The sequence below is a fragment of the Xiphophorus hellerii genome, chromosome 4 (genome assembly GCF_003331165.1).
Source record: "Xiphophorus hellerii strain 12219 chromosome 4, Xiphophorus_hellerii-4.1, whole genome shotgun sequence".
Classification (NCBI taxonomy): Eukaryota; Metazoa; Chordata; class Actinopteri; order Cyprinodontiformes; family Poeciliidae; genus Xiphophorus; species Xiphophorus hellerii.
This window is the reverse complement of record NC_045675.1, coordinates 9,985-80,311: the sequence shown is the minus strand read 5'-3', so window position 1 is coordinate 80,311 and position 70,327 is coordinate 9,985. Positions and strand designations below refer to the sequence as shown.

General features: G+C 42.5%; 4 protein-coding genes and 3 long non-coding RNA genes across 14 annotated transcripts in view; 5 read left to right on the top strand and 2 right to left on the bottom strand.

Moving 5' to 3' along the window:
• The window catches only part of LOC116719174 (corticosteroid 11-beta-dehydrogenase isozyme 2-like), an 8,769-nt gene extending 916 nt beyond the window's left edge, over nt 1-7,853 (top strand). The window contains exons 2-5 of the mRNA XM_032561607.1: nt 3,149-3,361; nt 4,385-4,570; nt 5,490-5,627; nt 7,105-7,853. Coding sequence (XP_032417498.1) covers nt 3,149-3,361; nt 4,385-4,570; nt 5,490-5,627; nt 7,105-7,499 — 932 coding nt within the window. The 3' untranslated portion in view covers nt 7,500-7,853. The remainder of the gene's footprint in view (nt 1-3,148; nt 3,362-4,384; nt 4,571-5,489; nt 5,628-7,104) is intronic.
• Nucleotides 2,594-2,828, bottom strand: LOC116719175 (uncharacterized). The gene is made up of 2 exons (XR_004339121.1): nt 2,695-2,828; nt 2,594-2,624 (listed from the first exon to the last, which is right to left on the bottom strand). It is a non-coding gene; the product is annotated as an uncharacterized LOC116719175 (long non-coding RNA).
• Nucleotides 7,854-20,768: 12,915 nt separating the features above from the next.
• zdhhc1 (zDHHC palmitoyltransferase 1) lies at nt 20,769-33,180 on the top strand. Of its 6 annotated transcripts, none has more exons than XM_032560549.1 (11): nt 20,769-21,318; nt 22,262-22,504; nt 23,446-23,621; nt 24,084-24,185; nt 24,669-24,793; nt 24,873-25,028; nt 25,103-25,218; nt 25,286-25,383; nt 25,976-26,088; nt 26,237-26,317; nt 32,166-33,180. In XM_032560549.1, exons 2-11 carry the CDS (start codon nt 22,292-22,294, stop codon nt 32,609-32,611), a joined length of 1,626 nt encoding a protein of 541 aa, XP_032416440.1. In that variant the 5' UTR covers nt 20,769-21,318; nt 22,262-22,291; the 3' UTR covers nt 32,612-33,180. The 6 variants fall into 6 exon arrangements, with proteins under 6 accessions (XP_032416440.1, XP_032416442.1, XP_032416438.1 ...); XM_032560551.1 differs by having other exon boundaries at nt 22,115-22,504; nt 25,976-26,084; nt 26,239-26,317; XM_032560547.1 differs by having other exon boundaries at nt 22,115-22,504.
• Nucleotides 33,181-35,382: 2,202 nt separating this feature from the next.
• Nucleotides 35,383-38,752, top strand: LOC116718533 (tubulin polymerization-promoting protein family member 3-like). The gene is made up of 4 exons (XM_032560557.1): nt 35,383-35,511; nt 36,663-36,863; nt 37,034-37,187; nt 38,372-38,752. Exons 2-4 carry the CDS (start codon nt 36,676-36,678, stop codon nt 38,567-38,569), a joined length of 540 nt encoding a protein of 179 aa, XP_032416448.1. The 5' UTR covers nt 35,383-35,511; nt 36,663-36,675; the 3' UTR covers nt 38,570-38,752.
• Nucleotides 38,753-39,666: 914 nt separating this feature from the next.
• Nucleotides 39,667-54,541, bottom strand: LOC116718532 (gastrula zinc finger protein XlCGF7.1-like). Of its 3 annotated transcripts, XM_032560555.1 has the most exons (3): nt 54,243-54,541; nt 40,112-40,851; nt 39,667-39,955 (listed from the first exon to the last, which is right to left on the bottom strand). In XM_032560555.1, exons 1-2 carry the CDS (start codon nt 54,438-54,440, stop codon nt 40,120-40,122), a joined length of 930 nt encoding a protein of 309 aa, XP_032416446.1. In that variant the 5' UTR covers nt 54,441-54,541; the 3' UTR covers nt 39,667-39,955; nt 40,112-40,119. The 3 variants fall into 3 exon arrangements, with proteins under 3 accessions (XP_032416446.1, XP_032416445.1, XP_032416447.1); XM_032560554.1 differs by having other exon boundaries at nt 39,667-40,851; XM_032560556.1 differs by having other exon boundaries at nt 39,667-40,848.
• Nucleotides 46,402-47,374, top strand: LOC116718535 (uncharacterized). Its single transcript, XR_004338945.1, has 3 exons — nt 46,402-46,620; nt 46,762-46,930; nt 47,314-47,374. It is a non-coding gene; the product is annotated as an uncharacterized LOC116718535 (long non-coding RNA).
• Nucleotides 52,519-53,292, top strand: LOC116718534 (uncharacterized). Its single transcript, XR_004338944.1, has 2 exons — nt 52,519-52,812; nt 53,211-53,292. It is a non-coding gene; the product is annotated as an uncharacterized LOC116718534 (long non-coding RNA).
• Nucleotides 54,542-70,327: the final 15,786 nt, after the last annotated feature.

Sequence of the window (70,327 nt, the reverse complement as noted above, 5' to 3'; positions counted from 1 at the left end):
TAAACAAAAAGGACATAAACAGTAACGTATAAAATGTTGCTCATGCTTTGCAGAAATAGAAGAATGTCATGTTCCCGATCTCTGAAGTCTATTTCTTTAAATACAAAATCTACTCCAATAAGAGTAGTAATAATAATATTACTCAAATTAAAAGTAAAAAAAGTACAGTGCAGTAAAACCTATAAATACCAATTTTTTTTTTTTAAATGACTCAAGTAAATGTAACAAGCACTTTTGAACATCAATAACAACTAGCAGCCTGCTCTTGCTAACAAGCTTAACGTGATATATCGGCATTAGCTGGTCATCATGTAGCTAACATTAGTGAGGATCAATGACAGAACATTGCCAATTCACTGCACCACTTCACTTTACAGAAAAATGCAAATCACAGGCCCTGAAAGCTCCCAATGAATAAAATATGTGACAAAGAAATGGTAGATTAACAAGGGGAATAAATTCTGTCTAATAATTTTCAAATGAAATCATGTTTATTAAGCACTTAGTGTTGGAAACACAGCAGGTTCTGCTGTTAAACTGTAACCAGCTGCTCAGTAAAAATCTAAATCCTTCCACCATGAAGACGATGTGGAGCTTCATCCTCAGAGCTGGTTGGTGATCTGGTGGAGCCAGAGCCTCTGCTGAGACAGAAAGTCTTTAGGTTTTCTAATCCCTCTTTCATCTTCATCTGCTTAGACTGAAAAAATATGTTGAAGATAAAACAATGATGAAGGAGTTATAACAGCCTCACAATATCAAAGTGTCTTTGTCAAACTGAGCTTAATTAAAACCAGGTTAAGTTTATGAAGAAAACTAGATCAAGTCGCAACAAACAGCCTCCATACAGTTAGAACATGAAGCTGAATGATTGTTATAGTAAGAATCATAAAAGTCACAATAAAATTGATAAAGTAATTATTTCTGAAACCAACGTAACTTTGTCTATATCTTTACTGTTTATAATTAGCATTTTGAAGCAAACTTACCACCAGCTAGCAACACGTTAGCAGCCTTCGTCCCTTCGGCTCTTTTCGTGATCCACATTTCATTTCCATCGGTTCTTGTCCTGTTGTGTTGTCGTCTAACTTGGACTAGGACGTCACCAGCTTTAATTTACCAAAACTACTAACTGTTATCAAGGCCCTCTTTATTTTAAAGGCAATATTATGCGAATAAAAATGGCAAATTTGAACAGCCTCTGTTATCGTCATGGCTTTTCTTTTTTTCATGCTCTTTTCAAACAAACTAAAGGTGTGCAATACCGCCACCATCTGGTCTGGAGTGTGAACTGGAGCTAATGTCGTTCACTAACAGATCTTCCATCATACATCTGAAAATGGATTCAGTAAAAACAGCTTCCGTATTTTAGTTAAAAAACTGAAAACAGATGAAATTCACAGAGATGTAAAATTGAAGATACCTGCTACATTTATCTTTACATTTTTTGTTGTAGAACCTCTATCAACTAAACTGTCAACGTTTGATGTTTGAGGCATGAACAAAATATGTATTACTTTGTTAAACAATGTTACAGTAACTTCCACTATAAGGAGGATGCTGTCACAAAGAAATGCTAAAATGATGGAAGCAAAGCAGCAAACCGGGCTCCGATTCAATCAATCGATCGAACTGCATTCACTCATCCTGATGATCGGCAGCGGATGCTCGCTTTCATTTAGTTGTTGACTTTTCAGCCATCCCTCATTCCAAGCGAGGCTAGTGTAGCATATTTATAAGAACAACAATATTCTATATTGCTATTCAATATAATTGGATTTTGACCAATAAGGTAAATGGCTAGTTTTTTCCTCAGAAGATAAGTACAACTCAAAAAGAGCAGGTAGGCTGGAAATTGCAGTTGCAAGTTGGTTTATATTTGCAATGTGAATAATATATATACATATTTACAATATTATTGGGAACATCCAAATGGCCATTAACAAACATAAGGGAAAAAAAATAAATAAAGAACACAACAAGAAAGGGAACTAAATCAATCAGTTGTTCCCAAAGTTTCACAATTGAGAGGCCACACCTGTTAGTCCATTCATCCCAAATTGGGATCAATTAGGGCTCTGAACAAGATAATTATGCTTTGCTTGGTTCAAATCCTGGTAGGAAACTGAAGTCTTCGATCACCCTAAAAGAGTGAACTCTTTCTTTGGCTCTATGCCGGTCTTCTAGCTCACCATCAACCTGGCCTGAATAACAAAGCAGGACCATTTCCTTAATATATATATATATATAATCTAAACATCTAGTGTATACACAATTCAATAAATAGCACTCTTTATACTATAAATAATTCTAAACAATCATGTTTAGTCAATTGCAATAAATCTAAAATTCAGTATAAATTACATTCATGAAATATTCAATAAATATACACCATATAATCAACATGAAATGTAAAATCTAATTTAAACCAGTGTTTAATAAATATTTAAGCCACCTTTTTGCTTATCAAAAGGAGTGTACAATCAATAATTTAGCGGCTACACAATAACAGTGATTATAAGCTAACGCTAAGTCACTGACAAAAACACTCACCAGTTCCGCTGTTTTATTTCACCCTACCGGGGTTTATTTTTTCCATCTCCCTTCTGGCTCACACCAGTTGGCTCCTATGGTTTAGCACATTAAGTGAGCATCGTACAAATTTACGGGAAATGAATAACACCACACTTAACTGACCTGCAGCTCTGCTCCTGCCAACGTGTTCTAACCTTCATGCCTCCCCGCTCCAGCTAATATACCTAGCAGGTAACACTGCAGCGGTACACGTGACCCCAATACTCAATCGCAATTGGCTAATTAATAGTCTCGCGAGAATCGCCAATCATTCTATTAAAAGCATCGCGGGGTTTGAGATATAAAAAGGTTAAAAGACTGGAAAATCGGAGGAGGAAATAAAGGTTAAAATTTACACCCGGGTTACACTAGCCTAGTAGAAATGGATACAAACCCAAGTTTTTGTTGCTTGAGGTCAAAGTTCATATGTTTCACTTCAATACAGCATTGAGCCACCATGTTCAGCCCCACTGTGTCAACTTGGCCTGCTGCGTTTATATCAATGAAATGTAATGATGGTTTGGCATGGAAGCAGGAAGCATCATTGGTTCCCAGTTTTCCCTCTGTGTCCCTGCAGGCTGCGACACCGGCTTTGGGAACGCTGCAGCGAAGCATCTGGACTCTCTCGGTCTGGACGTTTTTGCCACCGTTCTGGACCTGACGGGAGACGGAGCCAGAGCTCTGCGGAGAAGCTGCTCATCCCGCCTCACCCTGTTGCAGGTGGACATCACGCAGCCGCAGCAGGTGCAGCAGGCGCTGCTGGACACCAAGGCCAAGCTGGGCCTCCGAGGTGGGTTAGGGTGGAGGCACGTACGTACGCATACACAGCACCCTGAGCGAACACACAGTGGGATGCAGATATGAAGGAGTCAGGAAAACAAACCTTGCATGGATTGAAAGCAGCAAAGTTTGATGGGAGCCAAAGGACGGAGCTCTAGAGGACGGCGCTTTGAGGGACGGCACTCTGGGGGACGGAGTTTTGGGAGACGGAGTTTTGAGGAACAGAGTTTTGGGGGACAGAGCTCTGGGAGATGGAGTTTTGGGGGACGGAGCTCTGGAGGACGGCGCTTTGAGGGACGGTGCTCTGGGGGACGGAGTTTTGGGAGACGGAGTTTTGAGGGACAGAGTTTTGAGGTCGGCGCTTTGAGGGACTGTGCTCTGGGGGACAACGCTTTGGGAGACGGCGCTTTGAGGGACAGACCTCTGGGGGACGGAGTTTTGGGGGACGGAGTTTTGGGAGACGGAGTTTTGGGGGACGGAGTTTTGAGGTCGGCACTTTGAGGGACGGACCTCTGGGGGACGGAGTTTTGGGAAACGGAGTTTTGGGGGACGGAGTTTTGGGAGACGGAGTTTTGAGGGACGGAGCTCTAGAGGACGGTGCTTTGAGGGACGGTGCTCTGGGGGACGGAGTTTTGGGGGACGGAGTTTTGGGAGACGGAGTTTTGAGGGACGGCGCTCTGGGGGACGGCGCTTTGGGAGAAGGCGTTTTTAGGGACAGAGTTTTGGGGGACGGAACTCTGCGCGACAGTGATTTGAGGGACGGAGAGATAAATTGATTTGAGGCAAAAACAAAGTCTTAGCGTAAGCTAACAGTTACCATTATAACACAGGATACAAGAATATAAGAAAAGTAGACATTCTCGCCAATCCTCAACATTTCACATTTTTAGGGACTTAATGCTACTGGGAAAAAGAGAATTTTGTTCTTCTCGGTTTAATTTAATGATGCATTTTAGTGAGTCATTGTGACACCTCTGCCAGTTTTCCATGTGCTGATGGTTGTGGGCCAGCCAATCTGTGTGTGTGTGTGCAGGTCTGTGGGGTTTGGTCAACAACGCAGGAGTGTGTGTGAACTTAGGAGACGCAGAGCTGTCCTTGATGTCCAACTTCAGAGGCTGCATGGAGGTCAACTTCTTCGGCACGGTGAGCGTAACCAAGAGCTTCCTGCCGCTGCTACGACAGGCCAAAGGTCGCATCGTCAACATCTCCAGCCCAACAGGTGTGACACACACGCCCACACACACATATCCCCAGCAGGCTCCTAGAAGCAAGAACACTAAAATTTACCAAGAAACTCACTAGGAAGTCAAGATATGAGAGAAAAGTTAAAGCACCACCTGAAGCAGAGACAAGTAGAACTATAAACAAAAGCGGTTTTCAGCCACCTCATTGCAGCAGTTAAAAACTGAAAACTTATTTGCAAAGGATGTTGCCATAAAAGGGATCTTGCTTCTTGTTACCGGAAGCGTTTGGAGAAGTTTGGCGACTCTGGCACTGTGAGAGGAGCGTCACTCTTCTTCACGGCAACAGGTTCATAGTGTCTGATGGGCTGAGCTTTGTGGACCTCAGCCCATCAGGTTGTTATGTTAACATATAACATCACCATTACTGCAACATCCACCCAGGTAGAACCATCATGAACTCCACCATCATAACCCAACAAACCCAGAGGTCACCACCCCTAGCTCCACCCGCTCGTGCCCAAACACCGAACCCCCAGACATACGGATGGATGGAGCCCACACCACCTTCCCAAAGTGAAGCCTTATTTTGACCACAGCTGCACAAGGCCAAAAGTCTCGCTCCAATTGGCTGCAAAGTGACAGAGAGTGAAAGAGTTCATGGGGTGTAAATACTTTGGCAGGACTCTGCACCGCTCCAGAATCAGCCACCTGCCAAAGCAAACAGACTGAGCCAATCCAACTCAAACTGTCTGGGAGCCAAAACTAATCAGTCACAGATCTTCAGGCCAGATATTTTCCACCCTGGACAACAAGTTTAGCAAACTGTGTTTTTGTGACATTAACCCATTAAAGTCCAGCTCTGCGCTGACTCACTGGGGGCCGGCGGTGGGCAGAGCGGGCAGAGCGGTCAGACTGTGTGTGACATCAGAGTGACGCTCCGACCTCGTCTTCCAGGTGACCAGCCGTTCCCCTGCCTGGCGGCGTACGGAGCGTCCAAGGCGGCGCTGAACCTGTTCACTGAAACCCTGAGACATGAGCTGGTTCCCTGGGGGGTCAAAGTGAGCACCATCCTGCCGTCCTCATATAAGACAGGTAAGCCCCGCCCCCAGACGTCGACCTGGCCTCACCTGCAAGGGGCAGCTGCAGGGACTCGTTTCCTTAGAACAGTGTTTCTTTCTGTTTTGTGTTTTGGTGAGTTTTAGATTGGATTTCAGGTCAATTTAGAGAACACAGCATTGCTAATATGTTCCTGCTATATCTCTCCCCATTGGATCAGAACCAGTAGAGCTAAAGCAGCTACAGTGAGTTTTCAGCACACAGCCACGTGAGCGCATGTCCTGATCGACCATTTAGAATCAATCTTCAAAATCTGGTATGAAGCCCTTAATACAAGAAAACCATAAAGATATTTTATGTGAATCAGTGAAGCGGCATCACTACCGTTTTTTTTTTGTTAAAATCTATTTTAAGTACTTATAGTTCCATTTTTGGTCAAAGGTTATAAGAGTTGATCAGAGCATCAAATGGCAAATTGAGAAGTCCTAAATGTGTTTTTCATGTTTTTCACACCAATAAGAGCTATGCTAGTGCTAAAAACATAATTGTGTGAAGGAAGACTTTAGAACCAGACAAACTAGAGACGCTAACATCACAGATATCTGGATGTTTATGTATTGGAAATTTTCAATCATCAGACAAAACCTTAAACACAGCAGACAAAATGACAGCAGAGCAGAGAAAGAGCGGATCTAATACTGAACTAATGCTCACACTGAGCTAATGCTAACAACCAATACTGAGCTAATGCTAAGAACCAATACTAAGCTAATGCTAACAACCAATACTGAACTAATGTTAACAACTAAAACAGAGCTAATGCTAACAACCAAGACTAAGCTAATGCTAAGAACCAATACTGAGCTAAAACTAACAACCAATACTAAGCTAAGGCTAACAACCAATACTGAGTTAAGGCTAACAACCAACACAAGCTAATGCTAACAACTAAAACAGAGCTAATGCTAACAACCAATACTGAGCTAAGGCTAACAACCAATACTAAGCTAATGCTAAGAACCAACACTGAGCTAATGCTAACAACTAAAGTAGAGCTAATGCTAACAACCAATACTGAGCTAAGGCTAACAACCAATACTAAGCTAATGCTAACAACCAACAATGAGCTAATGATAACCAACAGTGAGCTAATGCTAACAACTAATACTGAGCTAGTGCTAACATCCAATACTGAGCTAAGGCTAACAACCAATAATAAGCTAATGCTAATAACCAATACTGAGCTAATGCTAACAAATAACAGCAAACTAATGCTAACAACTAAAAGAGCGCTAATGCTAACAACCAATACTGAGTTAAGGCTAACAACCAATACTAAGCTAATGCTAAGAACCAATACTGAGCTAAGGCTAACAACCAATACTAAACTAATGCTAACAACCAACAATGAGCTAATGATAACCAACAGTGAGCTAATGCTAACAGACAACAGTGAGCTAATGCTAACAACTAAAACTGAGCTAATGCTAACAACCACACTATCTCTTGCCAGCTCCCTCCAGCAACAACGCCTACTGGGAGCAGCAGCACCAGCAGCTCCTCCAGAGTCTGCCTCCGGCGCTGATGGAGGAATACGGCGAGGACTACATCGTCGAGACCAAGAACCTGTTCCAGAACTTCGCCGAGCACGCCAACCCAGACCTCAGTCCCGTGGTGGACGCCATCGTCCATGCGCTGCTGTCGCCGCAGCCGCAGCTGCGCTACTTCGCCGGGCGCGGCCTCGGCCTCATGTACTTCCTGTACAACTACTGTCCAATCGGCATCAGGAACCGCTTCCTGCAGAAACGCTTTCTGAAGAAGACGCTGATGCCACGTGCGCTGAGGAAGCAGGATGGGTCTGCAGGCGAACCTGGACCTCAGCAACAACAGCAGCAGCAGCAACAATGAGGATGAGCTGCAGAAGCCAGAGGAACTCTTCGCTCTGGATCCCACTGCTGGAAGGACACAGAGAAACAGAAAAGAAACAACAAATCTAGAAACCACAGAGGTGACAAGAACAGAAGTTCCTAAATATTTCAGATATATATCAGAAACCAATCAATAACCAATCAGACATATTCACATTTATGGTTTTAATAAACTACTTTTCAGACTTTTTTCCAGATAAGGAGCAGTTGCTTTGTTAAATTTAACTGAGTTAATAGACATCATTTTCTGTGTCCCTAAGGGAGACAAGTGGAATAAATTTATACTTGACTTTGATCAAATAATAAAAATGATCAACTGTTGAGTTCTTTTCTTTAAAAAAAACTTAATAATTATCTTACTAATGTTGCACTGAAGGGGTTAAAATAAAGAAAAATACAGATAAAAATAGAAGCAGGAGTTTGAAATGATAAATAATTAGCTCAGGTGCAGGACATATAAATAAGGATTTGGTTTGACATTGAGAGAATGTGTTGTGCATCAATTCAATACTCTTTCATTTCTCTTTGGGACTGAATTAAAGAAATGTTAAAAATTTTAATAAGATAAATCTAATCTATTTTTGAACCAAGTATTTTATTCATAAATGTAAATTCAAAAATAAAGCTCATTGTTGATCTGAGGAAATATTTTCATTTTCTGTCTTGTTAAAAAAAGTGAAACAATAAAAACACAGTTTATTCTCTAATTTCAGGTTTTTTTATCTGCATGACCCATTGGCTGATGCTATCCTTTGTAGACTGTCTATTATTTTCTGTTATTTTAATTTCAATTTATTATAACAAATATAAATACAAGCTCGGAACCAGACATCTGCATGGACCTTACCAAGCTCCGCCCACAACCGACCCAATGTCAAATTTATTTATATAGCACTTTAGAACAGGCATAAAACTGCACCAAAGTGCTGTACAAGAACGACAAAAACACAAATGAATAAAAACAGAGTATCAAACACTAGTTTAATTAAATGCTAAGGAATAAAAATGAGTTTTAAGAAGCGATTTAAAATGATCCAGGCTGTGGGCAGATCTAATTTGGAAAGGAAGATCGTTCCATAGAAGAGGAGCAACAACAGAAAAGCCCGATCTCCTTTCCTCTTAAGTCGGGTCCGAGGAACGGTCAGTAAAAGCTGATTATTTGAACGTAGGGTTCTGGACACAGACTGAAATTTTAAAAGGTCCCGAAGATAAGGGGGAGCTAATCCATTTAAAACTTTATAAGTTAATAAAAGAATCTTAAAATCTATTCGACAAAAAACAGGCAGCCAGTGTAAAGAGGCCAGTAAGGGCCTTATATGGTCACGCTTCCTGGTTCCTGTAAGAAGTCGTGCTGCTGCGTTCTGGATCATTTGAAGTCGCTGCATCTGTGATTTATCCAGGCCTCTATATAATGAATTACAATAATCCAAACGAGATGTAATGAAGGCATGGATAAGTCCTTCAAAGTCCTTAAAACCAAAATAAGATTTAACTTTTGCTAAAATCCACAGGTGATAAAAACTTGATTTAACGACAGAGCTAACTTGTTTATCTAGCTTTAAACAGCTATCAAAAGTAAAACCAAGGTTCCTAGCAGAGGTCTGACAAAACCGAGCTAAAGAACCAAGAATCAGATCTGGATTTGTAGTGTGAAGACTCTGACCAAATAATTTAACTTGCGTTTTACTTTGAGGTGAAGAAAGTTTTGCTCCATCCAAGATTTGACTTCTGCTAAACAATCGATCAATAGCTGAAGAGATTTTTTACCATTTTGTAGTTTAAGGGGCATATAAATCTGGACATCATCTGCAAAGCAATGAAATGAAACATTAAACTTATGGAAAATCTGACCAAGAGGTAATAAATACAAAATAAACAAAATGGGACCTAAAATTGAGCCCTGAGGGACGCCGTACTTTAAAGGTTTGGCCCCAGAACAACATTGGTCTAGATGAACTGAGAAAGTTCTGTTTTCTAAATAAGACTTAAACCATTCAAATACTGGGCCTCTCAGGCCAACACAATGTTTTAATCTATGTAACAGAATCTGATGAACTACAGTGTCAAATGCTGCGCTCAGATCTAAAAGTAATAAAACTGCGACATTGCCTGAATCAACTGTTAAAAGAAGATCATTATACACTCGAAGCAAAGCTGTTTCAGTGCTATGAGCAGCTTTAAACCCAGACTGAAATGTCTCAGTTATATTATTGTCTTTTAAAAACATTTCAAGCTGAATAAAAACTAATTTTTCAAGGACCTTAGATAAAAAAGGGAGTTTAGAAATGGGCCTAAAATTTGCTAGTACACTTGAGTCTAGATTAGGTTTTTTAAGAAGGGGTTTAACCACAGCATGTTTAAGTATTGATGGGACACAACCTGCCTGAAATGAGGCATTTATCACCATTAAGATATATAGGCCAGAAGTAAGAAAAATGTCTTTTATCAGACGAGTAGGAAGACAATCCAAAGGATAATTTGATGGCCGGAGATGCTTAATTATTGAGGTCAGTTCATCTAAAGAAACTGGCTGAAAATGGTCCAGAACAGCTGTACATTGTGGCATTTCTGGGGAATCTAAACCTAATAGGGTATTCGAGCCTCTAAAAGCTACAATTTTTTCAGTGAAAAAATTAGAGAAAGCCTCACAAAGTTCAGCAGAGGCTAAAGGGCCAGATGTCATCGAGGGATTAACAATCCTATCCAGGACATTAAAAAGGACTTGAGGCCTGTGCCTATTTGAAGCTACAAGATTGATGAAATATTTAGATTTAGCTAATTTGACATTATTCTGATAATTAAATAAACTGTTTTTCAATATTTCAAATGAAACCTGCAATTTATCTTTTTTCCTCTCAGCTCGCCTACATTCCCGTCTGAGTTCCCCAGTGGTTTCATTAAGCCACGGCTCTAAAAGTTTCTTTTTTGTAGTTTTTATAGTTTTCAAGGGAGCTACTGTGTTTAGAGCATTTGAACATGCATTGTTAAAATTTAGAACAAGGGTTTCAATATCAAGCTTGCTATCAGTAGGGAATGTAGTATTAGCAAGGACTGCATTTAGCTGAAGTGCAGTATCAGAATTTATAGTACAAGAAAGTATGGGTTTACTATTGTTTGTATCCACAGAAGATGAAATATTGATAGAAAATAAAACAGGCAAATGATCAGAAATACATGTCTGAAGGATTTCAATGATATCCAAACAAAGCCCATGTGATAGCACCAAATCCAGAGTATGTCCCTTTAAATGCGTTGGCCCAACCACAGATTGTGTAAAATCGAATGAATCAATCAAGTCCAAAAAGTCCTTCACCAGAGGTTTATCTGGGCAGCATACATGTATATTAAAATCACCTGTAATTAAAATATGATCATACTCTAATGTAATCCATGCCATAAGTTCTGAGAATTCATGAAGAAAATCCTTGTTGAACTTTGGAGGACGGTGGACCACCACACACAGAACTGGTTCAGTCAATTTCATTTCAAAGACTTGGAGCTCAAAACTGGAAAATTAATTTATAGATGATTGTTGACAGTGGAAACTGGATTTAAAAATTGTAGCCAGACCTCCACCTTTGCCAGTCAACCGGGGAGAATTTATAAAAGCGCAGTTCAGAGGTAGAAGTTCAGAAAACGGGAACATCTGACCTTCTTGTAGCCAAGTTTCTGTGATGAATAAAGAATTCAAATCCCGAGAAGTAAACAGGTCGTGTAGCACGAAGGTCTTATTAGCTAAAGACCTAGCATTAAGCAAAGCCAGGCGGATGGTTGATGGTGCAGAAACACAAGTTGAAGACGTAACATAGTTCAACCGCCTGAGGTTTCCATAATCCACATTCCTCTTTTGATCCCGAAACCGTCGATGATAGAAAAACTCCACCGCATCCTTCCGAGAGCAGCACAGCCCCGGAACAACGGGGCGAATCCAGCGGCGTCCTACGTTCAGGAAACGAGGACACCGTCCCAGTCGAGGAGAGCCGCCTCGACGGCGAAGAAATGCCAAATAGGCTTTAATCCTCACCGCCAGTCCTCCACGTTTACCACGTCTTTGACGGAAACGCCTTTCCGGAATCAAATGTGGAAAACTCAGCAGCTCATTAGGGATGTCAGTGAGGAACTGGAAGCCTCGGTTTCTCGGACCCGGACCATATCCAAATTGTAGATCTACTGAAGTTTTAATGTCCAGAAGTGCTTGGCGGTCGTAAACAATTAAGCCACCAGAACCATAACAGCATAAATGTGCAAAAAGAGTAAAAATAACAAAGTAGAGAGAGCGAGTCGGACGGCGTGCCGAATACACTGGCGCCATCTTGGAAAGCTGGGTGACCGCAAGTCTCAAACAAAGCCTCGCGGCGCGTTGTTCCGATGTAAACATGGCTGGATCAGTGCATCATTTCTACCGGATTCATCCTAACACTGACCTTACCACAGGGCCGCTTTTCATTGGCTGATGCCCATTCTACTGGTCACGTGCGTGGCCGTCTCATAAACACACTTAGCTTCCCGTTAGCTAAGTACATCATAACGGCAGAACTGATACAACTTGTACACCTTGAAGCCTGTCTGCTACACAGTCTTACGTTAGCTAATGTTGAGGAAAAATGATTATTTTTAGTGTTTAATACAGTTATTCTTACGGCATGTGTAAAAGGTATATTCAACACTCTTATTTTGAACAAATTTCTTTATTTTGAACAGGTTTGTGTTAAGCATTCAGACAAACAGGGGCCAAATGCAGACCTCTCAATGGGGCCTCCCGCTGTGCGGCCACAGCACAGGAGGCCATAAAATTAGCATAGCCTGCAGGGCAGAAGCACTGGAGCTTGGGGGAGAGAAATCTGGTCTGTTCACAGCAGATCAAAAGCCTGCAAGACACCAACATCTGGGAGGGTGTGAATCTTAATACCATGTTTTTACTGAAGATTGTATTATCTCATTTTAAAACTACTAAATGATGAATGTATTTGAAAACTGTATTATCTGTGACTATATCAGAAGCAAATGGAAATTGTTTGAATGAAAATGTTTTGTTTAGTATTAGAAAATTGCTCAGGAATTATACCTTATTTTGTTCTGTTGATTTTATGTGTTATTTTTGGCAGGACTCAATCTTTTGGGGTGCTAACTGTAGAGAAGCAAAACTGGGGTTTGTAAAGATAACATTTCTTTGAAAATTACTGGATGTAAGTCTCTTTGAGAATTTATGTAAGGAGAGATAATGGAAGAGACTTCAGATTTCACAGGTATCTGTGAAATCTTATCTCAGGTTTTTCTGTGCCCGGGATGGCCGTGGAACCACAGGGGGTCAGGACGCAGCTGTTCGCTCTTTTGTTTTACCAGAGACCAGATGGCCCTTTGGTCTTTGCCGTAAATTAAGGGGAGTTTCTAAGTTTCTCTGAGTGTCCAAGGTAGCTTCCAGCTGGTCAAATGGAGGAACGCCTTAAGTGCATATATTAAAAAACAAAGACACACCTTTAGTATAAGACTTAGCGTCAGGAGTAAAAAATTCCGAAAGCTGCCACTATTTTGCTTTTTGCATCAGCTATCTCCAAAGACGCGTCTTTGCCTTTTCTTTGTTTTTTTCTTTCTCTATTTTTCCTGTCTCAAGGTAATGAATGTATATCTCTGTTTCTCTGTAGCTTTGTATGGGATTAAACTCTGTGATTTTGTGACGTCAACGCGCAGTGTTGTTGTTTCCCTGCTCGCTGCACGCCGCCCGCTGAGGACACGGAAGATTAAGGAAGAGAGAGCCAAACGTTTTGTCCAAAGTTAATTTTAAATTATTCTTCCTTAATACTAAACAGATCAATATCCAATGTGTCTGTATCTGACATACACTAAAGATTTTATTTAGCAGAAAAGGCTTTGGACTAAACTGTTACTCATGTTAGCCACGTTAGCACCAAGTACAGCTAGTCAGTCAACCATCGCTGTGTTCAGGGAAGCGCTGATTAATAATCGAGAAATAAATATCAAGCCTGGAAACTTGTGTTAAGAAAAAGTGATTGATTTTAATGCTTAATACAGTTAGTCTTGCGACATGTGTAAAGGGATGGCCAACGCTCTTGTTTGGAACAGTTTTCTGTTGAGCATGGGGAAGCAGGGCCTTTTCCTCCCCCACTGACACACAGAGCAATAAAATTTACATTCCGATAGAGCAGGAGACTCTTTGGCGCCTCTCCCCGTACCTGGCACGGCCCAAGACGAAGTGGTCCCCCCCTTTTGCCTAGACAAAAACCAGACATCTGAGCTGTGATGAGGGGAGTTTCCGGGGATTCTCTGGGGGGCCGAAACAGGTCTCTGATTGGTCGAACAACAGAACGCCTTCTTTGCATATATTAAATAGGGAAACACCTCTTTAGTTTATAATTCCAGGTCAGCACCCGAGGTTTGGAGTTTTTTTCCATCTTATTCTCCACGTGGGCGCCTTTGTATGTCTCTGTGTTTCGTGTTGTCTGTTTCCCCTTGTCTGTATAAAATGTATATCTCTGTATCTCTGCAGCTTTGTTAACTGATTCATGCGTTGCTTTGTATGAGATTAAACTCCGTGATCTGTGACGTCAACACGTTTTGTTGTTGTTTCGTTTTAGCAGCACGCGGTCGCTGCACGTCGCCCACGGAGAACGTCACTCGCCGGTCCCGGGCAAAATTAAAAGAGGAAGAAGGAGCCAAACGTTTTGTCCAAAGCTAGCATTAAATTACCTCTTTTTTTAATACTTGATATCGTAACAAACTGAATGTTATATTTTTAACGTAATCTTTGCTCGTCTTGCGGGGCGCAGGCGGTCGGTTGCCACGGTAACAGGTGTGCTTAAACTACAAAGAGAGAGAGAGAGAGTAAAAAGGTAGGAGTGGTTTTGAGTTGATCACCTGTTCAGGTTATTTTACCTTTGTTGGGGCCTGCCATGCAAAGCAATGGCAGGAACCTATTACTATTCTCCCAACAAGGGTTTCTTTATTCTTTATTTTTCATCCGTAACCGTTAATGCGGCTCATACCGCTGCGTGCACACCTACAAATGAGGTATCAAAACGTGCAGAAAATTCACGCCATTGGAGCTATTACTTTTGGTGGGATTCGGGGTTAACGTGGCGACATAATTCGCAAAAAACTACGAAAAAAACCCCATTATAAGTCAATGGGAAAAATCCTACAAATACTCTATTTTTGAGAATTTTCTGTGTCGTCACGAATTCACGTAGAAATGCCATTCAAATTTCATTTTGTAGATACGTCCGTGATCTCTTCGAAAGTGAAGACGGCTCGTCGATACCAGTTACGGTTTGTCCACAATTTGTCTCTAAGCGACCCAAAGTTTCTCATTTTTCCTAAAATTAGAGTGAGAGTCAGGGCCATTAGATCTCCGCTAGAGTGAGAAATGAAGAGAATTTTTCACCCCAAAATAATTTTGAAATCGCCATCACGCCCACAAATATTGCACGATTGGTATCAAAATCGGTCCTGACATTGATACGCATGTCTGCTCCGGTAAAATGTTTTCGAAATTTATCTAGACCGTACGGTTTTCTGTTACGGTGCTTCAGACCAAAGTCATGCGACAGGATTTTCTGAGGCTGTCTGAGGCTCTCTCCCATGTATTTGACTAAAATTTCAGATTTGGGCAAAACATTTCTTTCTCTCATCGCTGTAAATGCTCTGAGTGAGGTAGAGACATGAATCTCAGGACTATCGCAGAAGACACATTGCCCTCTCATACGCTTCAAACGGTTTTTGAATATGTATTACGGTTCCCGAACGGAAAGGAGTTGTTCCCAATGCTTTTTTTGGGTGAAACTGGCTGGCTCAAACAGAGAATTGTCTGCCCAGCCTCTCTCACTAACAGTTCACACTTTGCTGAGACCATTATTTACCATAGCAACGGAACTCAAGAGGCTATTGGCTGCTGATTAGGACTACAAATACACATCACTGTAGTTCTAACTATGGTGGAAGAGTCATTTGAAACAGATCAGGACTGAACTGGCCTTTAGAACTACTTGCTGCTATGGGCTGTATATAACTGATTTAACTCAGTAACTGTTACATATGGGATTAGTTTGGACCTTTGAAATTAAGCTTAACAAAAATTTCAAAATAACAGCCTCAATATGCCCCTCAGGTTAGTGCACCGCCACAGGTGGTGCAATAATATTATTCTGCATTATCTTTCTCTCAGGTTAGGGAACTGCCTTGCGCAGCAAGGCAGTTCATTAGCATTAGCATTTTAGCTTAAATAAGCTATTAGCTATTTATTTTACTTTTTAGCCATGTTTAGTATACTGAATGGAGTAAGTCAATTATAGAAAACATCCTAGTGATGTCCCACATGCTAGTGATAGCAATCACGCTAATGTAGCAAGTGTGTAAAACTGTTTATATTTCACCTCAAATCCATCCTCATTACCTGTGTATATTTGTTTTTTCTTAGTTTTTGAATTGTATTTTATTTTGGCGGAGAAGCTTTTATTTTCTTGTTTCCTGTCTCCTCATCATATCCTGTGTGTTGCTGCCCTCCTCAGTTCGCGCCAAGCTGTGCTGGGGAGAGGTGAGCGTACAAAGTTGTCTTCTGTTTGTCTGTTAAAGTATTCAAAATGTCCTTAAAAGTATGTTTGCTGAACTCACAAGTTGTTATATGTTGTTCCCCAACTGTTTTATGTTTAGTGCAGCACTGTACTGGGCACTTAATTCCCACGTCAATAACATTTATTGAGTTTACCGTGCCAATGTGGTCATTTTTGTTCTTTTGATTTGGTAAGGTGTGTGTGGGAAAGCCAGAGCCCAAGAACTGGAGTGCTGATGCATTTTTGTTTTAAACAGGTATGTGAGTTGCTTCAAAATGTTATCTGAATGTTAGGTTAATGTATTTCGTATATTTTCAGTTTGAATTATAAAATATTGTAACTAGTGGGCAGATTATTTTTGTTTGGGTCTTATTTTAATTGTCTTGACATTTTACTTTATTATTTGTGAATATCAGAGAATTTTGGTTGGTTTTACCACAGTCCTAGAGTTCGCGCCAAGCTGCGCTGGGGAGAGGTGTGTGTGGGAAGGCCAGAGCCCAAGAACTGGAGTGCTGATGCATTTTTGTTTTAAACAGAATAAATCTGCCCTACTGCTGCAATACACCCCGGTGTCCTTGTCTCCTGGTTCCCTTTGCCGATTACACACAACGCAGAGTACATGTACAACAGATGAGTCGGATGAGAGCGGCTACACTAACATTAGCATTTTTGCTAATTTTAGCTGATACACTTACTTTATCATACTGAATGGTGCAAGTCCATGTTAGTAAACATTCTTGTGATTCTCCTCATATGATTGTAGCTTTCTCTAGCATTGATGCTAATTTCTAGCATCAGAACGCCAGGCACAAACCGACGGGCACACTTTGGCAGGCCCCGGTTAAATTTCTTCAGGAATTTTCTAGTTTCCCTTTGCTGTGGCTCATTACAGCCGCTGTAGTTTCTAAACGTTGGACTAATTACCTCGTTCGTTTGTGAGTTTACGTCATTCACAACAAACATCAAACAGAACAAATATATTTCATAAAATGTTAACAAACAAATGGCTTCTACCGCGGTAATTATGTGAAATTAAATGAATTATATCCCAGCTTCAGAAGATTTGCCTTTACCTTTACAGAGCTCTTTGGTTCCTCCTATCAGTCTGTACCTTCTCATATTGAGGTCAAAGTTCAGATCTACCATAACTGACTGACACCTGCTGGCCTCAGGTTTGCAACCAGCTTGTGACTGAGAAACCAGTAACCTGCTCCCAGTGACAGAGTCTCACTGAGGAAGAAACTGCATTAGGTTTTCTATCACTTTAATATTTCTGCTATAACTGAAGGATATATAAAATAAGTCAATAGAGTTTAATTTACAATTTTTATGTCTTCATGTCATGAGGTAGATTTCAGCTGGCTGGTGAGAGAAAAAGTAGATCTTGGTCTCAAAAAGTTGACATGAACTTGTTAGTTCCTCTGTCCATGTAGCAGCTGACATATTGTGAAAATCCGCTAGAAATGATGCAGTAATCAGTCATGTTTACGTAGAAACAACACGCCGCCAGGCTTTGTTTGTGAGACTTGCGGTCACGTGGGTCGTTGTGGGCGGAGCTTGGTAAGGTCCATTGGACGTTTTTTTAAATTTATTTATTTTTATTATCATCATATACAACAAACTTGGTATTGGCATCAGATGTACACAAACCTGAAAAACTTGAAGAAGCCGAACCAGGTTGCTTCCATACTTACAGAGAGGATGAAAAAACAAAAAGAACAATAAAAAACAAAACAAACATCAACAACAAAGAAAAAACAAAACAAAAAAAACACATCAGGGGTTTTCCATCAGTTTCAAATAGTTTATCGTATTATCCAGATCTGCACCTTGTTCTCTGTCCATGAATTGTAGAGATAAGAAAAGGAGGCAGAGTTCCCTGTGAAAAGTGAGGAAAGATGGTTTGGCTTTAAGAAAACCACATTTGTGAATGAAAAACTTGCCCAAGATAATTATTACATTTAGTAGCCTTTCAAATTTCTTTTCTTTTCTCAGAGTCCCAAAAATAATGTTTCTTAGAAAATTCAGGTAAGTTTGGAGTTTTAGGGAAAAGCCAGTACTGAACATTATAACAGAAAACTTTGCAATAAACACATTCACAGAAAAGATGTTCAGTCGACTCGATATCACAAAATAAACAAGTTTTATCATCAATAGCAAATCAAAGTCTAAGGAATTCCTTAGAGGGAAAAACACCTGAAAAGATTTTAAAGTGGACTTCCTCGGGTTTTGGAGGAAGAGGAAGATTTAAGTAATTTGTTCTAATTTTAACTATTTGAACCTTTGAAAAGAAATACGATATAAAATTTGGATTTGATACAAAAGTAAACAAAATACTAATAAAGCATTCCCTAATTTTGGAGTTTTTTAGTCTATTATCTGTGATATTGGGTCCATTAATCAGAAGTCCAGGTAGATCAGGGGTTCTGTAATCTCGGTTCTCATAAAAACATTTAGCTGTGCATAAAATATTTGGGGGAATAACTCTAATAATTTTTTGAAATTCACTTTTATTAATTTGCAGGTTATATTTAACACTGAATCCCTCCATTATTTAATAAATGCATCACAGACCAAACACCTTGTTCCAGCCAATTATGTGCAAAGATTGATTTATTATTAATTTTTATGTAACAACAATTCCACAAGGGAGTATTGTGTGGGTTATAGTTATGTTTATAGATTAATCTCCAATATAATAAAACTTGCTGGTGAAAGAATGAAAGTTTAACAGGCAGTTTTTTAAGGTCAAAGTCACAACTAAGATGAAAATTAACTCCACGCAGATTTGAAAATATTTTACTTGGAATATGGAGCCATAATTCATTTTGATTTGTTAGAAATGACCGAAGCCAGTTTATTTTTAAAGTTCATGCTGTCAAATTCAATAGCTTGCAGTTCTTCATCTTTAAACTGTTTGATTAAATTACTTTTTCTGATTTAGTGAGTTTTCTGTTTCCATATAAAGTCAAAATTCATCCTGTTAGATTTGATTTCTGAATTATTGTTTATTCCTAATGTATATGCAGCGTAGATAAGTCTGGAAATACTTTCCATTTTGGTGAGAAATATTCTTCCCAGAATAGATCAATCTCTGTGTGTCCATTTATTTAAATGAGTTTTACATTTTTGAAGTTTCTCCCTAATATTCAGATTTTCTAAATCAGATTTATTTTTATTTATATGCACACCCAGATATTTGACATTGGATTTTACAGGAATATTAAAAGCAGTGGATATAGGACAGTCTGTTAGAGGCTAAATTTCACATTTGTTTAAATTGAATTTAAGTCCTGAAGCCTTTGAGAAAGTTTCAATCAATTTAAGAATTTTGGGAATTTCATTCAGGTTATTTAAGTAGATAGTTGTGTCATCAGCTAACTGACTAATAGAAAACTCTTTGCCTACCACTGATAATTTACCAATTTATCATTTTTAATTGATATGGAAAACATTTCTGCAGCAGCAATAAACAGCAGAGGAGAGATTGGACAACCTGGTTTTCTACCTTTTTAAATCTCTGAGGTTCCATGAGGAAAACACACTGAACTGTTTGTATCTTTGTAAAATGTTTTAATTACATTAATACATTTATTTCCAAACCCAAATAGATCTAAAGCTTTGAACATAAATTCATGTTCTATCATATCAAAGGCTTTATAAAAGTCTAAAAATAATACAAAGCCTTCATTTTCAATTAAGTGGTTGTAGGCAATTAAGTCCAAAATAAGGCGGATATTATTATGTATAGACGCCCGTTTATAAATCCAGATTGAGTGTCAGAAATAATTTGGGATATTCCTGATTTTAACCTGTTAGCAAAAATGTGTGTCAGAAGCTTGTAGTCATTATTTAATAATGTTATCGATCTTAAATGATCAAGAAGAGTTGGATCTTTTCCAGGTTTAGGAATGAGCCTGATGACACCTTGTTTGGGTCAAACAGCCGTTTTCTGATAGTTCTGTCAGCATCCAAACACAAGGTTCTGATCTGAACCCAAAAATGTTTATAAAAGTTACTTGTTAAGCCGTCGCAGCCTGGAGTTTTGTCCTTGGATAAAAAGCTTTATCCAGTTCCTCTGTGGTGATGTCTGCCTCACACACCTGCTTAAAATTGTCATCAATTTTAGGAATCAAATGTTGAACAGAATGATAGAATGTTTCTGCCATTGAGTTATTATATGCGGAAGAATATAAATTGCTATAAAAGGTAAAAATTTCTTTGGATATTAATTTTGAGTCAGTGCATGGTTTATTATTAATTTGCAAGCAATTTATCGCATTTCTTTCTTGTCTAATTTTTTCTAATCTACAAAAATATGCAGAACCTTTCTCACCATCTTCAATCCACTTAGACCTCAGATATGATCCTTTGGCTTTTTTAGTATAAAAATCATGTAAGTCAGACTGCAGAACTTTTTTGCGCTGTTTGTCATCATCATTAAAAAACGGTTTAGAGCAGATGTGACTAAGTTCTTGAATGATTTCTAATTCCTTTTCCTTATTTTGGGTAGCCATTAATTTACTGTGTTTGACTGAGATTTGGCGGACTTTAAATTTAAAGAATTCCCATTTTTCCGTGTAAGAATTCAGATTTTTATCACTACAAATTAAATTGAGATGCTCCAGGATTTCGTTATTAAACTTTAAGGTCCAATGGACCTTACCAAGACTGTAATCCAGAGTTTATCACCCCGATGCGTCATACGTCGCTAGGCGGGTCCTGGCTGACGTTGACCAATAGGAGCAGATTTGGAGCGTTACCAAGGAAACAGCGTACAAGGCTAAGTGACGGTGAGGGGCTACAACAGCGCAGCTAGCGGAACAGCAGACCGAGGCGCAGCTTCTACAATATATATATATATATATATATATATATATATATTTTTACTGATTTCTAATAAAAATTTATATTTCCGGCAGCGGTTTGGATCTCTGCCGAGGCTGACGCTTCTGTGGCCGGAGTGGGCGCTCAGTCCGGCGCCCTGCGGGTTAGTTAGCCAGTTAGCACTGGACCACAGAGCGGGCTAGACCTCGTTACCTCTCCCGGACTGTGGGCTCTGCTGCGGGGATGGAGCTGAGCTAGCCGCCGGGCCGGGACCGTCTGGCCTAGTACTGACCCGATTTTTCTGGACAGCAGCCCGTCTCCTTTCGGAGACCGACCCAGGGATGCGGGATGAGATGAAGCGCCGCGGACCGAACCTGAAACCCAGACCCGACCAATCGTGTTAGCCAGGTGAGCTGCCTCCAGAACCGGGCTCGGTTCGACTAGAGCAGGGGTGCCCAAAGTCGGTCCTCGAGGGCCGGCATCCTGCACGTTTTAGTTCTCTCCCTGGTGGTACCAACAACCTTCGCAGCAGGTCAGAGTTCTTGTTAGGCCTCTAACGAGCCATCATTTGATCCAGGTGCGGATGCCGAACCTCAGGGACCCACTTTGGGCTCCCCTGGTCCAGAGGAAGCGTCTCAGGTCAGATGGACCCGCTACACTGAATCAGCTTGAACTGATCATTTCTGTCGGGATATTTTCATGTCCAGTTTAACGATTTAATGATGAAAACAGTGAAAGATTCCAGGCTAAAAAATGAATTAAAATAACACCAGCTGCTTTCTAGGAAATATGTCTCTAACTGTAAATCAGTTCAGTGCAGATTATTTATCCTGACATCATCTTAAGGGAGCTTTCCTATTGGTCCATGTCCTGTCAGCTTCTAGTGGATCACTGGTCTCATTCAGGTCCAGTTCGGTTCTAATTATTATCAGAACAATCTGAGTCAGTTGATTATAATATCTAAACCCAGCCGACAGCAGGAATCACCAAGCATGTGGCGACAGTGGAGAGTACCACTGTGTTTCACTGATCGGCTGATGAATTATTGATTAGCTGATCAATAGCTGGATGCTAAAGGTGATTAATTGGAGGTTATTTTTCAGACTGTGAAGCAGGTGAAGCTAAAACCCGGACCCGGCCGGTTCTGGTGGAACAGATTTACAGAAACAGGTTTTTATCTTAAATGTTTCTATTTATTGATCAGTTTTTATAAAGTTATTGGTGATCATCCCAACAATCATCTGAGCTCCAGATGTGAACCACTGACCAGTTGGACCAGTCTGGAGTAAAGAGACCAGTGATCCCAGAACCAGGAGCTGAACGGATCTAGTGACTCTGGTTCTGGGTGAAGCTTCAGACTGATGAGGACCCCCCCTCAGGGATGGAGGTGTGCGGCAGGAACCCCAACCGCACGGCGCCGACCCCTGACCCCCGGCGCTCCGAGGTGCCGCTCTGCTCGCGGACCAACGGCTGGACCTGGCCGCCTCACCCCTTCCAGCTGCTGGCCTGGCTGCTCTACATCTACTTCGCCGTCACCGGCTTCGGCGTGTTCGTCCCGCTGCTGCCGCCGCACTGGGTCCCTGCGGGCTACATCGTATCCTTCCTGCTGCCGGCCGGGGTCAGAGGTCAAACCATGTCACCCTGTACCTCTTGTTGAGATTGTGGTCGGTTGAGCACATAGAGCCGGGTTTAGCCGGGTTTAGTGGATCGGATGTTGGCGTTCCTGATCCAGTCATTCAGTTCTGGTCTCAGCCGAACCAAACTCCGGATCTTCCAGAGAAGATCCGGAGTTTGCAGCTGTGTTTCCATTATCCACAGAATTACACAAAATTTATGAAAATTAACCTGCTTAATGGAAACAACAATTTTGAAAACACTCTGGTTCTGATAAAAAGCTTTGGCGCTGGGATGAAGTGGTTTTCAGCTGCATTAAGATAGATTTATTCTCAAAACTGCAATGGAAACATTTTAATCGCTTCATCTGAGTCAGATGATCAACAGCCGAATGTTACTACTGGCGGAAACGCAGAAGACGACGACAGGAAGTGGCAGGAGGAGGATGTTGGTTTTTGGCTTTACTTCATTACGTCATTTCATTGTGTTGAATTCATAACTCTTCTGGAAATTCTCAGTTTTCCCAAACGTCGCCGCTCCTAAGTAGGCGGGGCTTGTTGCTCCAACGTCTCCTCTGATTGGCTGATGATGATGAGCGTGAGCGGCTGGATTATTATCTCATGTAAATGTTTACACCTATCGCTGCATGGTTTTTAACAACTAGTGAACAAAGTTATTAACGTCCTTTCTTCTAAAAGTGTGAAAAAAAGTGTGAAATTGTGATTTTCAATCACAATTTTCAACTTGTGATCATTTACTAATGATTTTCAAACATTAGTAACAGAAATGCAGCAACAAAAAACACCGAAAGCTGCAGGAAACGGCGGGACAGAGCGGCTCAGCTGCTGTGGCCAAGTCCGGCTCCAGGTCTACAGGTGTCTCCTAGTCTCCACCTGTTGCTGATCCCTAACCGCCGCTCAGTGCACCGGCATCCTGTTCGTGTCCCACCTGTGCGTCCACGTCCTGGCCGTGTCCGTCGACCCGGCCGACCTCAACGTGAGGATGAGGAGCGACAGAGGGCCGGTCCCCGCCTTCGACCGCTCCAAACACGCACACGTCATCGAGAACTGCCACTGCTACCTGTGCCAGGTGGATGTGTGAGTAACAGCCTCACAAACCGCCTCAGGCGTGTTTACCTGCGCTGCCGCTTAGGGAGTCATTAAATCGATCTCAGGAGGTCGGAGTGCCCCCCGCAGGCCGCTCAGTGCAAACACAGCAGCAGCAGCTCAGTCAGCCGGTTCAGCTCTGACTCACATGAGCAGCTTCTGCTCAGAAAACACGGCTTCATAAAACCGCCATGATCAGTAAAACATGGAGGACAGAGCTGCTGTTTCTGTCCCCTTCCAGCCGGGGGCCGGGGGCAACACGTGGCATTAAGTGCCTGTGAGGTGGAGCATGATGGGAGCTGAAACCAGGTCAGTGAGATGTCTCCTGGGACTGGAAAACTCCCATGATCCTCTGCTGCTCATCAAATATCTGAAACAGATTTAACCTGGCATGCTGCATTGCATTCTGGGGATTGTAGTATTTTACTTAGCTTGGAATGTGTGTTGTTTCAGGGGACCCAAGTCGAAACACTGCAGCGCCTGTAACAAGTGCGTTGCTAACTTCGACCACCACTGCCGCTGGCTCAACAACTGTGTGGGCAGCAGGAACTACAAGTGAGTACTTCCTGTTTCCTCATGTCAGCTGGCGGGTTGGAGGAGGGAAACACGAGGAACTCCAAGTCCTCCTGTCAGTCTGAAGCGCAGCTACATGTCAGTAAATGAAAAGCTGATTATGATCCAACCTTTTGACAGAAACCAGCTCTACTGCTTGGAGATTTGGGTATTAAAATGTTTTTCATTGGTCTGAAGTTTTCATTGGTTGGAAGCAGAAAATCATCACAATTAACAGAAGATAGTGTTGAAAACATGAATATGACGTGTGACTTAATATTGTATAATATTCTCACTTATTGAGCTGCAGCAACTTGTTGAGGGAACCGGAGTTCTGCTGCGTCATTACCGAGTTCCTTACTGCTCCGTCTGGACGCCACGTTGGTCACACTTGTGTTACTGTCCTCTTTGTGACTTCTGATTGGCTGATCCACTGCAGTGGGGCGGGGCAGGACATGTGTCCTCACGTGTCCCCCTGTCCTGCAGGTTGTTCCTCCACAGCGTTGTCTCCGCTCTGCTGGGCGTGTCTCTGGTTCTGGTCTTTGCCTCCTACGTCTTCGTCGAGTTCTTCAGGGACCCATCCAACCTGCGCACCGACAAACACTTCCTGGGTAAGACTTGACCTCTGACCCCGTGAAACAAGGCTTGTAGCTTGGAGTGTGAGACGGAATGTGTTTATTGTGTCCACAGTCCAGAATCAGACAGGTGTGTGGTTCGTCTTCCTCCCGGTAGCTCCTCTCAGGTCAGCCGCTGCCGTCATCCCGGTTCTGGCTGCCGTTACCATGGCAATGGGCCTGCTGTCGTCGGGGCTTCTCTGCCACCTGCTCTGCTTCCACATCTACCTGAGTAAGAGCCTCACCTGCCTCACCTGCGTCCCCCGCCGGCCGCTCTGGCTCACCCGGAGCCGTGTGTCTCCTCAGTGTGGAACAGACTCAGCACCTATGAGTACATCGTGCGACAGCGCCACCGCCTGGACAGCAGAGACCCGAGGATGGCCGCCGCAGCTAAGCAGAGCAGACGCCCGTCCGTCGTCCAGGTAACGAACCGCTCACCTGAACGGCCCAACCCGCCGCTGCGTCCTGACGCCTCTGCTGTCCCCACAGGATGTGAACTACTCAGGGACGCTGGGCTATACCAACCCCCAGCTGGACGTCCAGCAGGAACAGGCGGAAACCTGTGCTGGTTCCGATCCGGTCCCCAGGTAACGTCCAAACCCAGAGCAGGGGGTCCTTGTTGCCATGGAGACTGCTGTCTCCGACTCCCAGGAAGCAAACGGAGAGTGTGCTGTGTGTTTGAGCTGAGGGAGTGTGTGTTGTAGGGAAACGTCCCGTATTGAACCGATACGTGACGCGATTTGTTCGACACACATCGACACCAAGTGTCACAACAATGACCAAAATAAACACAGGAAATATTGAGGGCAGCTAAACTGTCGTGGCGGACAAAAATAAATATCTTGGTATTAGTCTTTAGAACACCAGAATTTTTACAGAAGAATCTGATGACATGACTTTAAAATATTAAATTATGTGTTATGATTAGTTACTCTGTACTTGAGACAATTTTTTACCAAGTACTTTTTACACTTGATCAATTAAAGCTTAATGTATTAATACTAACATGTTGAAGTTATGCTACTCTGATTGGAGTACAGTCTTTGAGTCTCACCTACAACCTTCAACCTTAAAATCCTCTGAAATTTACCAAGAAATGTGGAAAAAACAGATCAAATCTGCTCCCTGGTGGTCACAGCAGGAACTGCACCGTCACGTCAGCTCCCCTCTCTGTTTCAGTTTCCTGGCCAATGGCAGAGGGAGGAGCGCGTCCAATCCGGTCCATGACGAGGAGGCTCCGCCCATCGCCTCCACAGAGCTGAAGGCACACACACACCGACACACACAGGTCAGCACACACACACCATCATGACAACCCAAACAGTTGTTTCATCTCAACCATGTTGTTTTCGAAGCATTTTCGTCCTGCTCCGTTTGGCCCGCTCTTTATGATTCTGGTTCTGTTCAGTCACTTTTCTGTGTTTATCTCTTTTATACCACAGAAGAAGAAGAAGAAGAAGGGGCGTCAGGTTCCAGCGGAGGTGACCAGAGAGCACTGCTCACCTGTAGCTCCGCCCCCAGGTATGAGCTCGCATGTCTCTCTGCTACCGGCCGACCCGCAGGCTCTGGAGCTAGCTGTGTACTGCGAGTTAGCTCCAGCGTGGAGAGCGGCCGTCTGCTGCTCGGGTCTGGATGATGAAGACCTCTGATTGGCTCAGAGGCCCAAACAGAAAAATGAACATTTACATAAAGAGCAGAGATGAGGCTTCCAGCTGCTGGTTGATTCTCTGAGAGAGAAATCAGTGGGACTTCTGATGCATTTAATGAACATCTGATCGCTCACTATTTGTAGAGGTGCTGATTTAAAATCGAAATTTGATCATAAAATCAGCCAGACGTTCATTTCTGGAGCAAAGTTAACCCGTCGAGTTCCTGTAGAGCCAAGGCTTTTTCCATTAAGAACAGAAAGCGTGCAGAAGCGGGGCTCCCACACACCCTGTTGCCTCCGACTGTCTTGCATGATCTTAACTCCTCCACACTCTATATCCTCTTCTTGGATATGGCGGCGTCTCTCCTTCCCTCTGTGTCCATCTGAGGAGTTGGAAAAGATCCTAGCTCGGCTCGGTCCTTCCTCTGCCCTCCACTTCCTGTTCATCCTCAGCTGGATACCAGCTTTGGCCACCTTCGGGTCTGCACTGTGGCTCCGCAGACTTGATGAGGGTGTTCATGGCCAGGGAGATCAGAGTCACAGAGACGGTGCACCCTGTGCTAATACTTTCCGTTGAGTCAATCGTAGCTTTATTGGGCAGCCAACTCTGTCTCTGACTCTCCAGTAGTCGCTACACTGGACATGGTTGTCATCCAGTCTTTAGTGGCTGCCACTGATGTCTCAGCGTGTTCATGTGTAAGTACGTCCACTGATGCGTCTGGACACGTCATCAGTGATGTTCCTGGCATCATTGCGTGTTTTGGGTCTTTCATCTTCACACACCCTCTTCCAGGTGACCCATCCAGGGATGTTCAGTCCCTGCTTGGGTCCAGATGGCTAATTAGCTACATTGACTCCACAGTTCTCCTCTCTTAAGCCACACCCATCTTGAGGCCATCTCTGCTGCTTCAGTGGTGCAATGGGTGGCTCTCCTCTTGCATTCTCCCTCGATGCCAAGACTACTCAAGGCTCTGGCCAAAGAGTGAGCCGTAAAAGCTCTGCAACCAACCTCATATGTGAAGCATGTTGCTCTCCAACCTGCCTGCTTGCAGTCACTGATCAGCCATGCGTTCTTGGAGAATCTTTTCTTAGACTCTTGTTCAAACTTCCCATTGGACTCTCGGCTCCAGCAGCACGGTTTGCTTGATGACCTCCATTCACAAGGACGTGTGTCTGAGCAATGTGGCTGGGGAACTTCAGTTGCTCTTCCAGATCCACCAATAGCTTCCTCTCTCTACCAGAGGTAAGGAGACTGAAGGCAATGCTTTAATTGGAGAGACATAACGTCTTTGCTCAAATAAGTCCTGTACTGATCATAAAAATTACAAAACATTTATCAGTGTGTTAATATCTGGAATAATATAAAGACCTTTCCATGTCCCCATATTCCATGTTGTTTTAATGAAAAATAATTATCTTTCGTTTCAAACAATAATGGAAGATATCGTAGGTATGTAATTATAATGATATAATGACCAAACTTGCTTGTCATTTATGCTGAATTTTGTCAATGCTGTTCTGTTGAATTATATATGCATAAAACAACATTAAGCATTAAGAGCACTCAGTGTCAAAGTTTGATTTGCTGTTATTTAAACAAGGCAGCACAGATTCTTACTCGACGAAGGTTGATATGTACCACTAGTGTGTGCAATTTAGTTAGGATTGTGTGGTGGTGTGTGGAAAGTTTGGCAAAAGTCCGATCAGTGGTTTTACAGTGCCACCTACTGGTGGAAAGTTGACAAACTAGCTGGACATGGTTGAAATGCTTGTAACTGGTGGAACGAAGGAAATTGTTGAATTTGTTTTGTTGTTGCTATGGCGGCGTACAGAGGTGCATTAACCTTTCTAGCTCATGAGATTAAGCCCTACTTTAATATCTAGGAAGCTAGGAAGCCATCAATTATGACTCTCTTTCTTGGGCAATGTTCACTCACTGGTTACATCTGAGGCTGAGGGTTTCTGCAGAGATGAAGAACTGTGCTGTTCTTTGCCTAACGGAAACCTGGCTTAACAGCAACATGCCAGACTCAGCCTTCCAGATCAACGGTCTTCACTTATTCTGAGCGGACCTCGACCAACGGTCGGGAAAATCACGGGGAGGAGGACTCTGTGTGTACGTGAATGAAGGTTGGTGTACGAACTGTGGACTAGTAAAAAGCTGCTGCTCCGAAGCGACCCACTCCACTGGGTGCTAATGATAATGAAGCCTCGAAGAACCTGTATGAATGACAGCATTAGCTCAATGCAGATGAAGCACCCGGAGGCTTTTTGCGCAGTTGCAGGGGACTATAATCCCGTGAAACAAACACTCTGCCCGGTTTTTACCAGCATGTCACCTTTCCTACATGCGGAGACAATACTCTGGACTGTGTGTACACTAACATTCAGAGCTCTTCCTCGCCCCCTTCTTGGCCTCTCTGATCACATCTCCGTCCTGCTGGTGCCAGCATGTCATCTGCTGATGAGACGGGTTAGACCAACGAAGAAGACAGTCACTGTGTGGCCCAGGACTGTTTTGAGTGCACAGATTGGCAGGTCTTCATAGAGGCAGCTACTTATGAAGGAGAAGTGGACCTGGGGGAATACACCTCCTCTGTCATTGGTTTCATCTCCAAGTGTGCTGATGATGTCACCACCACCAAGACAGTAACCTGTTACCCGAACCAGAAACCCTGGCTGAGTGCTGAGGTGAGAGCTCAGCTGGAAGCTAGGGACGCTGCGTTCAGGACAGGAAGGCATCAGCAATCCGAGAAGCGAGGAAAGAATTGGCTGCAGGCATTGTGAGGGCCAAAGCCGCATACGCCCAGAAAATTCAAGGTCACTTCACCACCAACGACCCCCGGTGGATGTGGAAGGGCATTAAGTGCATCACTAACCACAACATCAGGGATACACGATGCCCAAGGGACCCCTCACTGCCAGATGCACTTAAGTTCTACCCCCGCTTTGAGGATCCTAATATCTCGCTCAGCACCAAACTAATACCATCACCTGGTGACACGTCTCTCTGTGTGACCACAGAAAATGTGAAGACGTCCCTCCAGGAAATCAGCCCTTGTAAGGCTGCAGGCCCCGACAACATCCCAGGGCGAGTACTGAGGGACTGAGCACATCAGCTGTCTGAGGTGTTGGCGGACATCTTCAACGCCTCACTGTCATCTGTGCCCACCTGCTTAAAGACCGCCTCTATTGTCCCCGTTCCCAAGTGCTCCACAGTAACGAGCCTGAATGACTATCGGCCTACAGCCTTAACATGGGTAGTCATGCAGAGCTTCGAGAGGCTAGTCATGAACCACATCAAGGACTCCATTAACATCCCTGTGCACCCCCATCAGTACGCCTATAGGAAGAACCGATTCACTGCTGATGCCACACAGCCCTCACCCACCTGGAGAGCAGGGATTCTTACATCCAACACACCTCAGACTGTCCGGATCCACAACACCGTCTCCTTCTCCATCACCCTCAGGTCTGGCTCGCCACAGGTCTGCGTGTTGAGCCTCCTCCTCTTCACTCTGCTGACGTATGACTGCTTGGCAAGACACCCCAGCTGTCATATAGTGAAGTTTGCCGAAGACACAGCAGTAATGGGACGCATCATGAATAGTGATGAGTCCAAATACAGAGAGGAGGTGGAACACCTGGTGCAGAGAAAATAACCTCTGCATCAACGTGAAGAAGAGCAAAGAGATGGTGGTGGATTTCAGAAGAGACAAGGATCCCCTTCAGCCCCTGTACATCGGAGGAGCAGCTGTGGTCTCCAGCTGCAGGTACCTGGGTGTTCACATTTCCAGTGACCTCACCTGGAGTACCAACACCTCCTGTCTGGTCAGGAAGGTCCACCAGCATCTCTACTTCCTCAGGAAGCTGCAGAGAGCTGGACTTGGGAACTCAGTCCTGAGGAGCTTCTATCGCTGTGTGGTGGAGAGCTTTCTCTGTCTGCATCACCGTGTGGCACAGCAGCTGCTCTGCTGCTGAGAGGACGGCTCTGCAGAGGCTGGTCAAGGCTGCACAGAGGACTGTGGGGAGCTGCCTTTCCTCCACCATGGACCTCTACAGCACGATGCAGGAGGAGAACGCTCCTCGTCATGAAGGACTCCACCCGTCTTGCACACAGCTGCTCCCCTCAGGCAGGAGGCTGAGGAGCATCCAGAGCAAGAGCACCAGGCCTTTAAATTATTTACATTTATAGCATAAATCACTTTATTATTTATTTATGTGTCTGGGACCTCGGTCAAAATGTTGTACCACAAACAAGCAAAGCTGGTATGACAATAAAGAATCTTTGAATCCTCTTTACGGTTTCAAAATTATGGGCAATTTAATTTTGCAGCTATGTGCATAGGGATGTTTAATTATGTTCTAATTGGGGAAAAATTCAAAAATCCTCTGCGATGACTTTTTTTGTTTCTTCTATAGGGTATATAGTGCTAGGTTTCATTTGGTTCACAGTTGGTCCTAGAGGGCGATTGGTTTTGACGAGTGCAATCTTCATGGCTCTCTGCTGAAAAAGAATTCCAGGCCAAAACCTTTTGCACAGTAGCTCATCTGTCTCTTACTAAGAAACTTTGAACACATAAATTTTGTTAATGGAACATTGAGTTTTAGAATTGTAAGTTGAAACCCGTATTTCTATCATAGCGCCACCTACAGGTGAATCTGCCTGAATATGTGTAACCGAGTAGCAGTGTGGTTCTGAAGCTGGATGAGAATAAAAGTTCTAATAAGTTTCAGGAGGGCAGGATGCAGGCAGCGTTTCAGCTGAGAAACAGAAGAAGAAGAATGAAAAAACATCAGGGTTCCAACAAGGTTAAAACGAGGTTCCAACAGGGTTCCAACAAGGTTAAAACGAGGTTCCAACAGGGTTCCAACAAGGTTCCAACAAGGTTAAAACGAGGTTCCAACAAGGTTAAAACGAGGTTCCAACAGGGTTCCAACAAGGTTCCAACAAGGTTAAAACGAGGTTCCAACAAGGTTAAAACGAGGTTCCAACAGGGTTCCAACAAGGTTCCAACAAGGTTAAAACAAGGTTCCAACAGGGTTCCAACAAGGTTAAAACGAGGTTCCAACAAGGTTCCAACAAGGTTCCAACAAGGTTAAAACGAGGTTCCAACAAGGTTCCAACAAGGTTCCAACAGGGTTCCAACAAGGTTAAAACGAGGTTCCAACAGGGTTCCAACAAGGTTAAAACGAGGTTCCAACAAGGTTAAAACGAGGTTCCAACAGGGTTCCAACAAGGTTAAAACGAGGTTCCAACAAGGTTAAAACGAGGTTCCAACAGGGTTCCAACAAGGTTAAAACGAGGTTCCAACAGGGTTCCAACAAGGTTCCAACAAGGTTCCAACAAGGTTAAAACGAGGTTCCAACAGGGTTCCAACAAGGTTCCAACAGGGTTCCAACAAGGTTAAAACGAGGTTCCAACAGGGTTCCAACAAGGTTAAAACGAGGTTCCAACAGGGTTCCAACAAGGTTAAAACGAGGTTCCAACAATGTTCCAACGTGCCGTAGTAACGCTCTGCTGGAGCCAGCGGACTGCCTTGCATTGGCGGTCCAATTGCTCGCGCAGTATTACTAAGTTCAGAAAAGTTTCGAAGAACAAAACATGGGAAACTGTTGAATTTAAGTTTCATGGCTGAACATGACCCTGATATTTACTGATGAGCTCATCTAAAGTCCCTAACCTCTGACCTCTGATCCCATTGTCCTTTTATTTTCCAGCAGAGTCCTCCCAGGGTCAGCGGCTTCCTTTCCCAGCATTCCCTATGAGGGCCCCCCCAGAACACGCCCCGGCCCCGGGCCCCATCCAGGCTGCCGCCCCCCCGGCCGAGTACCATTCGGACTCTGCCGAGTCCCTGGAGGAAATCCCCGTGGCGCTGGCCAAGCTGGGCTCCTCGTCCTCCGGAAATGCCACCGGGACGTCTCGCCGGGCGGACCGCCGTCTGGCCCGAGGGGCCCGCGGCCCCCTGCCAGACCGGCCCGCTCCGGTGCTCCACAAGACCAGGAAAAAGAACCCGTCCTCTCGAGGGAACAGAACCACGGCCCAGCTGAGGTTTGAGATGGCGTCAACGCAGCCGCCGTCCGTGTTCGTCAGCCGCACCAGCGGAGAGACGGCCGAAGTCCTCGGCTGGACGCAGATCGGATCCAGACCGGTTCTGGAGTCCTGACTGGGTCCATTGGTTGTGGTCCAGCCTCCTGGACCGAGTTCTGTCCTGAAACAGCAGCCGCTGTTGGAAAGGGACTTTTATTGTGAAAGGTTGTGTGTATTTATTGGTGGACATGACTTTTAATCTGAAAGCTAAGGTGATTTCCTGTGAGTTTCAACCCCATCGGATCGGACGCTGTTCATCGGGTTTTAGTCAAAGCAGATCAAGGTGCTTCACATGATCAAATGTTATTGTTGCTGTTTCCTTAGCAACCTTGTCTCCTGGTTTCTATGGTAACTCAGACTCGACCAATATATTTGGTGAATCAATCCGATCACTTCAGTGTTTCACTGCCATCTGTGTGGCGACACCCAGTGGCTAAACTGTGAACTGCAGCTCAAAGAAAGCAGAACACTGAGGTTTCCAGGTCAGAGGTCGTTTCTACTCTGCTGTGCCTCTTCTCTTCATCCTCCTGCTTCTGACCTGAAGTCTGAATCTGTCGGTGTGAACTGCTCCTTTAAATCTGAGTAGCAAGGGGGCGGAGTCACCTGTGTGATGTCACTGTTTGCAATAAACTATGATCCACAGTCGCATATTCCTCTTCATCACAACCAAAAAACATAAATCATTTTTACTGAACCAGCTCGATTGGTGCATGCAACAATACTAATGGAAAGTTTGGTGAAAGGAAAAATGTAGCAGAAAAGGTTGGATTGATTTCCATACGAATCACTTTCTTTACAGAACACATTTACATGAACACGCTAAACGTTAACAAAGGCAAAACGTTCAGAAAGAGAGGAAGTGAGCCGAACAGCAAGCGACATGGAAAGGCCTTTGACCTCTGACCTGCAGCCTCGCTCAGGCTGCGGAGGTCACCGAGGTTTCCAACAAACCGAGGAACAAAGAACTTCCTGCATAACAGCAGGGGCAGGGGTCCGAGTCCAGAGCCCTGCGGCGCCCCTCAGTGGACAACACAGGAAGTTCTGTCAGAACGCTCCGGGTTTCAGCTTCACACCAACCGAGCCATCTGGGGTCAAAGGTCAACAACACAATGACTGAAAACCTCAGGAAGAATTTGTGTCAAATGCTCAGAGAATGTTGGGTTCTCATTCCGTCTGAACCAGAACCATCAGAACCGACCCATTTCAGCTTCACTTCTGGATCTAAAAGCTGAGCTGAACTTTTCATCCCGACACCCAGCGGTTCTGACGTTTATTAAAACCAGACCTCTGGTTCTGACTCTGCTCAGAACCAGAGGCCACCCGGCTCCACCAGAACCGGACCACATCACGTCCTGCTGCTGGTTCCTGTCTTTCCATTCATTTTTAACCTTTGACCCAAACTCACTTCACCCTGAACCCAAAACCCAAACCAGCGTTTCCCCTCATGGGGCCCACGCTTTAGGCCCCAGCAGGTGCAGTGGGTCCCCACAATGCATCTAATACATGGTTCACACACACACACACACACACACACACACACACACACACACACACACACACACTCATTATTAAAACCAACCAATATGATCCGTCAGTCACCAGCAACACCTCAGGCTTTTATTTTGACAAGCTGATATCATCGGTGTGTGTTGCTGCATGTCATCATCCTCCCTGGATGAGGAGTGGTTGCTCTGGCAACCAGCCTCCAACAACATCAAAACAACGTCAATCACGAAGGAGGGGCAGCGAGAAGTATGTGACACACACACAAAGACACACACCAAGCAGCGTGGGAAGTTCACAGAGCAACACCAGGGACCCGTCACACACACACACACACACACACACACACACACACACACACACACACACACACACAGCCAGACCGCGGTTTTTAGAGAGTGAATGAGGCGTAACAGCCAACAGGAGGACAGGTTTCCATAATAACTCCGTCCTGCAGACACATCCAGACCAAAATCTCTAGTCGCTTTATTTCAGTTTAAAATCATGGAACACAAAGAGACGCCTGACAGACAGAGAGCAGGGAAAACTGGATCAGTAAAGACAGATGGACAGAGACATCCATCCATCCATCCATCCATCCATCCACCCACTATCTGAACCTGCTTATCCTTGCAGGCTGGTGAGACGGAGTCTTAAAGGTGACCTCTCATGCCGTCCTCATATCCGTCCTCTCTCATGGCCATCCTTCCAGGGCTGCATCTAGGTTGAGGTACTGGAGTACATCCAGACAGACACTGGAGCACATTAGCTTAGCTAGCTAAGATGGATAAAACGAAGCTTATCAGGTGTTTACAGCGATTGATTGGTTCAATAATTAACTGGATAATTGATCAGTAATTATTATTATTGATTTTTTCTGCCAATATATCACCAACACGTTTTCTCTCGCATTGGCATGTTTACAGTCGTCGGTCTATCAGGAGCTGCTGGTTCTGTCTGGCTGGATGTGGACCATGGTCGTCATGGCAATGGCCACACAAACAGCAACAGCTGTGGGACATCCAGGAAGTTCAAGAGCTTCAATTTCCCACTGAGAAACAGAAGTTTATGTTTCAGTTTACAAACATCCTGGTTGTTTTTTTGCTGACTGATGATGGAGCAGATAATCAAACTGATTGATTATTGATAGCTTCTGCCTCACTAGGAGCAGAATGTGACCTCTGACCTCATCATGTTTCCATCAGTTTGAATCTGTTGCTGTCCTCTCACTGTGGCTTCATTAAGGGAATGTGTGTGTGTGTGTGTGTTGACCTCTGACCTGAAGCACTGGGAACTGCCCGGCTTCGTCCTCCTCCTCTTCCTCCTCTGCCTCGCTGCCCCTCCCCTGATGTGGGACAGGCTGGCGTCATGGCGACGGGGTAAACAGACGATAACAAGCGCCTCGGAGCGCGCCTCGGACCAGAGGACAGACGGAGACAGACGCAGGAGGACGTGAGACATCAAGGAGCTCAGGTTTGAACTTTGACCTTCTGGGAAACTCTGTTTTAGTTTTTGAAGGTTTTACCTTGAAAGGATTTCCCGGTAGACCTGCTGGGTTCTGGTCTCCAGAAACCGGGTCGGACCTCAGAACTGCTGCTTAGTCAAGCATCTTACTGCTTGAGACCTGCAATGAAAACTGGATTAAAACTGTGGGTGTGTGTGTGAGAGAGAGAGTGTGTGAGTGTGTGTGGTTGCCATCATACAACGTTATCACTGCAGCAAAACAGCCGGAAGGATTTTATTGATGATTTATTATTTTGAATCCGACCTGCAAGTTGATTTTTATGATCACAAATTTCTGCTGGGTTCTGGTCTAGGTCCAGTTCCACTCTTCTTTCAGGTCTCCAGTAAACCTGGAGGATCTCTGGTCCAGTGCTCTGATGTCCATCTTTACCTTCTTAGCCCAACTGTACAGCTTTGACGTTCTATAACTCATGAATTAGTCTGCAGAGGTCAGAGATCATGAATCTGCATTAATATGATGTCATTTAATGTGGGGAAGGAAGGGTCCATATAGTTCTGGTGAAGTGGTGAAGAGGTCCATTTGGTTCAGAATGCTGCAGAGAGGTTCTGTTCTGGTCAGCGGCTTCGACTCAGGATGTTTTCGTCCTTCAGTCCGGTCGACCCGGTTCTACTGGACCCAGAACTCCACCATCTGCTCCACCTCCAGCTGCTGTGGTTCTGAGTCAAACCAACCTGTTCCCCTCCTGGCCTGTGGGGGCGCTGCACCAAGAACCACTGAGGGAAACGACACAAAAACCTCTGAAGACACTGAGAGCAACTTCCTGTTTCACCAGATGGAAACAAGATGGAGGCGTCAGATTTTAGTGTTGGAGGATTTCCCTGAAGATCCAGAACTGACCGTCGGACGTTCAGCTGTAAGAGGTTCTGGCCCGGGTGAGGACCATGATTCTTCTGTGGTTCTCTGGAGACCTTAGAGACGGTTCTGGTTCTTGAACTGTTTCTAGACTGATGGAGTCTTTGGTTCTGATCTGTTATGGAATGCTTTGTTGATTTCTGAGATCTTCTGCCTACTTCCTGTTGTCAGCCGGGTTCTGTTCCACAGTTTTCACATGTAAATGTTCATAGTGACGGTGCGTTGACTGACCTTTGCTCTTCTTCAGGAGTCGTCTCATCATGGCGGTCAGTTCGGACACGGAGCCGCTCTTCGTGGCCTTCAAGAGGTTCTCCGTCTACGGAGACACGAAGGCGAGCGGCAGGGAGCTGACCGGGAAGGCCTGGGCCAAGCTGTGCAAGGACTGCCGGGTCATCGACGGGAAGAGCGTCACCGGCACCGACGTGGACATCGTCTTCTCCAAAGTGAAGTGAGTTTTTCTGCAGCGGATCCACATCGGGCCAGGGTTTCCTCTCATGGCTCATGAACAAGCAGCAGATTCAGTTTGGCGCTGGATCCATTGGAGGTTCTGGAGTGAATACAGGTTCTGGTGAAGGTCTGAGATGAAGGTTGTTGATGGAATATCTCTGTGTCTTGTAGACAGAGGTCGGCTCGGGTCATCACCTACAAGGAGTTCCAGCAGGCGCTGGAAGAACTGGCTCCCAAGAGGTTCAAAGGTCAAAGTAAAGAGGCGGCGCTGCAGTCCATTCACAAGCTGGTGGAGGGCCAAGAGCCGACTAACGTCGGCGTGACGGTGAGCCTTCGTGGAGACGTTTCCTGTTCAGTTGAATCTCGTTTAGTTTCTGTTTCCAACTGAAGGCTTCTAGAAACGCTGGATCGGGCGAGTTTAGAGCAGAAAGTGTCCGACCCTCGATTAGCTTCTGCTAATCTGACTTTCTGAGAATAAAAGATGTTCAGAGGAAAATCACTGAACTGCTAATGAAACAAAATTTATCACAAAGACTGGAATAAACCTCAAGGCGTCCAGCTGGTTCACTTGCAAGATTTAGAAACCGTCAGACGATGTTCAAACCTAAGCTCCTCCCCCCAGCGCCCCGCAGCCTTAAGGCTTCCTGGATGTAGCAGGTTTGGTCGTACTGTGTGACGTTGAGCCTCATGGTAGGAGCAGCTCTTCACACAAAAACCCTTTTCACTCAAAAACATCCAGGTGAGATCATCTCTCGAGACCCAACATGAGCTCAGAGTAAACAAAGATGGCTGACTAGGAGAAAGCAGTTTGTGTACTATATTTAATGGACAAAAAGATACAAAGACGTCTCCAACGTCCACTGGACTTTCTGCTCCTCCACGTTGTTTTGTCTTTTGTGTTTCTCCTCAGTGTTTCCATCACCTCGCTTTCTGATTGGCTAAATGTCACATTCAACAAGCGGCGTTCTCTCACGCTGCGATATCGGGTCAAGATGATCCCACATGTTGAAACTCTGAACACACGGCAGGAAAATCTCCTCATACTAATTTTAAAACTGATAATCGGAGTGTCTTTGAGATGGTGGAAGGAGGAAATGGGATGATGTGAACCGTGTGAGCCGGGCGTTAAGGCCGCTCTACAGACGTTTTCTATCTACGTTAAACTGGGAGACTCAATAATGTCGGAAGAGACGATGCTTCTTTTCTGATCTGGGGATCGTCAAGCATCTAACCTTTACCCTAACCCTTACCCTAACCAACTGACTGACTTTAGTTGCTGCTTTTTAACCAAACAGTCATTCGCTGTTGGATTGGGTTCTTCATAATCTGTCTTCCAGTTAGAATCATGAGTATTGAAGTGTTTTTGAAATCTTGATTTTTATTTAAATATTTCTGATCAAATTCATCTTCGTCAGGAACTCCTAACTTTTCTGTCGCATTCTGCGGAGCAGACAGGAAGTAGCTGCACTTGTCCCCCGATTTCCTTCCTGTCCTCTCTGTGTCCCTCAGAAAGTGGCGAAGACGGCAACGGTGGACCGTCTGACGGACACGTCCCGCTACACCGGCTCCCACAAGGAGCGCTTCGACGACAGCGGCCGGGGCAAAGGCCGCGAAGGCCGCGAAGACCTGGTGGAGCACACGGGCTACGTGAACGCGTACAAGGACGCCGGAACGTACGACAGCAAGGTGAAGGACGCCGACAAGTGAGGAGACGCCCCCTGCTGGAAACTCAGAGGAAGTCCTCTGGGACTGGACCAAACCCTGCATGGAGGGAGCTGAACAGACCTCCGGTCCACCTGCTGGTGGAACCAGGAATTAATAAACAACATTTAGAGCTTCTAGGTTGTTTCACAATGTCTCCTTCCTGTAATAAACTTCACATCCGATGGAGTTCATGAAAATATGATTTATTAAATCACTGTTAGATTTCTGAGCTGAATAGAAAATGTTGAGTTGGAGAAAAAAATATTTTCAGATGATTTTAACTAACATCATATAAATTAGAAGCTCAAAAATCTAAAAAATTAAATATTCCAAGAGGAAATTATTTATTCTGGTAGAAAAATGTCCAACAGCAACAAACAGTTTGCAGGTGTGTGGCGCCCCCTAGTGGCAGAGAGAAGCTACAACAGGTTAATCCATGTTGCACTAAAGAAGAGATTAAACTCAAACATTTTAATGCTGTCAGATAATTCTATGTTTGCTCATTTTTTGTGAAACATTGTTGGATTTAGAAGAAATAACCAGAGTCTGGGTTCATTCAGACCTTTACTTGATTCTTTATTGAAATAATTGTGTTTGAAAAGTAAAGTAAATGCAACTACTCAAAAAAAGAAAAATCTGTAAATGTTTCAGTAAAAATGCTTCAATAACGCAGGATGTTAAATCTGCTCCATTTCCATCAGTCCAACTAAAACCCAATAATGAAGAAATGAAACAAAATGAAAACCTGAAGCTGCTGAAGGTCCAGAAGCTCTGACTGACGTTCAGGAAACCAGCAGACCACCTTAACAATCCAGACCCCCTTAACCCATACAGACCACCAAAAGCGATCCAGACCACCTTTACCGATGGTGGTCTGGACCTTAAGCGATCCAGACCATCTTAAACGATCCTGACCACCTTAAGCGATCCAGACCGCCTTAACAATCCAGACCACTTTAAACGATCCAGACCACCTTAAGCAATCTAGAGAATTGAAGCTGAACTGAGCAGTGAGGAAACATTAACAGGAAGACCATGATGCACCACAGAAAACAGGAAGTGGTCCAAACTCCACCAGGAAGTGATGACTCAACAGAAAATCGTTTGATGCAACAAAAACTTTATTCTGAAAACTACAGAAACATAACTTCTTCAATATTTGCAGCAGGAAATCAGATTATTCAAGTTCATCAAGTAAAAACCAAAAGAATCTTCCTGAAGACAAGATGACCTCTGACCTTCCTTCAGGTTCCTGTTGGTCCGGCTGACAGACGGCAGACATGAAGCCTTTGGGATGCAGCTGGCCGGTTCTGTTCATGACTCAGTCCAGTCTCTTTTCACAGCTAGATCCCTGGGTGGTCCAGTCTGTCCTGGAACCACGCCGTGTCCAGCGGACGGTCCAGTCTGTCCTGGAACCACGCCGTGTCCAGCGGACGGTCCGGTCTGTCCTGGAACCACGCCGTGTCCGGCGGATGGTCCGGTCTGTCCTGGAACCACGCCGTGTCCAGCGGACGGTCCAGTCTGTCCTGGAACCACGCCGTGTCTGGCGGACATCATCTGGAGCTTCCGGAGACGCCAGTTGCGCTGCAGCACGTCCAGCCACTTGTGCTGCGCTTGTGATTGGCTCGGATCAGCGCCGTGGCGAATATCTCCCCGCAGGCGTCACACTGATACCCGGCGTGAACCCGTTGGTGGCGCCTCAGGGAGACGGCCAGCTTGAAGGCTTCTCCACACTCGCCGCATATGAACGGTTTCAGGTCCGAGTGGATGACCTGGTGGGTCTGGAGAGCCTGCTTGGTGACGAAACGTTTGTCACACTGGTGACACCAGAAGGGTTTCTCTCCGGTGTGGTGGATCCGGTGCTGTTTCACCTCAGACAATGTTTTAAATCCCTTCCCACACACATCACACCGATACGGTTTCTCACCCGTGTGTGTGCGTCTGTGGACCGTCAAGGCGCTGGACTCAGCGAAACACTTCCCACACTCATCACACTTGTAGGGTTTCTCCCCCGTGTGCAGCCGCTGGTGTTTCTTCAGACTGCTGGACACGGAGAAGGACGCTCCGCACTCCACACAGCCGTACGGTTTCTCTCCGGTGTGAATCCGCTGATGGAGCTTCAGGGAGTTCAACACCTTGAAGGAGGCGCCGCAGTCGCTGCAGATGTGTGGTCTCTCCTCACTGTGGACGATCTGGTGGGCCTTCAGCCTCTCAGCTGACTGGAAGGTTTTACTACACAGCAGACAGCGGTGACCCTTTGACCTCGCTTTCCCTTTACGTTTCTGCTGAACACAAATAAACAACATTTGAATGCGTTAGAATCTACATGGAGAAGAAAACAAGTCGTATCTGGACCGATATTTAACCCCAAAAACAAAGAGGAAGCCCGAATGAGAGCGGCTCCCTTCTAGACCAGACGCTGATCATCTTATTTCAAATCTTATTTATTAAACTCTACTTTCATTATCAAAATCAAAAATCTAAACCAGCGGTGGTTTTACAGACAGAATACATTTTCAAAGATCACATTAACAGATTAATGGAGGAAACATTTCTCTGCTGATTCTTCATCATCAAGACGTTTGGAGAGTTGATGGACCAGCAGATCTACACATCCAGATTGGTCGTCATCTCCAGTTAAGTTCTGGATGTTTTGGCTCTACTTCCTGCTTTCTTCACCTTGGACTCGTTTTCTTCCCACTTCAGATTCTTGCTGTTCATCTCTAAAGGTTTTTTCTTTGGTTGTCCAGATGGTCTCTACTTGCTGCCAATCTGGTTAGGGAGGAGTCGACATCATCAAGCTGTCAGAAACGGTTCGTTTTCCAGCAGCAGCTTCAGATCGACTGCAGGGGAAAGATGGAGGTTCAGGTCCCGGAGAGCCACAGACCTTCTGCTGGCAAATGATCCAACATGGAGGCAACAGCAGCTCAGATCCTGGAGGCCAAGCGACAGAACCACTGGATCCTCCTCACCTTTTTCTTCTCATTCTGAGGATGTTGGAAGTTTAGTGAACCACAGAATCTGGCCAAAGTTCCCAGTCCATTAAAATCCAAACAGAACTGTCCTTCCTCTCTTCTTTGCTTCACAATCCACTAATGAATCAGGAATGTTGATAATAACATAGAAATGGGATTTGAAGACATTAATTTAGAGTAATTAATTACATCGATTTTAATGAGTTGCATATTGTAACCCAGTTAATTGCAATATTTATATACACTTTTTTTTTTTTACAAGAAACAGTCCCAAGGGGGAACCTTTGTATTCCTGTGTTTCTGGTACAGTCGTAAATCTGACGCACAGCTACGTCGCTAACAGTAGCGATGGAAGCGGCTTTTCTCGGTTAATTTCTGCTTCTAAATGATTTGACCAAACCCAGAAAATGTTCACAGCAGGACAGCCAAATAAAATAAAAAATATTTATTTTTAGCTTTATGAATCTATTTATTCATTTGCCTTTACAGTCATGTCTTGACTGACCTGAAGAATATTTTAAAAATAAATATGTTATTGCGCTCATTTGTCCATTTATTCAATAATTTAGCAGCATAAATGGTTTTATCAAAAATGTTGCTTATTTGGTCAATTAATGGTTTTCAATTACAAAGCAATAATCCAACCCCGAAATTAACCGGAAATATTCAAACCACTAATTCAATCTGTTCACGAGGAAAACCAGCAGCTGGAGTCGGATTATTCACTGCTGGTGGATCAGAACTCGGGCCCGGTTCGGCTCGATTAGACAGGTTCAGGTCCAGTTCGGTAAAGTTAGAGACCGACCGGTCTTGTGCGCAATTCTGTTCCCCTGTGAAAATCTGCCCCCTTGTGTCGGGAGCGCGCATTGCAGCCGGAGAGGCGGATCTGACCATTTTCACGGCGCTTCTGATCGATTTCTCGGTAAAAACAACTCAGTTAATCATGTCAAGCTTGTAACATTTAGTTTAATCGGCAGCTGTTGTTTACAAAATTGTAAAAATAATTAAATAAACGAGGTTTTTTTACGCTGTTTTGTGTTATTTTAAACGCCAAGAGAATCGGTCTTTTTCCAACTTTTGTCACTTCCGCCTGACAGAAATAAAAGTCAGTCACCAAAACACAGTTTTTCAACACGTAGTGTGTTTTTATAATTTTTCATTGCTGATATAAGAGGATGGCTGGAAGCATGGCACAAAAATTAAGACTTCCTGAAAAGACGAGAGCGTGGACTTTCTGGTAAATCCCCTTCTAATGTAAAATATGACAGATTACTGTAGTAAGGACATTTCTAGTTTACTACAGGCTATCACACATAACAATATTTGAGAATTTGGCAACAGTTGCTCTTTATTCCCAAAAGTTATGGGGGGAGGAGAGTAGAGAATGGATATTTCAGCTGCCTGAAATAATCTGTTCCCCTCCATAACATGGGAACAAATTAATTCACCAACAATCTTTATATATTTTTTAGCTGTTTTAGCTGCCTGATATAATCCGTTCCTCCTCTATAACATGGGGAAAAAATAAGCAAATCCTGTGAATTTTGAAACTGTTGGTCGTTATTTGTCTATATATCGTTTGAAGCAATTAATTATTTGATATTTTGAAATCTAAGATGGTTATAATAAATATGACTGTTGATTTGATGATCTTTATGTAATGTATGTTCTGTTTATCTTCCAAGTTACAAATATTTTGCAGATATTACATCTAACAATGCACCTTACGATATAAACACATACGGTGATTTCTAGAAAGTCAAAAATCACCTGATGCTGTTCCTCCAATCAATTATGCAAATGTGCAGGTGTTGGGCAGATTGTTTATCACGTTTTGCTTTAAGTTAAGCCAACTATTACATTAACTCGACACTTTTCATAAATATAGACGGTGTGGAATATGAAACGCTCTTTAACTATAGAGTTAAAGGCGAATATCCACCGCAGTCAACGAAGCAAAGAAAATGTCATTGGAAGCAAAGAAAATGTCAATGGAAGGAAAGAAAATGTCATTGGAAGGAAAGAAAATGTCAATGGAAGGAGAGAAAATGTCAATGGAAGGAAAGAAAATGTCAATGGAAGGAAAGAAAATGTCAATGGAAGGAAAGAAAATGTCAATGGAAGGAGAGAAAATGTCAATGGAAGGAAAGAAAATGTCAATGGAAGGAAAGAAAATGTCATTGGAAGGAAAGAAAATGTCAATGGAAGGAAAGAAAATGTCAATGGAAGGAGAGAAAATGTCAATGGAAGGAAAGAAAATGTCAATGGAAGGAAAGAAAATGTCAATGGAAGGAAAGAAAATGTCAATGGAAGGAGAGAAAATGTCAATGGAAGGAAAGAAAATGTCAATGGAAGGAAAGAAAATGTCAATGGAAGGAAAGAAAATGTCAATGGAAGGAGAGAAAATGTCAATGGAAGGAAAGAAAATGTCAATGGAAGGAAAGAAAATGTCAATGGAAGGAAAGAAAATGTCATTGGAAGGAGAGAAAATGTCAATGGAAGGAAAGAAAATGTCAATGGAAGGAAAGAAAATGTCATTGGAAGGAAAGAAAATGTCAATGGAAGGAAAGAAAATGTCAATGGAAGGAAAGAAAATGTCAATGGAAGGAAAGAAAATGTCAATGGAAGGAAAGAAAATGTCAATGGAAGGAAAGAAAATGTCAATGGAAAGAGAGAAAATGTCAATGGAAGGAAAGAAAATGTCAATGGAAAGAGAGAAAATGTCAATGGAAGGAAAGAAAATGTCAATGGAAGGAAAGAAAATGTCAATGGAAGGAAAGAAAATGTCAATGGAAGGAAAGAAAATGTCAATGGAAGGAAAGAAAATGTCAATGGAAGGAAAGAAAATGTCAATGGAAGGAAAGAAAATGTCAATGGAAGGAAAGAAAATGTCAATGGAAGGAAAGAAAATGTCATTGGAAGGAAAGAAAATGTCAATGGAAGGAAAGAAAATGTCAATGGAAGGAAAGAAAATGTCATTGGAAGGAAAGAAAATGTCATTGGAAGGAAAGAAAATGTCAATGGAAGGAAAGAAAATGTCAATGGAAAGAGAGAAAATGTCAATGGAAGGAAAGAAAATGTCAATGGAAAGAGAGAAAATGTCAATGGAAGGAAAGAAAATGTCAATGGAAGGAAAGAAAATGTCAATGGAAGGAAAGAAAATGTCAATGGAAGGAAAGAAAATGTCAATGGAAGGAAAGAAAATGTCAATGGAAAGAGAGAAAATGTCAATGGAAGGAAAGAAAATGTCATTGGAAGGAAAGCCTCGTCGTACAAGATTGAAGGTAATTATCTTTATCTTCCAGAGTGATGCATTTCTACTTTAATATGTAGCAAATAGTGGAATGCATAAGTTATCTAAAAACAGTTAGATAACATTGAATGTTTTTTTGTTATTGATTTACTGCTGCATTTAATTTCCATTAATATGTGTGCACACAGGAACGTTACTCCACGTTATAACGCAGGAATAACGCACAGTGTTCTTGACTGCAGCTGTTATTCATGTGAATTACACTTTTATTCCAGTTCTACTTCTGAGTTGTGTTGCAGAAAGATTCCCGTACTTCTACATTCATCAATAAAAGAAACTAAATCTAGCAAAGTGGACAATTGTGAATAAAAACCATTACGTCAACAAATTCACAGACATTACTCCTTCAAATGAGCACTGTTTAATTTTTTCTCCAAAAGTAAACTTTTTAACTAAATATGCATTCTTCCTGTTCTGTTTATTGCATGCTTCTTGTTTCAACTTCTATGTATAACTCAGGTAGTAGTATACATTTGCATATTTGTAGAAATATAAATGTATTTTAATAATAGAATTTCATGCTTCAGTCGTATTTTTATTGGTGTCCTTTATCTTTTCCAAGGAAATGACCTCTTCTACATTAAACACAAAGGCAGTTTGTCCTCAACAAAGTCAAAGTTGTTAAAGGTGCTGAGGAAGCTGAAAGAATATTTGTTGACTTCCTGCCAGGTGCACAAATAAAAACTACAGATGCATCTCAAGGAGATTTTATTGGCCAGGAATGTCTGTGGACATCAAGAAATGGGTACGTTACATAAGCAGTGGACTAAATAAAGAATTTTCTTTCGTAATAAAAATACAAGATTTAAATTTTAGGAAAATAAATGTGTAAGCCTTATTTGTTTTACCAATATGAAACTATAATTGTCCAATAATGTCAACTTTGCACGTGTTAAATTCTTGTTGGTTTTTGTGTTTCACTCACTTCCCAGGTGTCAGTGCTCATCCTGTCAGGCCGGTGCCCATCAGTGTACATCCCATAAATAAAAAGAAACAGTTTTTATTAGTGAGACTACATGCTAGTGCAGCAGTGCAGTGGTTGGTTGTCCTGCTTTGTCCATGTTCTCACAAAGGGCCTACATTTTGAACAAGTTGATGTATAAAATTAAGGAATGTATTTTTATTATACTAAATAATTTACAATATACTGAGAACATATTATTTTAGCTTGACAAAATACTGCTTATGAAGCTGCTACCCCCGCGACACGACCCCGGATAAAGCGGAGGAAAATGAATGGATGGATGGATATACTGCTTTCAAAGACTTTCCTGTTCTATTTTAAAAAAAATTTATTTACTAATCTATTAAGTCTTTCATTTAAGGTTACCCATCCCTTTGTATTAATTGGGATGGACCTCATTGGAAAACTGGCCGAAACAAAATCTGGACACAAGTATATTTGTGTCATGATTGACTATTTGACGAAGTGGCCACAGGCACATCCACTAAACACTAAACCAGCAGCTGAAGTTGCAGAATGCATAAAGTTTGTGCATCAGTTTGAAGCCCCAAAAGGATTTTGACAGACCAAAGACGAGAATTTGTAAATTCTGTAAGTATTTATTTTGAATCTCTTAGAGAAATGTAACACAATGAATGTCGTCCTTCACACTATTTTGTTCGATATGTTGTTTAAATATGCAGTCTATTTTGTCAGAGCTATTTGTTCATAACCAAGAAATGTGCAAAATTCTCAATATCAAACGAAGTCTGTGTTCCCCAACCAATGGGTTGGTTGAAAAAATGAATGGGACCATTCAAAGGTGAGTACTATCTCTAATCTATACATTTTCAAAGAAAAGTCACAAAACAAGACATGTATTTGCTAAACTACTTACAAAATAAGGCTAATTGTAAGAAATCAGGTGTTATGTGTGACATCTTACACTTTTCATGTATTTCAGAGCTCTGAGTAAGGTTGAGGATGGCCATCCACACACCTGGGATGAGTATTTGGATGCTGTGATGTTTGGGATGCGCACCAAAAAACAAATAACCACACAGTATTCCCCATACTTCCTCATGTTCGGAAGAGAGGCACGCTATCCCTCGGAAGTCCCTGAACATTACATGGTCAATCTTTCCATTTCATGGTATTGTATTTAAGTAAAAAATTCTATTTTTCAGTTACCACTTGAGTTTCTTCAAAAACATTTTGTTTTCTTGAGTAGTCAAGAAGACTTTGCATCTGAATTAAATTTCAGTGAGGTCACGAATTTATGTAAAGCATCTACTTTAAGTGCATCATTCACAAAGGACTTTATTCTGAAAAGGGTTTCAGAATTTTTTCTATAAATGTGAAAATTGCGTAAACCATTTCAAGAGACATTGTCAGTATACTCTTTTCCAGAATATATTGTGATATCTCACTGTAGCATGCCATAAATATGATGAGTGTATGCTTTCTAAATGACAGATTTGAACTGACACATGAAATATTAATTTTGTGTTGAAAGATTGACGGTGCTGTGGAGGACATCGTTGGAGTGGAGGAGTTGGCAGAGGACCTCAAAATACAGGAAAGCCTGAGGAGTAGGCCTGTCACGATAGCAAATCAACGATTAATTGTCTCAAAAATTATTGCGATAAACGATAATATTGTTTGAAGACCTTTTAACACTGATTTAATGGAAATGACGTAATAATGCATGCGATTTCTTGCCAAAGTTAGATACACTTTATTTTCAAAAGAACACTTAACACTGAAACTGATAAACAAAATAAAACCAAAAACAAAAATAAAATGGATTCTCAGTCTCCATTAACAAAAAACTCACTTGAAAAAAAAACTAAACAACATAAAGTAAAAGTGGAAATAAATACTGCATTCAACCAAAAGACTGCAGATTATGAAGTCTGTATATTATGTTGCCCTTCAGTAATAATTAGCTTTAAATAGAGAAGATGGGCACATCGACTACCTGATGCAATAGTTCACACTACATGATTTTTTGCTCCTATTTTTCCAATTAAGACAATCTTAAAACGTTGGTCTTTCTAAGATTGTGTGGTGTGTTACGGTAGATCGTCTTGCTGCTCCGATCCAAATCAGGGGTTTTCCCCGACTGGGATCTTAACGCAGCCTGTTGAATGTGACAGGCAGCCAATCAGAAAGCAAGGATTCTCCTCTGAGGGGAAATTACGGAGGGGAATCCCAAACAGCTGAAACGGTGCAACCCGAAGTCCAGCGGACATTGGAGATGATATGTGGAAACAACATTAATGTTTATTCAACATGCAAAGAATATAGAAATGACAAGAGGAGGAGTTGGAGCTAAATTGCTACCGCAGTTGATAAACCCGGTAACTTTTCAGCTGTTCTTCGTTAACGTGACGTAAATAGGTTCTAATGATTTTCATTCAGTCAGGACTTTACGCTGACACTAGCCACATGCATTGCAGGTAGATTGTAGTAAAGCATTGATTAATGCCTGGTTTTAAAATTAGTTCACTGAACTTGTAGCCATTATTTTGTGCCCATTGTTGGACACCAAACGGCCGGACCGAACCCGATCGAACCGTTATACCTAGGATTTCTGTCGGCTAATGTGTGGCCTGTCAGGTTTTGAAAATGGGCCGAAAATCGGCTGGCAGCTGTAAGATCGTGTAGTGTGCGCTGGGCTTTACACTAAGGAAATGAGGAAGGGAGGAGTCAGTGGAGAGCACCGGAGTTTAGTCTTTTTTCATTTAGTGTCATCAACAGAAAGAGAAAAAGGCTGAAGAAACGATAATGCCGATAATTAAAATGACATCGATAGTTTTAATTTATCGTACCATTAATTGATTTACCGTTTATCGCGACAGGCCTACTGAGGAGCATCGTCAGCGACAGTGTTTCCAAAAACAGGAGAAAGCAAAGGGCAGAGCACAACACTTTGGCACTGTGTTTAAACCTGGTGACCGAGTGCGGAGGCAGAACATACGCAGTCAGCACAGAAAAGGTGGGAAATTGGATGCTGGTTTTCTCGGACCCTATACAGTCATCAGTATCCAAGGCAAAAATGCAGATATTCAAGATGATAATGGTGTGATATTCCGGAAGATAAACACTGACCATCTGAAAATCTGCATTAGAGAGAGTCCCCGACTGCCACATTGTTTAAAAAATCAAGGAAGCAAAATAAATTTTGCTCAACCCCTGGCTGATGCAGCATCTGCTACCCAGAGAAAATCTCTAGCAGAGAAATGTAAATTTTATTTTAAATTCTCATAAATATATATCAAAGCACATAAATTTCACTTTGTATTATCATACACATGTGTTTCACAAAAACTGTCTGTCTTTGTACTGATATACTTTCGTCTTGTTTTAATGAAAGGAATAATTTCAGTCAGTGCAACAAACTGCTTGCTTTATTATTAATTCCTATGTAGAAAATAGCTGTATGAATCGTGAAGTTAATACTTTCTCAGACTCCAATCATATGATTTGCATTATATGGATAACATATCAAATGTTTTGTAAAATGAAATGAAATAGGTGTCATTGACAATGAAACTAATCTTTAACTTTTGTTTTCCACTCATCATCATCAGATGTGAATGATGCTTTTACTGGAAGAAACGTCTTTGTCCTTCTGTCAAAAGTGAAAGCATATACGCTGTTTTACTTTGACATGAATAAAATTGGTCCTGACATGGAACTGGAGAGTCAGGTCGGTACAATGACTACATTGTTTTCAATTATCACAGCTGTTACAGTATTTAACTCATCTTTTTTCTTGTAATATATTTGCAGTCTATTAATGCATTTCTGGCTGTCATGGTGAAGGAATACAACAGCCAGAACAAGACAGGCTGAGTTCATAGATTCATTTGCAATGACAGCAATGTGGCAGGAAAAAGTCCTAGATTAAAGAAGGTAGATGTTACACATTCCACTGTGCTTCTGTTACTCTTCCATGTGTTATTAGTATTTTTGAATCGATGAAAAGGAAATGTTTTGATTTTTATATGTTTTTACAGATTTTTCTGTATCACCTATACAAAAATATAATCTCAGTGCCATGTGTGTGTTACTAAACATGTTTTGTTCTTGATATGAAAAAATCTATGTTTCTTTTTATTATTCACAGATGAACCCAATGAATTATGAAATAATTCTGGGAATCAACAATCAACACCACCACTGGACTTTAGTGGTAATGAATGTTTTTAAACTCTAAAAACTATATCTTACTTATCACACAGACAAAAACCACATGTAAACTGTGGAATGGCCACTTTCTAGGTGATCTACCCACAAGAGAAAAAGTCTTTGTCCTTGAATCCACTGGGGGAATCAAAACAAAACATCCAGAAATGTTTGCAAATCACAAGGTATGGTTAAAAATTTAAGTTTAACTCAAGTATGAAAATCAAATAAAGTTGTTCTTATTAATATATCTATATTTACAGGGCATTTATGAGGAAGAAGGGGTGCAATGTCTCACGTTGGACATGTGACCCAGTCAAGCATCCAAAACAAGATAGTTCATCATGTGGTGTATTTTCACTGAAGCTGCAGACATATTGTCACACAGTGTATGACTTTAGGATTTTGATATACACTGCTCAAAAAAATAAAGGGAACACTTAAACAACACAATATAACTCCAAGTAAATCAAACTTCTGTGAAATCAAACTGTCCACTTAGGAAGCAACACTGATTGACAATCAATTTCACCTGCTGTTGTGCAAATGGAATAGACAACAGGTGGAAATTATTGGCAATTAGCAAGACACACTCAATAAAGGAGTGGTTCTGCAGTTGGGACCACAGACCACTTCTCAGTACCTATGCTGTCTGGCTGATGTTTTGGTCAGTTTTGAATGTTGGTGGTGCTTTCACACTCGTGGTAGCATGAGACGGACTCCACAACCCACACAAGTGGCTCAGGTAGTGCAGCTCATCCAGGATGGCACATCAATGCGAGCTGTGGCAAGAAGGTTTGCTGTGTCTGTCAGCGTAGTGTCCAGAGGCTGGAGGCGCTACCAGGAGACAGGCCAGTACACCAGGAGACGTGGAGGAGGCCGTAGGAGGGCAACAACCCAGCAGCAGGACCGCTACCTCCGCCTTTGTGCAAGAAGGAACAGGAGGAGCACTGCCAGAGCCCTGCAAAATGACCTCCAGCAGGCCACAAATGTGCATGTGTCTGCACAAACGGTTAGAAACCGACTCCATGAGGATGGTATGAGGGCCCGACGTCCACAGATGGGGGTTGTGCTCACAGCCCAACACCGTGCAGGACGCTTGGCATTTGCCAGAGAACACCAGGATTGGCAAATTCGCCACTGGCGCCTTGTGCTCTTCACAGATGAAAGCAGGTTCACACTGAGCACATGTGACAGACGTGACAGAGTCTGGAGACGCCGTGGAGAGCGGTCTGCTGCCTGCAACATCCTTCAGCATGACCGGTTTGGCAGTGGGTCAGTAATGGTGTGGGGTGGCATTTCTTTGGAGGGCCGCACAGCCCTCCATGTGCTCACCAGAGGTAGCCTGACTGCCATTAGGTACCGAGATGAGATCCTCAGACCCCTTGTGAGACCATATGCTGGTGCGGTTGGCCCTGGGTTCCTCCTAATGCAGGACAATGCTAGACCTCATGTGGCTGGAGTGTGTCAGCAGTTCCTGCAAGATGAAGGCATTGAAGCTATGGACTGGCCAGCCCGTTCCCCAGACCTGAATCCGATTGAGCACATCTGGGACATCATGTCTCGCTCCATCCACCAACGTCACGTTGCACCACAGACTGTCCAGGAGTTGGCGGATGCTTTAGTCCAGGTCTGGGAGGAGATCCCTCAGGAGACCATCCGCCACCTCATCAGGAGCATGCCCAGGCGTTGTAGGGAGGTCATACAGGCACGTGGAGGCCACACACAATACTGAGCCTCATTTTGACTTGTTTTAAGGACATTACATTAAAGTTGGATCAGCGTGTAGTGTTATTTCACTTTAATTTTGTGTGTGGCTCCAAATCCAGGCCTCCATTGGTTAATAAATTTGATTTCCATTGATGATTTTTGTGTGATTTTGTTGTCAGCACATTCAACTTTGTACAGAACAAAGTATTCAATGAGAATATTTCTTTCATTCAGATCTAGGATGTGTTATTTGAGTGTTCCCTTTATTTTTTTGAGCAGTGTATATTTTGAGACATGTACAGTGAATTACTTTCTTTGTTACTTAAATTTAAAGACATTAAATGAAGCTGTTCATTTCAGTTTGCAGAAAAATCCTATCAAAAGAGGTTGTGGATTTTCCTGTTTCCAGAGAGGCGGACTACACCATGAGACTTATCCTTAACATTAATATTCTTATTTTCAGTGTTTATGACAATTGTTATCATGATTACTATTATTTGTATGTTTGGCTAAAACATCTGTACTTAGCCAAACTTAATACATTAACATGGACTCTGAAAACATTTATTTAAGGAAATTGTTTGTCTACAAATTAATAAGTACAATCATTTCATTTTCTATATTTTTTTCATAAATGACTGTGTTGGTGCTTAGCACATCCTGTGCAACAGTTTCATACACACCCACATATATACGGTCAAGATTGTATGTGTGTGTGTGTGTTTTTATACTTTTGTTGTTAACAGAGGACCTAAAAGACTTGTGTCACTTCTGTGGAGAGATGGAAAGTGACACGGATGTGAACTGGGTAGGAAAGTTTTTAAAATTATTCAAAGACTTAGTGTTAGTAAACTAAATGAAGAGGACAAGTTTTATCTAATCTTATCTTGCGTAAACAAGCTATGATATGATCCTCCAGCAGTTGGAATATAAGGGAATCTAAAATGATTGATTGTATATTGTAATTGTAAAGACATATTTTTCTAAAAAAACCTGATATTTTTGGTTTCTTTCCTAGATCCAGTGTGACGCGTCTGAGGTGGTTCCATCATGCATGTGTGGGAAGCCCACCAACTGGAACAACTTATCACTGCTTTGCCTGTTTGCCTTAGTATAGAATAGAATAGAATAGAATTCAACTTTATTGTCATTGCACTGTCACAAGTACAAGCAACGAGATGTAGTTTGCATCTATCCAGAAGTGCTCTACGAGATATAGATATTTATTTACAGATGTACAAGACTATGTATGTATGGACTATAAGGGGTTATAGCAAGAGATATAGATATTGTGTATAAATATAAATATGGGAGCTATATGCACAGATTATACAGATTATACAGAATATACAAGAATGTTAGGGAATGGATTATAGATAAATAATGGCAGATAAAATGTACAGGTTGTATGTGTGTGTGAAGAAAACAGTCCATGATGTGTGTGTGTGTGTGTGTGTGTGTGAGGATAGTCCATGTGTTATTGTTGTATGAGAGGATAGGGGAGTACAGTTTGCCTTTGTTCCTGAGTTTGCTGTGGTGTGCTTGTTTATGTATGTTGTTTAATGGTTAATAAATTACATTTTGAAAACTGTTTGATATTTATATTTACAAGACTTTGATATAAGGCAGCTATGGAAAAAAGTTTAAATCCCAAGGCCCCTCATCTTTGAGAAATAAAGAGCAAATGTTTCCAAAGCAAAGTTAAACACTTTCTTGTAAATTAATTTGTTCCTGTGTTTTGGAGGGGAACGGATTATTTCAGGTGGCTAAAATATATGGTTCCCCCTCATAACTTTGTCAAATAAAGAGCAAATGCTACCAAACTTGCATGATTTATTGTTGATGATGAAAGGAATAAACAGAGTTAAAGATTGTTGGTGAATTAATTTGTTCCCATGTTATTGAGGGGGAACGGTTTATTTCAGGCAGCTGAAATATCCATTCTCTACTCTCCTCCCCCCATAACTTTTGGGAATAAAGAGCAACTGTTGCCAAATTCTCAAATATTGTTATGTGTGATAGCCTGTAGTAAACTAGAAATGTCCTTACTACAGTAATCTGTCATATTTTACATTAGAACGGGATTTACCAGAAAGTCTACACTCTCGTCTTTTCAGGAAGTCTTAATTTTTGTGCCATGCTTCCAGCCATCCTCTTATATCAGCAATGAAAAATTATAAATACACACTACGTGTTGAAAAACTGTGTTTTGGTGACTGACTTTTATTTCTGTCAGGCGGAAGTGACAAAAGTTGGAAAAAGACCGATTCTCTTGGCGTTTAAAATAACACAAAACAGCGTAAAAAAACCTCGTTTATTTAATTATTTTTACAATTTTGTAAACAACAGCTGCCGATTAAACTAAATGTTACAAGCTTCACATGATTAACTGAGTTGTTTTTACCGAGAAATCGATCAGAAGCGCCGTGAAAATGGTCAGATCCGCCTCTCCGGCTGCAATGCGCGCTCCCGACACAAGGGGGCAGATTTTCACAGGGGAACACAAGAGCCGGTTTTTAGTAGCAGTCCAGAATCACTGACCTTCTTCCACCTAAAAGGAGAGCAGGAGAGCTGGTCCTGGTCCTGGTCCTGGTCACGGTTCTGGTCCTGGTCCTGGTCACGGTTCTGGTCCTGGTCCTGGTCGTGGTCACGGTTCTGGTCCTGGTCCTTGTCCTGGTCACGGTTCTGGTCCTGGTCCTGGTCCTGGTTCTGGTCGCGGTTCTGGTCCCGACTCTCCATCGCAGCCCCAAATTGCTCCAGATTCTGGTTCTGTATCGCTCACACCACCGGACCGGAGTCACTGATTTCTGAACGCACGAGGTTCAGGGAGCATGCGCAGTAACTTCTTCTTCCTCTTTTTTATGGCGGTTGGCAAACAACATCATGTGCATTAGCGCCACCTTCCAGACTGGAGTATGGATCAGATGCGTTTACTACCATAATCTCCCCAAAACACCCGTTGTTTTTTAAAAACTAAAAATAATATTAAAATCACCAAATGATATCTCAAACAATTCCCTTATATCTAGTTTACTTGCATTCCTATCTAAATTTTTAATTAACACCACTTTTATGAACATTATTACATTTTAACGTATATGTTGTACTGTTTCTATTTGTTCACAATATTTAATCCTGTATGTCCAAATCTGGATATAATATCATCTTCTACTTTTTTTTTTTTTTTAATTCTATGACATTTTCTAAATTCCCAACTTTTTAAATACTATAATGAAACCTAGCATTACCTCCTCTATCCCATTGTTCTTGCAATTTCTTCTTAATGTAAAGTTTTAGAATATTCTTTATCTCATTTTTATTTATTTTAATATTTAAATCAACAATATTATTTTTTGCAGCACTTTTAGCAAAACTATCAGCCAACTCATTTCCTACCACACCCAAGTGGGCAGGAATCCAAACTAGTTTTACTTGAGATCCATGATTTTTAATTCTGAATTTGAGAGAATTATATCCAATATAATATATTGCCTTGATTCTGAATTTACCTTTTGAGTATTATTAATGTACTTCTTCAATCTGAACAAAGTATAGCCTTTCTCTCTCACACACTTCTTCAATCCATTCTAAAGCCATTAATTCAACTTTTTTTTATTATTTTTATTTTTTTTTATTAAACATTTTGAACAAGTGTACAATATCACGTGGCATGCACATACGTGAAGAAACAAGTCTTACAGGCTTAAGGCACACATACAATTATGATAATAAAAAATAAAATATAAAAAAAATGTAAACAAGTAAAATAAAATTATAAATAAATAAAATTGATCAGACATCAAACAGAGGGATAGCATAATGACAAAAACAAACCGAAAAAAAAAAAAACAGAGACAAAGGGGCTTTAGTTTTCAAATAAATTCACAACATTATAGGCGTCTAAAAGTTGTATTTATCCCTGCTTGTTTTTCATCAGTTTTATGGTTCTGAAGTGATTTTTGTCCATTAAAAGGTTTTTAAAAGCTGAAAAGTCAGGATTTCTATTCCCCCATTTACAGGAGTGGATGAAGAATTTGGTGAGGATCAGCAGGTTGAATGAGGTTCTTCTGTCTCTGTGGGTCCAAATATTAGATCCTCTCTTTTTAAGGGACGATGGAGGAAAGTTTTGATGAGATCCAGTCCTGAAAGTTCCTCCAAAATGTTCCAGTTTGCAGACAATAGAAAAAGAGACGATCTGTTGTTTCAGAGTCGTTGTCACAAAAGGTCCAGCTGTTGGTATCAAAGTTGAATCTTTGTCTTAATAATTCCCTGGATGGAAAAATGTTATTGAGAATTTTAAAATGAACTTCTTTAGCTTTAGGACTTAGAGGAGATTTAAGGTCAGCGGTTCTCCACTTATTAACCTCTGAATCAGAAAACAAATTTAAAATGGAGTTTTATTTGGTCGGACAGAAAATATAAAGTTAGTTAGATGCTGACGCATCCGTTTGTTAGAATTACTTTTGTCCAAAAGGTTAAATCCAAACAGTTGAAGTAACTGAAGATTCGCTGATTGAATATTTATATTTTAACCAGATATTTGACTGCAGAGGGGTCAGAGTTCATGACTTTGTTAAACTGAGTACCTGAGCAGTTCAAATTATACAATAAGCAAAATTCGTCATAAGACAACCAATCTCCACTGTCATTAAGAAAATGTCTTATGGACCAAATACCTTTTTCCATCCAGTGATCCAAACACAGAGACTTATTCCTGTGTAACACAGATCTGTTGTTCCAGATGGAGTTTGGTGAGGAGTGAAGTTGTGTGTGTACATTAGTTTCCAACACAACAAAACCTGCTTGTAAAGGCAGATAACTTAACAGGAAGTCTGTTGACATCAAAGTCACATCTAAGAACAAAATCCATGCATCCAATTTTTTTAAACAAACCTTTGGGGAGACAAAACCAGAAACTATTTCTATTCATTAGAAAAGATTTCAACCAGTTTACCTTTAAGACCGCATTTAAACACTCAAAGTCAACAGCTTGTAAACCTCCATCTTTAAAGTCTTTAACCAGATTTGCTTTCTTTAAGTAGTGGACTCGATTTTTCCAGATAAAATTAAAGTTCAGCTGATTTATATCTTTAATGTATTTGTTAGGTTTGGTTCAACAGGTTCTCCCAAACAGGCTCAGATCTCTTTGGAGCTTCTATTTAACTGAGATTTGCAATTCTGTATTTTATTCTCTATGTTAACAGTTTCACTGAGTTTAGCATCTTTAGTCATTAAAATTCCCAGATATTTAACTGAGGATTTAATGGGATACTATAAGCTTCCGTCAGATCAGAGCCATGAATCGCCATCAGTTCACACTTCTGCAGGTTAAAGGTCAATCCTGATGCTTTGGAGAAAGTATGAATTAACTCAAGTACTTTAGGGGTTTGGTCTAGACCAGGGGTGGGCAATCCTGGTCCTCGAGGGCCGGTGTCCTGCAACTCTTAGACGTCTCCCTGATCCAACACACTTGAATCCAATAGTTGAATCAGTTCCTAAGTGCAGTCAGGTTCTCCAGAGTCCTGCTAATGACCTCATTATTTGACTCAGGTGTGTTGAAGTAGAGACACATCTAAAAGTTGCAGGAGACCGGCCCTCCAGGCCTGGAGTTGCCCACCCCTGGTCTAGACTCTTCAAAAAACTGTGGTGTCATCAGCTAGTTGACTGATTATAATTTGATCATCTAAAACTTTCAATTTGGGTCTATTTGAGTTTTTTATGAAAATACTCATCATTTCAACAGCTAAGATGAAGAGAAACGGGGAAATATTGCAGCCCTGTTTTACTCCCCTATTAATGGAGAACCGTGGAGACGAACCGTGTGGCAGAGCAACTGAACTTGTTATAAAAGCTTTTTATTATTCTGCAGAAGTTTGGCCCAAATCCAAACATGTGTTGGAACATCAGTTTCTTTGAAAAGAAACTGATGTTCCAACATATCAAAGGCTTTGTAGAAATCTAGGAAAAGGATGAAGCCTTTATCCTCAGTCAGGTCACTGTACTGGAGTAAATCCTGCACCAACCTGATGTTATCATGTATAGATCTTTTGGACATAAAACCTGTCTGTGTTTCAGAAATAACGTCTTTAAGGCCAGTCTTTAATCTATTTGTATAGATATACACTGCCTGGCCAAAAAAAAAGTCGCCACCTGGATTTAACTAAGCAAATAGGTACAAGCCTCCTATTGGATAAGTGCTGCATAGGCGATTATCTTTCAGCTGGCAACAAGTTATTTAACCCCAGCTGATGCAATGAGTAACTCCTCATTTCTTAAACAACCATGGCAAAAGACACATCCTGTGGTCGTGGAAAAGACGTTAGTCTGTTTAAGAAGGGTCAAATCATTGGCATGCATCAAGCAGAGAAAACATCTAAGGAGATTGCAGAAACTACTAGAATTGGGTTAAGAACTGTCCAACGCATCATTAAAAACTGGAAGGATGGTGGGGAACCATCGTCTTCCAGGAAGAAATGTGGTCGGAAAAAAATCCTGAATGATCGTGATCGGCGATTTCTTAAACGTTTGGTCAAATCAAATGGAAGAAAAACAACAGCAGAACTCAGGAGTATGTTTAATTGTGAACGCAAAAGCATTTCCACACGCACAATGCGAAGGGAACTCAAGGGGTTGGGATTGAACAGCTGTGTAGCCGTAAGAAAACCTCTAATCAGTAAGGCTAACCAGAAAAAAAGGCTTCAGTTTGCTAGGGAGCATAAAGATTGGACTCTGCAGGAATGGAAGAGGGTCATGTGGTCTGATGAGTCCAGATTTACCCTGTTCCAGAGTGATGGGCGCATCAGGGTAAGAAGAGAGGCAGGTGAAGTGATGCACCCATCATGCCTAGTGCCTACAGTACAAGCCTGTGGGGGCAGTGCTATGATCTGGGGTTGCTGCAGTTGGTCAGGTCTAGGTTCAGCAACATTGTGTGCCCAAAGAATGAGGTCAGCTGACTACCTGAATATACTGAATGACCAGGTTATTCCATCAATGGATTTTGTCTTCCCAAATGGAACGGGCATATTCCAAGATGACAATGCCAGGATTCATGGGGCTCACATTGTGAAAGAGTGGTTCAGGGAGCATGAGACATCTTTTTCACACATGGATTGGCCACCACAGAGTCCAGACCTTAACCCCATTGAGAATCTTTGGGATGTGCTGGAGAAGGCTTTGCGCAGTGGTCAGACTCTCCCATCATCAATACAAGATCTTGGTGAAAGATTAATGCAACACTGGATGGAAATAAATCTTGTGACACTGCAGAAGCTTATTGAAACAATGCCACAGCGAATGCGGGCTGTAATCAAAGCTAAAGGCGGTCCAACAAAATATTAGAGAGTGTGACCATTTTTTGGTGGCGACTTTTTTTTTGGCCAGGCAGTGTACGTCAATAGTTTATAATCACAGTTTAGAAGGTGATCGGACGGTAATTGTGGAGAACCTTGTTGTCTCTTCCTGTTTGGGTTTCAGGGTGATAACTTCCTGTTTCATGGTGTGTGGAAGTGAATTATCACACAAGATCTCTTTAAAAACCTGGAATATAAATTCTCTGAGAACATCCCAGAAGTGTCTATAGAAATTGGCAGTAAGGCCATCAGAGCAGGGAGATTTATCCAGCTTCAAGCACATGGTGGCGCTGTCTAGTTCTTCCATATTAATATCTTTGTCGCAGTTTTCCTTGAAATCATCAGAGATTTGAGGGACAAAGTCTTTGACTTGGTCTAGCAGAAGGTCGCAGTCTGGGGTTGAAAAAGAAGAGCAATAAAGGTTTTGGTAAAAGTTGCTAATTTCTTTTGCAATTAGAATTTGGTCCATACATTCATTGTTGTTAATAATAAGGGATTGAATGTGCTTTTTAACTTGCCTCCTCTTTTCCAGCCTGCAGAAGTATGAACTGTTTTTTCCCTTCCTGAATCCACGCAGCTCTGGATCTGACAAAAGCTCTTTTCTTTCGTAGATTGAGTCTAATTTAGCTTGTAGGGTCACCAGGTTATTTTTGTCAGCATCAGTCAACATTTGTTTAACACATAGTAGGTTTAACTCTTTAACTAACCTTACTTCTTCCAGGCCATTGTTTCTTTGTAGGTTTTTGCTGAAAGAGATAGAGTAAGCCCGTATCTTATATTTTAGGTATTCCCATTTTTTAGTGTAGGTTACAGTGTTGTATAGTAACGAAGTAAAAACACTTCACTACTTTACTTAAGTATATTTTGGAGTACTTCATACTTTCCTCGAGTATGAAAATTTTTGATGACTTTCACTTTTACTTCACTATATTTCCGAACTTAATTGCGTACTTTTACTCCGATACATTTTCAATGTGTGGTTTAGTTACTCGTTACAGAAAAGCGAGAGAGAGAAACGCAAGTGTTTTGACCCCACCTACTGATTAGCAAGTAGCAAGCAGGCTACCGAACAAAGTCGGTAGCCTACTTGCCTGGGCTTGTTCATCACCACCAATAGGATACACCTGTTTCGCTTCTCCCATTAAACACAAAGCAAGTCTCGCAATCAGCAGCAGCCACATGGAGGAGGAAACGGCCTTATTTAAACACAATACACTCTTTCGTGGGTGTTAAAGATTCGTCGTACCGCATGCAGTTTATGTTATTCCTGCCCGAAGATGTGGAAATTCTATCTTACAAAAACTCCCCGTCCAACTTGAAGAAACACATCGAGGTAACTTCTTATGAAATGGTTATAATCCTCCTGTTTCAGTAACTAACCTTTAGTTAATTTAGTTGTATATATTGTTATTATTATTATTGTGTGTTTGCTTATTTTTACTGTATATATTTGACCTTTTGCACGGGAGCTACAATGGAAATTTCGTTGAATTCTGTTCAATGACAATAAATGCTATCTATCTATCTATCTATCTATCTATCTATCTATCTATCTATCTATCTATCTATCTATCTATCTATCTATCTATCTATCTATCTATCTATCTATAGCTTGGTCACTAGACACTACTGTATTGTGAAATCTTGACCATAAATGAACTTTGTTTGGCATTGTTTCAGTTCCATACGTGGTGTATTTAGCTGAGGCCTAATGTTGACTGTAGCAGGCTACCTAGACTCCTCTGTTCAAGGGGGGCAGAAGCCATAGCGATAGCAATTTAGACTAAATTTAACGAATATAGGAAAGGCATGCAAGTTCAAAACCAGGTTTACAGATGCCAATAAGCTGCATTTCCCTCCCAATTCTTTTTTTCTTTTGCATAATGACCAGTTGTGTGCACCACCTACTGACTGTAGCATTGACTGATTCACTGATTTGTGAAGTAGAGTAATCGTAACAGCTCTTTTTCTTCATATTGGCTGCATTTTCTGTACTATTTATTTTTCTCATTTTCAGCACTGACCTTACTTGAAGGGAAAACTTAAGGCTTACAAAAACTTTGTATTTTCTGTCCTGGAGGGTTTACTAAGAAGCTGGTTCAGTTGTAAAGCAGGTTAAGTTGACCTTGTGCTATAGGTAAAGCACCTAATTTTCTTAACTAAATGATGCCTGCAGGTATATCTATTAGCAGGTTTAATTTTGCCTGCACTTGGTTGGGTACATTATTTTAAGTGTATTTGACAAGTTTACCAAAATATAAAAAATGTCATTCAAACTGCATTTGCTTTGTTTTACTTTTTACTTGTACTTTTCATTATATTACTTGAGTACATCCATTTTTACAGTAATTTCCATACTTAAGTACAAGAAGTTTCAGATACTTTAAGACTTTTACTCAAGTAACATTTCAGTCAGTGACTTGGACTTTTACCAAAGTCATATTTTGGAGAGGTACTTATACTTTTACTTGACTCTGAGATTTCAGTACTTTATACAACACTGGTAGGTTATTATTGAATCGTCTAACAGAATCTTTTTCACTAGTTTCTTGATTTCTCTGCAATATAATTCATATTTTAAGAGATTTGCATTGAATTTCCAAAACCCTCCATGTCTCAAACTGTCAGGAAGAGGAGTAATTAATAAATTAATGCTGCAGTGATCAGTGAGAGGAGTTAGAGACATATTACAGTCTGATGTTAGTGTGAGAATATTATCTGTTCCTAACCAAAAATCTATTCTAGATCTGCTTGAAGCGTCTGATTTAAACCAAGAGAACTGTTTTCCATTAATATGTTTGTCTCTCCATAAGTCAATAAGACCCAAGCTGGTACAGAAATCAGACAGAATCCGGTTTGGATGAACATTAGCAGATTTGTTTGGGTATCTATCAAGAGCTTCGTCCATAACCATGTTCCAATCCCACCTAATAAAACATATTTAGTAGGAAATCTGTGTTTAAGTTGTTTGATATTTACTTCAATCATAGAAAGAAGCTCTTTATTTTTCGAAATGATACAGTAACCATAAATATTACCTAGGATTATTAATGAGTCCTCAATATGTAATACAGAGAGAGACCAATGGCCTCCACTGTCATGTTTTGTGTATATTATTTTCCCTGGAAAGTTATTCAGTAATATAGCCACACCTGCTGATTTTGAAGTACCATGAGAATAAGTAATTTGATCTGATTTGACCAAAATCTTTCATCACAGTCCGTTGAATGGGTTTCTAAAGAAGAATAAAATGTGGATTCTTGTTTCTACATAAACATCGCCTTCCTTTTGACATTTTCTCTCAGGCCCCTTACATTTAACAACAAAAACTTGAGATTAGATTTTAAAGACATAAAATTAAAACAAAAGAAAAGTTTAAAAGACACAAACCTTATTAAGAGTTTTGTTAAGATAGAATGAACTAAAGACAAGAATACCCTTTACATTATAACATAGAAAAATCAACCTGCATCCACAACCTTCACTAACTTTAACTTAAAACTTTTTTCATTTGAGCGAAAACAGAAATAACCTCTGGAGCGCAGATAAAGAGTTTTACTCTGACAGGCAACTTAGAGATTGTCAGGATCTGTGTTTTCTGTGTTCATTTAGAGTTTTTTGTGTCCTTGCGTCTCTTCGTTGTCCTGTCCTCCCCTTGATTGTTCCCAGGTGTGTCTCGTCTCTGTGATTACCCTCCCGTGTATTTAACTCCACCTGTGTTCTTTGTTCCTCGTGGGGTCCTCGTCAATGTTAGCTTCTGTTTCGTCTCTGTTTCCTTGTGCCTGCTGCTCGTTGTTGGATTTATTTATAATTAAAATCATCATATTCATCATACCTGGGCCCGCTGCATCTGCCTCACCAACCCTCACCACACCTCATGACAGTAGGACCCGACCAAACCGAACGGTGAGGCTGCCCAGTTATGGACCCAGCAGGAGTGGGGTTTCCCCCTAAAGGGCAGAGCGGCCCGTGGCGGAGGTCCGGCAGGGAGGACAGGGAGCTGGCGGAGGCTCTCGCCGACCTGCAGCGGGAGCTTTTCCGGGGAACAAGGCTGGTGTTAGCACCCCCCGGATATGGCCCCCGCCGATTCCTTCGTCCGGGAAGCCAGCGACGTGAGCCGCCGGTGAACCCGGCCCCTCGTCGCTTTCCGGAGCCGCCACCTCCACGGTCAGCCCGGAGACAGCGACGTGAGCCGCCGGCAGACCCGGCCCCTCGTCGCTTTCCGGAGCCACCACCTCCACGGTCAGCCCGGAGACAGCGACGTGAGCCGCCGGTGGACCCGGCCCCTCGTCGCCTTCCGGAGCTGTCACCCCCGCGGCCGGTTCCAAGGCTTCGCTGCGGCTCGCCCCCGCGGCCGGTTCCAAGGCTTCGCTGCGGCTCGCCCCCGCGGCCGGTTCCAAGGCTTCGCTGCGGCTCGCCTCCGCGGCCGGTTCCAAGGCTTCGCTGCGGCTCGCCTCCGCGGCCGGTTCCAAGGCTTCGCTGCGGCTCGCCTACGCGGCCGGTTCCAAGGCTTCGCTCCGGCGCACCCGAGGCCGAATCAGCCAGCGTTCCAGCCGGCGCACCCGAGGCCGAATCAGCCGGCGTTCCAGCCGGCGCACCCGAGGCCGAATCAGCCGGCGTTCCAGCCGGCGCACCCGAGGCCGAATCAGCCGGCGTTCCAGCCGGCGCACCTTCCGAGACTCCCAGTGTTCCTTCCGAGACTCCCAGTGTTCCTTCCGAGACTCCCAGTGTTCCTTCCGAGACCCAGACCCCCAGCGCTCCGACTCAGACTCCCTGTGTTCCTCCAGAGACTCCCTGTGTTCCTTCCGAGACCCCGACTCCCGAGACCCTCTACGTTCCCTCCGAGACCCCGACTCCCGAGACCCTCTGCGTTCCTCCTGAGACCCTGACTTCCAGCGTTCCTCCTGAGACCCTGACCTCCTGCGTTCCTCCTGAGACCCTGACCTCCTGCGTTCCTCCTGAGACCCTGACCTCCTGCGTTCCTCCTGAGACCCTGACCTCCTGCGTTCCACCCGAGACCGAGACTCCCTGCGTTCCACCCGAGACCGAGACTCCCTGCGTTCCACCCGAGACCGAGACCCCCTGCGTTCCACCCGAGACCGAGACCCCCTGCGTTCCACCCGAGACCGAGACTCCCTGCGTTCCACCCGAGACCGAGACTCCCTGCGTTCCACCCGAGACCGAGACCCCCAGCGTTCCGACCGAGACCCCCTGTGCTCCACCAGAGACCCTGCCTCGGGGGGCTCGTCGTCGCCGTCTGTGGGCGGCCCCCGGGACTCATCGCCACCTCCAGCGCCGCGGACGGCCGCCGGACCGCCTCCGTGGTTCCCGCCTCCAGCGCCGCGGACGGCCGCCGGACCGCCTCCGTGGTTCCCGCCGCCGCGGACGACCGCCGGACCACCTCCGTGGTTCCTGCCTCCTTTGCCTCCGCCCACCCTGTGGGTAGTTTTTTGTTTGTTTTCGGACTCTTGGCCCTTCTTGTGTTTCCGCCCACGATGGTGGGTTGTTTTTTGTTTTTTCTGGACTCTGGCCCCCCGTCCAGCGCCCCTCCGCCCACCCTTGTTGTGTTTTTGTTTTTTCTGGACTCTGGCCCCCCATCCGGCGCCCCTCCGCCCACCCTTGTTGTGGTTTTTTTTTTTTTGGGGCGTCTGGTAGCCGCCCTTGAGGGGGGGGGTACTGTCAGGATCTGTGTTTTCTGTGTTCATTTAGAGTTTTTTGTGTCCTTGCGTCTCTTCGTTGTCCTGTCCTCCCCTTGATTGTTCCCAGGTGTGTCTCGTCTCTGTGATTACCCTCCCGTGTATTTAACTCCACCTGTGTTCTTTGTTCCTCGTGGGGTCCTCGTCAATGTTAGCTTCTGTTTCGTCTCTGTTTCCTTGTGCCTGCTGCTCGTTGTTGGATTTATTTATAATTAAAATCATCATATTCATCATACCTGGGTCCGCTGCATCTGCCTCACCAACCCTCACCACACCTCATGACAGAGATATAACTCCATACTAAAAGGAAAAACGGTGTGGATTTTGATTTTTTTTTAACCTTGTAATAGGATGATGTAAACATCAGATTAATCTGTAGTCTCAGAAAGGAGATGAAGCTTTGATCACCTTGCTGTCGATCACTGCCATGTGACCTCTGTAAAAGGTCACCTGACCCTGGGATCTGGCTTTGGTAATCTTGGGCCACAGTTCTTCTCTTGCCAGCCGGTCTTCCTTAATAAAATCTTGAGCAAAACGCAGACCTTGTTCTTTGCACACCTCTGAATCCTTCGTCACTTTCCAGACTGTGTCTCGATGGCGCCTCCTGGTGAACTGCAGGATGACCTGACGGGTCCGTCCCTCTTCTTTTCTTCCTAATCGGTGGATTGTATCGATCACATCTCCTATCTGGTCCGCCCACTGTCCTAAGATTCTTGAGAGAAGTTGTTCTGTCTTTTCTCTGAGGTTTTCTCCTTCTTGCTCTCTGAGGCCTGACAGCTTCAGGTTCCATCTACGCTTGGACGCTTGTATCTTTCAGCCTCCAAGAGTTTTTCTTTCAAATTTGCATTTTCTTTATTCATTGCAGCGAACCTCAGTTCAAGGTTTTCCATCGTAGATTTACATTCAGCAACGCCGACGGTGTTCTGCTCCACTTGGAGAGTAATGCGGGCAAACAAGTCAGAATTTTCTTTTAGCTGTTTTCCAAAGTCATCAGCCTGATATCCAGACTTTTAATGGCTGCTAAGACGGCAGCTAAGGAGACCTCAGTCTCAGTGGCTTGTTTTTTAGCAGGTGGGAGTTTGGCTGGAGTTGCATTCAGTTGCCGTCTAACAGAGGTGTGACCAAGTCACTGTGTTGCAAGTCTCAAGTCTCTGTCCTCAAGTCCGAGTCAAGTCTCAAGTAAAGACAGGCAAAAGTCGAGTCAAGTCTCAAGTCAGGAACCTTTAATTTCAAGTCATTTCGAGTCGTTTTTATTTATTTATTTTTATAATTTGCAATTATACATAAAATTTGATAATAGACCATTTGTTCTTTTTAAAATATGTATTTGAGGTTCATTTGTGATCCTCTTATTCATCTGGTATTCTTCAAATCTGTCAGAAGTAAACAGATGTCAGAAAATAAATTACAGCCATTCATGAATTACATTTGACTTCAGTTTACTCCTTCTATTCATAAATAAACATCAACACTACAACAATCAAAGTTTTCAAAAAATGAAATAAGTATAAATGAAGTTATCACAAGTAAACTCTGGAAGGTCTGGTGCATTTATTTTTCTGCTTTTATTTCTAAGTATGTTAGTTTCAGTCCTCCGTAAATATGGGACAGATATTCTAAACACAACATTTATTTGGGACAGTCACTGTATTTGGTCTTTTTTTTTTTTCCCAGCAAAGCTATACTACTTGGAAATGGGTTCTGTGCGACATGTGACAGTCACGCCGGTCAGTGCATTAAGTCAAAAACTGTTGACTTAATGCACTGACTGCAGTAAACAATATATTGTCAATATAATTTCCCAACGTAGATGTCTTCAAATACACCAACCATCCTTAGATGATACTAGACCCGGCTCATCATCATGATGGGACAGAGAGACTCTGTTCCCTGTGTTCAGGTCCAGAATCTGCTTTCTGTTCCGGAGCCCCGCTCACTATCCACCGGCTTCCTGAGCTAACACGGTGCACATTATTTGTGGAGGCATTTGAAGGACCGGATTTATGGTAAATCATCACCAATTTAACCCGGAGTACACATGCTAACACGAAGTTAGCTAAAGTCAACTATCTTACAGCAAAAGAAAAGTACCACCTACCGATCTTTGTGAAGCTTCAAATGCCGGACAAAGTTGGACGTCGTGGCATCTCCATCCGATATTCTCTTCTTGCATGTTTTACAAGTTGCAGTTCGTTTTTTAGTCGAAAGTTCATAACCTACATAGCCAAAAGAAATTACTCGCGGAAGCATATTCCAGCGGTTATTTCGTAGGAAAAACATAGTGACGGTCTGCGCATATTGATACGGAATGAGTGAAATTAATTAATGACGCCACTTTATAAATAATGTGTTTTAAATTTTAAGACTTTGAGTAAAAAATATCAAGTCTTTTCAAGTAAACAGCTTCAAGTCGAGTCAAGTCCCAAGTCAATGGCATGAAAGTCAAAGTCAAGTCCGAGTCTTTGAGCATTTTTTCAAGTCAAGTCGTGATTTTAACGACTGGAGTCTGACTCGAGTCCAAGTCATGTGACTCGAGTCCCCACCTCTGCCGTCTAATACCGGAGGCATTTCTTGATGTCTCCATCGGTGTTTCAGCGCTAGCAGCAGCGTAGTTATGCATGTTTAGCTTAGCAGCGTTAGCATTCTTCAGACTAGGAAAATCTTTCTCATTAACGGCCGACATCTTTTATAAAACTCTTATTTTCCTTCCTTACTCTAGAGCGTGGATGTTCCGGTCCGCCTTGAGGATGAAATGATGAGTAAAGGGTCAGTTTAAGTAACTGGTTGAGGGCTGAATGGATGGAGCTCAGAATAACACGTGTGCCCACATCGCCATCTTGCCGGAAGTTCTCGCCATTAATTCAACTGTATACTCTGTCAATTTATCTGTTATTCTTTTATATTTCATAATATTTAAATCTGGAATTTCAAACTGCATATTTATCATTTAACATTTTAGAAGCATCTGCATAGATCTGTATATACTCTGGGCGCAGTAACTTCCCAGGTGTACTTGAGGCGAAATCAAACATTTAGATCATTTCCGGCTTTAGAAACCCAAAGAGGAAGTGATGAAAACAACCTAATCGACTCGGGAGATCAGAACCAGAAATCATGGGGTTAAGTATTAATGGTTTGTTTGCTGTTTCAAATATAGATTATAGATTTACAACGTTCCCTGAAAGCATCATTTTGTAAATAAATCCCAAGTCCACCTGTCATGATATGAGGGAAGACAATCGTAACCGTGCTTATCTATTTATCTACAGCATAAGGGAGCATGAACTGCTTCCTATTCGAACTCCTTTTCTCTGTATAGTTTCCTAGGGCTCCCCCAGTGGCCATGAGACCAAACTACCGTTACTCCAGATATACAATAGAAACTGATCTCACAATATTTCCCTTCTTTTAAAGTTAATAGAATAGAATAGAATAGAATAGATAGCATTTATTGTCATTGAACAGAATTCAACGAAATTTCAATTGTAGCATACTGTGATCACACTACTAATATATAAAATATGTAATGCCAATATATTGAAAATACATGCTAAATATATTTTAAATGTATCAATCAATCAATCAAATTTTATTTGTATAGCACATTTCAGCAGCAAGGCATTTCAAAGTGCTTTACATCATTACAAATTTCAATCACAAAAATAGTATGTGACCGGTGGACTTCTGCGTTGTGTGTGTTATGTGTTGATCGGACAAACCACAAAACACCAAGTCTGGGTTTGGAGGCTCTCCGTTCATTTAATCTGTCAATCGGGAGATATTAGCATTAGCACATAGCATGTGCTCCAGTTCTCCAACCCGATCTATACAGAATAATAGTGTTAGCATGCATCAAATGTTATAAATGCGTAATAGCAACTCAAATGAAAATATCCAAACACCTATCATTAATACGGAAGGAAAAATAAACATTTGAACAATATAAATGAAAGGATTACAATGGATTATAAAACTTGCCTCTCACCAGTGGAACGAGTAACAAAAGGGAAGAGGAAATTAATAACTTAATATTTATAATAGTCCTGGAGGACCCTGAACAAAAGAAGAAAGTAGGGCGGAGCTGGAGGACCAAACTGCTATAGCAGACACAGAGGAACACAAAGACATTCAAGTATAAGCGGACAAATACATTAAAAGACTACATAACTATCATTTAACACTAAAACATGCAAGAGAGGCTTTCTTTGCAGATGTCATAAACAAAAACATTAACAATGCTCGAGCTTTATTTGCAACAGTTGACAGAATCACAAACCCTCCTGTGACGTTACCGCCTGAATTCCAATGTATTGCTGCCTGCAACCAGTTTTCCAGCTTCTTTTCAGAGAAAATTAAAAAAATCAGAGGATTAATCTGAACATCCACTATAAAGTCAGTACCAATGCTGAACCCAAACAAAACAAATACAGGAAAAATGACCCAATTTCAACTACTTAATTATAAAACCCTACAGGAAATTATAAGTTAACTAAGCTCCAGTTCCTGCTGCCTGGATGTCCTAGATCTATAACTCTAGAACATTTCTTTAAGAAAGTCCTGCCTGTTATTGCTGCTGATCTGATCCAGATAGTAACTCATCGCTCTCATCAGGCGTTTTCCCCCAGGCTTTGAAAACAGCAGTAATCAAACCACTTATAAAAAAGAACAATCTGGACAAATCACTACTGCAGAATTACAGGCCGACCTCTGACCTCTGACCTCCCATTCATCAGTAAAGTTATTGAAAAAGCTGTGTCTAAACAATTAACTAGCTTCCTAACGATAACCAACCGCTTTGACTCCTTCCAGTCTGGTTTTCGTGCTCACCACAGCACAGAGACTGGCCTAGTCAAAGTGTTCAATGACATCCATATAAATACGGACTGTGGCAGAACCACAGTGCTGGTTCTGTTGGACCTCAGTGCAGCTTTTGACGCTGTTGACCATGACATATTACTGAATCGACTGGAGAGTTGGGTCGGACTCTCCGGTCCAGTGCTTAACTGGTTTGAATCTTACATAAAGAACAGGGATTTCTTTGATTCTGTCAGGATCTGTGTTTTTCTGTGTTTATTTAGAGTTTTCTGTGTCCTTAAGTCTCTTCGTTGTCCTGTCCTCCCCTTGATTGTTCCCAGGTGTGTCTCGTTTCTGTGATTACCCTCCCGTGTATTTAACTCCACCTGTGTTCCTTGTTCCTCGTTGGGTCCTTGTCAACGTCAATGTCTAGTCTAGTCGTCGTCAGTGTTTCTATGTCCCTGCTGCTCGTTGTTTGGACTGTGATTTATCATTAAAATCATCATAATTCATCTGACCTGGGTCCGCTGCCTCTGCCTCACCATCCCTCACCTCACCACTTCATGACAGAAGGACCTGACCATACCGATCGGTGAGGCTGCTATCATGGACCCTGCTGGAGTGAGGTTCCCTCCTAAAAAACAGAGCGGAAGGAGGCGGAGATCCGGCAGGGAGGAGAGGGAGCTAGCTGAAGCCCTCGCCGACTTGCAGCGGGAACTTTTCCGGGGGACAAGACTGGTGTTGGCACCCCCCGGATATGGCCCCCGTCGATACCTCCGTCCGGGAA

Coding starts and splice junctions, on each gene's coding strand:
- LOC116718532 (XM_032560554.1), bottom strand. CDS start 54,440: ATGGAGAGTCGGGACCAGAACCGCGACCAGAACCAGGACCAGGACCAG. Junction 40,852..54,242: donor CTCCTTTTAGGTGGAAGAAG/GTCAGTGATTCT, acceptor ATTTGTGTTCAG/CAGAAACGTAAAGGGAAAGC.
- LOC116718533 (XM_032560557.1), top strand. CDS start 36,676: ATGGCGGTCAGTTCGGACACGGAGCCGCTCTTCGTGGCCTTCAAGAGG. Junction 36,864..37,033: donor ATCGTCTTCTCCAAAGTGAA/GTGAGTTTTTCT, acceptor TGTGTCTTGTAG/ACAGAGGTCGGCTCGGGTCA. Junction 37,188..38,371: donor CGACTAACGTCGGCGTGACG/GTGAGCCTTCGT, acceptor TGTGTCCCTCAG/AAAGTGGCGAAGACGGCAAC.
- zdhhc1 (XM_032560549.1), top strand. CDS start 22,292: ATGGAGGTGTGCGGCAGGAACCCCAACCGCACGGCGCCGACCCCTGAC. Junction 25,029..25,102: donor CTGCTTCCACATCTACCTGA/GTAAGAGCCTCA, acceptor GTGTCTCCTCAG/TGTGGAACAGACTCAGCACC. Junction 25,219..25,285: donor GACGCCCGTCCGTCGTCCAG/GTAACGAACCGC, acceptor CTGTCCCCACAG/GATGTGAACTACTCAGGGAC.